Raw genomic sequence first — 71,582 nt, forward strand, 5'->3', positions numbered from 1 at the left:
AGAACGGTTGAAACTGGAGCAGCAGCACGGCCAGGTGGACTGGGGACAGCAAGGAGTCATCAGGCCAGGTAGTCCTGAGGCATGGTCCTAGGGCTCAGGTCCTCCGAGAGAGAGAGAGACAGAAAGAAAGAAAGTAAGAAAGAGAGAAAAAGAGATAGAGAATTAGAGAGAGCATACTTAAATTCACACAGGACACCAGATAAGACAGGAGAAATACTCCAGATATAACAGACTGACCCTAGCCCCCCGACACAAACTACTGCAGCATAAATACTGGAAGCTGAGACAGGAGGGGTTGGGAGACACCGTGGCCCCATCCGACGATACCCCCGGACAGGGCCAAACAGGCAGGATATAACCCCACCCACTTTGCTAAAGCACAGCCCCCACACCACTAGAGGGATATCTTCAACCACCAACTTACCATCCTGAGATGGTCTGATGTTCTTACACATCCCTGCACGTGACTTGATTTAGCTGTTATAGGTTTTGTAAGAGACATCAGTGTCATGGGAATTGTGTGCTGTGGACTCAGACTCCATAACAACTTGTGAGATTCTAACCATCTGTATGTACAGTGCATTCAGAAAAGTATTCAGACTTTCCGAATGGTGTTGACCCCATGACTTTTTCCACATTTTGTTGCGTTACAGCCTCATTCTAAAATTGATTAAATACATTTTTTTCCTCATCAATCTACACACAATACCCATAATGACAAAGCAAAAACATTATTATATATATTTTTTTATGTATTCAAAATAAAAACCAAGATGATGGAGGTCACTGTGTTCTTGGGGACCTACAATGCTGCAGACATGTTTTGGTACCTTTCCCCAGATCTGTGCCTCGACACAAACCTGTCTCGGAGCTCTCTAATTCGTTCAACCTCATGGCTTGGTTTTTGCTCTTACATGCACTGTCAACTGAGGGACCTTATATAGGGAGGTGTGCCTTTCCAAATCATGTCCAATCAATTGAATTTACCACAGGTGGACTCTAATCAAGTTGTAGAAACATCTCAAGGATGATAATTGGAAACAGGATGCACCTGAGACACCTCCATTTCGAGTCTCATAGCAAAGGGTCAGAATACTTGTGTAAATGTGATATTCCCAGGGGGGGTTATTTATAAATTTGCAAAAAAATCTAAAAACCTGTTTTTGCTTTGTCATTATGGGGTATTGTGTGTAGATTGATGAGGGGGAAAAACGATTTAATACGTTTTAGAATAAGGCTGTAATGTAACAAAATGTGGAAAAAGTCAAGGGGTCTGAATTCTTTCTGAATGCACTGTAAATGCAAGGTGCTCATCTTCTTCTGAGGGATAAGTGTCTAACTAAGTCTGGCTTATTTCACATGATATGTGCACATACAGTATACAGTCGTGGCCAAAAGTTTTGAGAATGACACAAAAATGTATTTTCACAAAGTCTGCTGCCTCAGTTTGTATGATGGCAATTTGCATATACTCCAGAATGTTATGAAGAGTGATCAGATGAATTGCAATTAATTGCAAAGTCCCCCTTTGCCATGTAAACGAACTGAATCCCCAAAAAAACATTTCCACTGCATTTCAGCCCTGCCACAAAAGGACCAGCTGACATCATGTCAGTGATTCTCTCGTTAACACAGGTGTGAGTGTTGACGAGGACAAGGCTGGAGATCACTCCGTCATCCTGATTGAGTTCGAATAACAGACTGGAAGCTTCAAAAGGAGGGTGGTGCTTGGAATCATTGTTCTTCCTCTGTCAACCATGGTTACCTGCAAGGAAACACGTGCCATCATCATTGCTTTGCACAAAAAGGGCTTCACAGGTAAGGATATTGCTGCCAGTAAGATTGCACCTAAATCAACCATTTATCGGATCATCATCAACAACTACAAGGAGAGCGGTTCAATTGTTGGGAAGAAGGCTTCAGAGCGCCCAAGAAAGTCCAGCAAGCGCCAGGACCGTCTCCTAAAGTTGATTCAGCTGTGGGATCGGGGAACCACCAGTACAGAGCTTGCTCAGGAATGGCAGCAGGCAGGTGTGAGTGCATCTGCACGCACAGTGAGGCAAAGACTTTTGGAGAATGGCCTGGTGTCAAGAAGGGCAGCAAAGAAGCCACTTCTCTCCAGGAAAAACATCAGGGACAGACGGATATTCTGCAAAAGGTACAGGGATTGGACTGCTGAGGACGGGGGTAAAGTCGTTTTCTCTGATGAATCCCCTTTCCGATTGGGGAAAAAGCTTTTCCTGAGAAGAAGGTGAGCGCTACCATCAGTCCTGTGTCATGCCAACAGTAAAGCATCCTGAGAACATTCATGTATGGGGTTGCTTCTCAGCCAAGGGAGTGGGCTCACTCACAAGAACACAGCCATGAATAAAGAATGGTACCAACACATCCTCCAAGAGCAACTTCTCCCAACCATCCAGGAACAGTTTGGTGACGAACAATGCCTTTTCCAGCATGATGGAGCACCTTGCCATAAGGCAAAGTGATAACTAAGTGGCTCTGGGAACAAAACATCAATATTTTGGGTCCATGGCCAGGAAACCCCAGACCTTAATCCCATTGAGAACTTGTGGTCAATCCTCAAGAGGCGGGTGGACAAACAAAAACCCACAAATTCTGACAAACTCCAAGCATTGATTATGCACGAATGGGCTGCCATCAGTCAGGATGTGGCCCAGAAGTTAATTGACAGCATGCCAGGGCAGACTGCAGAGGTCTTGAAAAAGAAGGGTCAACACTGCAAAAACACTGCAAATATTGACTCTTTGCATCAACTTCATGTAATTGTCAATAAAAGCCTTTGACACTTATGAAATGCTTGTAATTATACTTCAGTATTCCATAGTAACATCTGACAAAAAATATCTAAAGACACTGAAGCAGCAAACTTTGTGAAAATTAATATTTGTGTCATTCTCAAAACTTTTCGCAACGACTGTACACTGAGTGTACAAAACACCTTCCTAATATTGAGTTGCACCCCTTTTTGCCCTCAGAACAGCCTCAATTCGTCGGTGCATGGACTCGACAAGGTGTCGAAAGCATTCCACAGAGAGCTGGCCCATGTTGACTCCAATGCATTCTTGATACACACAGGAAACTGTTGAGAGTGAAAAACCCATCAGCGTTGCAGTTCTTGACACACTCAAACTGGGGCGCCTGGCAGCTACTACCATACCCCATTCAAAGTCACGTAAATCTTTTGTCGTGCCCATTCACCCTCTAAATGCCACAATGCATGTCTCAGTTGTCTCAAGTCTTAAAAATCCTTCTTTAACCTGTCTCCTCCCCTTCATCTACACTGATTGAAGTGGATTTAACAAGTAACATCAATAAGGGATCATAGCTTTCACCTGGATTCACCTGGTCAGTTAATGTCATGGAAAGTACTATGTACTGTACATGCTACTAAGATGCACTTTGGCACTGCAATACATGCTCCCAAGGTTGGATGCAACTCCTGTGCCTCTTCTGCCATTCATTCCAATTAGTGTGAATTGAAATGTATCCATGAACAAGATGGCGGCCATTAGCGGCACATTCTAGAATCTATGACCTAGGCCACTCTAGTAATTGAATGTATCTCCGAGTAGGATAACACTGGAAAACATGGACTCTAATGCTAGACTTCTCTTTTCCAGGGATTTCCTCTCCAGTCAGAATTCCAGAACATGATCAACTCGTCCGGTGGGCAGGGACTGTCCCCATCCATGGACTACAGACAGGTGTGTCGGAATGGGCCCAGCCAGCACCTCGACTGGACCAGCGAATACTGCGGCAACGGGTAGGAATTCACTCTCACTCACTCGGGCAGTTATTTCCATGACAGTTACTGGCTGGCAAGATTTCATGACCACCACAGCTCTACACACACCCATTATTCTATTCACACAAACACTCAGAATACTCATCATTATTATATAGTATGACAATAGAGAAACACAGCAGATATGAGAGTATGAACAGAGTTTATACTCTGTGTGACCTTTAGGGCAGGTTTCCCAGAAATAGATGAGGTCCAATTATGAACTAAGAAGTACTTTGAATGGAGAATCTCCATTGAGCAAGCTCTGTATTCCAGGAGTAGGTGATTTTGTTTCACTCTTCCAGTCTGAACCCAAGTTGCAATCAATCAATCAAACTCTATTTTAATTGTATTTCACAACACAAATGCAAGGGTCTCAACACATGTTAAGAGACATTGATTATTATTGATTGATTGATTATTATTTTATTGTTATTCCTCATGGTTCCTCCATCTCCTCTTCTTTCAGAGCTCTTCAGAGAGACAAGCCTCTGTTCCTGACCTGATCTGACCTCTAACCTCCACAAAACCACCCCCGGAACAGACTGCAACCTGACCCGGTCCACATTCGGTCCCACTCTGCGTTCACTGGACCAAGGCATTGCCCTCAACCCTAGCAGAAACTCCTTGACCACCACCTCCCACTCTGGCCAAACCATCTGACCGTCACTCAAACAAGAAAGGCAGAAGCACATTTTCCAAAACATCCATATTTTGATATGTTTTGGTTCTTTGTGATCTACTTTGAAAATAATCATACTGATGTCATGAGTGGGTTTTGGATTCTTTGTGACCCACACTCTACCCTCACCTGATATTAGATACAAATGTCAAGTTAATGTTTTTGGACTTTGCAATGTATGCCCATAAAGGCACAAATAAATGTGTTCAGAGATGTGAAAGAATAGGCAATACTGTCCTCTCTACTGACATGTCATTGGATCGTTACTGATATGTCACTGGGTTGTGTTTTGAGGAAGACAAGCTGGTGACGTAAAAGCGTTAGGTTAAGACCATTGTTCAAATCCCAGAAGTTAATTTAGCACTTAGGGGCTCTTGGGTCTTTTTTTCCCACACATAGCAAGATGTCAACCAAAACCCCAAAATTACTTTTATTTTGAAAGGAAAAACAAGATCTTTATCATTTGAAAAAATAAATAAAGAACACCTATTATATTTCTATACCTCTTTCCTCTTTCTCTTAATCTCTGGCTCTCTCTCTCTGCTACTGGACTGCCTTAGAGACTGTCGTGTGTCTTTGAGCAGTGTTGTGTTGCTCTTTCTAAATTGATGCTGATCATGTTCATAGGATCCTCTGTGGACTATGTCGAGGCTGGTTAGTATAGACATCCCCTCAAGCTGTACATAGAATTTTGTGTTACTCTTGCTCCTAGGGTATAACAACAAATGCTTTTTTCAAGTGCAGTGTGATTTTGAATTGGATCACACTGGTTTTAATTTAACTATCAAAGAAGGGAAATTGATTAAACGGCTGTTATAGTTGTTTGGATTTTATTGGGGCGTAAACATTTTCAATATCATGATATTTGTAAGATAAAACTTGCTAAATCAGTAGTTTCCATTCTCTGAAATAAAGTCGTAAACTTTGGCTGCCCTTTACCTGGAAAACATCCCAATCCTGTGTCTGAGGTTGTTCCTCTTTATCAGTAGAAAGCGTCAGAATGAGAATGGTAGAGACAGATTGGTAGAGTGGCAATATATACAACCCTGACATCTGGCTCGTTGTCACTCTTCTGATCACTCCCATCTCTCTTTCTCTCTCTCCAAGTCTCTTCATCATGCTGCGCCTATTTATGAAACAATAACTGTAGGTGTTTTTTTAAAGTCCTTATGTTTAATAGCGTTGATGATGGCTGTCTTCTCTGTTCCATCTGGGTTCCTTTCTCTTTGGCAGAAAAACGTCTCCAGGCAACAACAATGTGAAGAATTGTGTTCTTATTTTTAGTTTCTAATGTGTTTGAAAGAAATAAAGTCAAACCTGCATTTTTGTGCAGTAATCACTCACTTTTGGATTCCCTGTGTTTTTATTTCAACCTGAAGTGCCTGATGGATTGGGAGAACAGACAACTGAGTCCTAATTCTGTAGGAAGTCCTTGGGAATGTGTTGACTGGAAGTAACAATTTCAGCTTTATCTTGAAGATAAAAAATATTCCTACAAAGATGTTTTGGTACTGTAAACTAGAAGTTATGGTAATTTCAGGGAAGAAAAATACTTTTAAATTCAGTGTCTCTACCAGTGGAGGCTCCTCAGAGGAGGAAGGGGAGGACCATCCTCCTCACTGAATTTCATAAAAATTAAAATAGTGAAACATTAAAAAGTTAACATTTTTTGATTAAACTATACTAAATATATTCAAATGTCACCAAATAATTAAAACACTGTTTTGCAATGAAGTTCATGGTGTAGCCAGAGGACAGCTAGCTTCTGTCCTCCTCTGGGTACATTGACTTCAATACAATACCTTGGAGGCTCATGGTTCTCACCCCCTTCCATAGACTTACACAGTAATTATGACAACTTCCGAAGGATGTCCTCCAACCAATCAGAGCTCTTGCAGCATGAACTGACATGTTGTCCTCCCAATCAAAGAATCAGATAATTCATCTAGTACTGAAAGCATAAGCTACAATTAGCTAGCACTGCAGTGTAGAAAATGTGTTGAGTAATTGCGAAGGGAAAAGGTGAGAGGAGGAGAGCGCGTAGATGCGAGAAGAAATTATACAACGAGCAAAGTGATTATGCTGTTTGTATGTGGCTGCTATGAAAGTGAACTGTGTTTGTGAGTGATCAGGGGTGTCCCTTGCCGCATCCTCAGAGCATGCGCAAAGCAGCTGGCTGGTGCATTTACAGACATATTAAATTGTTCCCTATCCCAGTCTGCTGTTCCCACATGCTTCAAGACGGCCACCATTGTTCCTGTACCCAAGAAGGCAAAGATAACTGAACTAAATGACTATCGCCATGTAGCACTCACTTCTGTCATCATGAAGTGCTTTGAGTGACAAGTCATGGATCATATCACCTCCACCTTACCGGCCACCCTAGACCCACTTCGGTTTGCATATCGCCCCAACAGGTCCACAGATGATTCAATCGCCGTCACACTGCACACTGCCCTATCCCATCTGGACAAGAGGAATACCTACGTATGTAAGAATGCTGTTCATCGACTACCGCTCAGCATTCAACACCATAGTAGCCTCCAAGCTCATCATTAAGCTGGAGGCCCTGGTTCTCAACCCCGGCCTGTGCAATTGGGTCCTGGACTTTCTGACGGGCCACCCCCAGGTGGTGAATGTAGGAGACATCTCCACTTCGCTGACTCTCAACACTGGGGCCCCACAAGGGTGCATGCTCAGCCCCCTCCTGTTCACCCATGACTGCGTGGCCATGCACGCCTCCAACTCAATCATCAAGTTTGCAGACGACACAACGGTAGTGGGCTTGATCACCAACAACAATGAGACAGCCTACAGGGAGGAGGTGAGGGCTCTGGGAGTGTGGTGTCAGGAAAACAACCTCTCAGGCAAGGTCAACAAAACAAAGGAGATGATCATGGACTTCAGGAAACAGCAGAGGGTGCACCTCCCTATCCACATCAAAGGGACAGCAGTGGAGAAGGTGGAAAGTTTTAAGTTCCTCGGCGTACACATCTCAGACAAACTGAAATAGTCCACCCACACAGACAGTGTGGTGAAGAAGGCGCAAGAGCGCCTCTTCAACCTCAGGAGGCTATAGAAATTTGGCTTGTCACCCCAAACCCTGACAAACTTTTACAGATGCACAATTGAGAGCATCCTGTCGGGCTGTATAACCGCCTGGTATGGCAACTGCACCGCCCTCAACCGCAAGGCTCTCCCACCAAAGGGTGGTGCGGTCTGCACAACGCATCACCGGGGGCAAACTACCTGCCCTCCAGGACACCTACAGCACCCGATGTCACAGGAAGGCCATAAAGATCGTCAAGGACAACAACCACTCGAGCCACTGCCTGTTCATCCTGCTATCATCCAGAAGAAGAGGTCAGTACAGGTGCATCAAAGCTGGGACCAAGAGACTGAAAAACAGCTTCTATCTCAAGGCCATCAGACTGTTAAACAGCCATCACTAACACAGAGAGGCTGCTGCCTACATAAAGACTCAAATCATTGGCCACTTTAATAATTGGATCACTAGTCACTTTAAACAATGCCACTTTAATAATGTTTACATATCTTACATTACTCATATGTATATACTGTGTCTTATACCATCTATTGCATCTTGCCTAAGCTGCTCGGCCATCGCTCATCCATATACTTATATGTACATATTCTCATTCACCCCTTTAGATTTGTGTGTATTAGGTAGTTGGGGAATTGTTAGATTACATGTTAGATATTACTGCATTGTCGGAAGTAGAAGCACAAGTATTTCACTACACTCGCATTAACATCTGCTAATTTGATTTGTATTCATTCTGCCGATTCTGTTGATAACATTTCTTAAGCTGTTAAACTCTGGCCCCCTCTGGTATCATTTTAGGCATAATAGTGTATACTACCCTCATAAAGTAAATTGTACTGTTAGAAATGTAAGAACTGTGGAATTCAGATAAAGGTGTCAGAAACAATGCGCCTACTACAGAACCCGAGATACAGCACACCAGATCTTTAACCTAATGGTGGCGCTCTAAACATGCGCATATTCCCATTGGAACACAGACATCTTAAACGTGCAGGGCTTGTGCAACGTGCCAGACCTTAATTTTCCGTCTTACAGTTATGATATACATATGGGAAAGCTGAAGTCTCTACCTATCCACTGATGTACATACTGTACATCCTCTGTCTTATTCCCAGTTCGTCCACTAGATAGTAGTAGGAGATCACATGATGTCTCTTGGCCACTTGAAACCAGTTGCGTCTGGTTTCGGTAGTGAGTCACTGTGTAAAAATGGCTGAACGGATTTTCAAGCCTGACATCTTAAAATGACCTTAGCAATCAGGGCTTCCAAGTTATTGAGTTTGTTTTTTAAAATATGACACAGACAGAAGAAGAAACTTTTCCAATTGTAAATGATGAGCTAGCTAAACGGCGCATGTGGAGGATGCATGTAAGGTAATGTGGATGGAGAAGGAAATGCATTGCTTCACAATGACCATGAGGGTGTACCCTTTCCATGCGTACTAAATGTATGTACTTTGGTGACTCTATGAATATGACCATAGCGCATGATTTATGGCCTTTATGGGAGGGAAGGGAGATTCTTATGACATTAACAGCAGTAAGATTTTAGTTTGATTTCCAAAAAGTCAAGGCCTATAGCTTTCAAATTATATGTCAATTATGACATTTTTTGGGGAGGGGTACCCACCAAACTCACCGGGCCCTGTACAGGGTCCAAAACAACCGCTCAAATTTAGCAAACAACCGCTCAGATTTAGCAAACGGAATGAAATGGGGATAAACATACCTGAATTTGTCCAATAGAAACTCTCGTTGGCAACGGTTGGACTAATGATTACACCTTAAATCAGCTAGATGCAGGCAAGAGTGTGCAAGGCGGTATTGAATGTGTTACTGTCACCGTGATGACAAAAAATGTCTCTCAACCTGTACACCTACGTTGTAAACGTTCATTCATAAGCTAGGTTGTAGCAACCTCATGATGGGTATAGGGAAAATTGGTGTCATGTATACTGAACAAAAATATAAATGCAACATACAACAATTTCAAAGATTTTACTGAGTTACAGTACATTTGAGGAAATCAGTCAGTTGACATAAATAAATGAGGCCCTAATCTATTGATTTCACATGACTGGGAATACAGATATACATCTGTTGGTCAAGATACCTTTTAGTATCTCGTCACGTTATTTTTGTGCATTCTAATTGTCATTGATAAAATGCAATTGTGTTCATTGTCGTTATGCCTGCCCATACCATAACCCACTGTTCACAATGTTGACTTCAGCAAACCGCTCACCCACACGACACAAATGGTATGTGTATATGTGGCCGGTTGGATGTACTTCCAAATTCTCTAAAATGACATTGGAGGCGGCTTATGGTAGATAAATTAACATTAAATTCTCTGCAAAAAACATGGGACCAACACTTTACATAGTGTTTATATTTTTGTTCAGTGTAGTAGCCTAAACCTATCGGTGTTGCATTGAGCTGGGTAAATGGAATATGAATGAGTCATCCAATTTGCTGGAATAGAAAAATATTATCATCCTCCCTGATCTTAAATGACACCAACTGCCACTGGTCCTTATTACATACCGTGTTGTGTCCTGTACAATTGCAATACTGTCCGTATATCACGTCAGACCAAGTCATCAATATAATATCAGACAATATTAGAGATTACCGCTAGTATGTTTTTGGATCAGTATCAAAATGGGCATAGAGATTGTAATTTGCTATTTAGAAAAACGGGCCAATAGCGTTAAGTATTCAGACGGTGTTCTATTAGTATCTTGTTTAGCAGATAATAGTGTGTTGTGGGTGGGAGGCTGTCTTGTGATTCTATTACATCCATCTTTTAAAAAGTTACTCTAAATAAATATATAAATTGTTCTGTCTGACCTGTGCCTATAAATGAATGTACTATGCCACAGTCATGTCCCAACAGACTATGCAGGCTTTAAGTCCAACCCTATTTAAACATACCTGATGAAGCTCTTGATGAGCAGCTGATTAAGTAGGATCATGCTGTGCATTCAGCAGGGTTGGAGTGAAGGTCTGCACACCCAGTTAGATTTCCAGGAGGGTTGGCCACCCCTGCCATACATAGACTGGCCTGAACTCTGCATGAGGAAGACATGCACTGCCCACTGGTGGCCAATAGAGACAACATGTAAACCAACTGCATTAGCAAAAAATACATGACCAATCTATAGTTAATTATGTACTGGTACGACATCACATGTAAAACAATTCCTGCAAGACATGAGTGGTTTGTAAACACAGTCATAAACGTATACATACAGGTTATGTAATGTAGCCATTTTACAATGTTCACACAGGCATACAGGCCTACTGTACACATGCCTTTACCACTCAAACACATGACAAAATAAACTGACACACACATTTATCGACGCCATGGTAACAAAAGATTTCTTTATTCGATGGATATGTACAGCACGCCCCAGCATGAAGAGAGCCAGTTCCATAAATTACTTTAAGATTTGGGGGGATTATTTTAAGGGTTTTCTTATACAAGCTCTCAAATTAATTATGAAAGAAAACAATATGACGTACAACAGGTGTGCTTCGGTACAGATGTTTAAAAACCCACGGAGAGCCAGAACTCAGTAGATCGGCTCACTGTTTAAAAGTGGTGGTGGTGGGGTACAAATCCAAAAAGAAAGAGCCTCAAAAATATGCTCGTAAAACTCAAGCAGCTGTACATGTGGGTTACAAGGTAATGATTCAGCCATGGTACTCTCTGCAACAACAAAAACATTATAGTTTACAAATAAATCCTCAAAAGGGGCCTAAGGCATAAAATCCATAGATTGAAATGTGGAGGGCAAAAATATGTTAAAAACAAACTAACAGCAGCAAATCAGTTTGAAATCAAATAAAAATGGTCTGCTTTGGGACATTAGCAGGACCGGTTAGCTGAGTGATCCAAGTCTTAATGGAGGGAAGAAATGTGGGTTTTTTGTGTTACAATGTAGAGAAGAAATGTCAATCATTTTGTCATAGTGATGTGTTTGTGTTGTCTTTATGCGTGTCCGAATACATTTGTGATCCCAAATTTTGCTTGACACAAGTGAGAATGTCGAATTGCTATTTGTTGTGTCAGCGATTAGAAATCATAAAATAGACCTTAAAATACATAATTGTGACAAATCTAATGACCTTAATAAAAGACCCAAACATTTAGCTTAAGATGGAGAATACAAACAGAGGGAAAATAATTAAAAGAGATTAACCCCTTGATTACAAGCTCCAATCATAAACGGACCAACTAGAAGGACACCATGTACCACAGGGTGTGGAGAGACTGGGGACAACAGTGACCCATCTTACAAACATGATACAAACACAAGAAATTTGAGACCAGGACGATGATAATTGCATCTTAAAAACCAACACCTAAGCAGATCATTCTTGGACTTTGGCCACTTCGAAGTTGACCGCCAGTTTCCTGTGTTTCCTCTTGGAGGCAGAGCTGGGGGTGTGGCCATGGCCTGGGGTGGGGTTCTGGCGTGGCGTCTGTGGCGTGGAGGGGGTCCCAGCCATCTCAGGGGGGTCCTGGGCGGTCTTTGGGGGTGTGATGGGGGCTGCAGGGGGTGCCGAGGGGGTCGGGGATAGGGAGGGTTGGGAGTCAGACTGAGCTTTGTTAATTGGAGCTTGGTTTCTCGCCGTGTGAGCCGCATTGTAGAACTCTTGTGGCTTCTTGCCTGATGACACGCGCTTCTTAGTCACCTGACAGAGGTTAGAATTTAGAGGTTAGGATTGTGTGGGAACACACACAGTTAATAATCGAAAACTGTGTTGAGTTGAACCATATTGAATGTGAACCGTAGAAACAGGTTCTGGTGTGAACCGTAGAAACAGGTTCTGGTGTGAACCGTAGAAACAGGTTCTGGTGTGAACCGTGGAAACAGGTTCTGGTGTGAACCGTGGAAACAGGTTCTGGTGTGAACCGTGGAAACAGGTTCTGGAGCTCCTACCTGCAGGGGGACAAACTGGTTGTGTGAGCCGATGGGGGCGGAGGGTGTCTGGGGCCGGGAGCCAGGGAAGGTGCCACCGTAGAAGGGCTGTCCCTGGTGGGGCATGCCCCAGTGGAGAGGACCATACCCCTGAGGAGGGATTAACAGACCACCTGGAGGGAGAACAGGTTAGGTTCACATCCAGTATTCATAAGTATCCTAAAACATATAACTGCACCCAGAGAGGTCGTACTGTTACAGTCTACTTTAGTATCAATATAGACGCCATACGTGACGGCAGGTCTCACCTGATTGGCCGAATACGTTAGGCATGGGTCCCATGGGCGATCCTCTTATCTGGCCGACCCCGGAGAACAGAGGAGGAGGCATGGGAAACCCAGAACCCACCGAATTCTACAGGAGACAGAGAGGTTAAAACACAGAAGTACAGGAGACATTAGTAAAATACATACACACAATAAAATAGACAGTTTGGTATGCACGTGCACACACACACAGATCGTGCAGAAGTACAGTAGGGACACACCACACTCACAAGGCGCTGCAGGGCGAAGAGAGCTGCCTTCTCTTTGGCTTCATTCTCAGAGTGACTCTGAGGACCGTGGACAAGCAGACCACTGGAGAGCTTCACCTGACACACCATCAAACCCTGAGAGACAGGAAGACAGATAATGGAGGTAGACCGAAAACAACTGCGAAACAGAGATACTGTAGGGACGTTGCTAAAGGATGTGCCCACAACCTCACACTACGACAACACTGTGTGTGTTCCTGCTTCATGCATGTGTGTGCGCGCATGTAACATGTGTGTGCTTGCCTACTATATGTGTGTCTGCTACATGCGTGTGTGTGTGTGTGTGTGTGTGTGTGTGCCTCACCTGTCTGCTGCGTATGAAGGTGAAGTCAGGTGGGGCCATGCCCAGACCTATACAGATCCTAGCCAGCTCTGAGGCCACACTGGGACCCATGGAGGAGGGCTGGTGGGCCTGCAGGGGAGGGACTGCTGCTGCGGCCACAGGTAACACTAAGTCTCCCATCCTCGCCGCTGAGACAGACAGAGGGCGGAGGTGGAAAGGATGAGGGTAGAAGGACAGAGAGGGGGTGAAAAGAGATGGCGATATGGGGAGAGGAGGAAGGAGGGAGAAAGGACAGATGGGTAAGGACGAGAATGAGGAAAAACTGGTTTAATATTTGGATTATCTCCACTAAATCCCACAACAGCTCCACCTGTATCTAAACATGTAGTTACCCCTGTATTTCCACTCACCCACTTTCTTGGTGGCTCTTCTCCTGTTCTGCTGCTGTGTGTTGGAGGAGGAGAGACTAGTGGAGTCAGGGACAGAGCCAATGTTCAGCATCTCCTTCAGGGCCAGAGTCCCCTTCTACACACAAGAGAACAACCAATCATAATTAGTCTACAACAAACCACAAGGAATGAGCGGATAAATATAATTGAAGAGTTTGATATGGGCCCTGAGTGCACTATAGCATAACACCAACCAGTGACTGTACTAGTCTAGTACCCACCATAGCGAATGACTGCGGAGACAGCGGCTCCTCCGATTGGCTCGTTGGCTGGTTGCCTGGAGGCGGTGCAGTTGGCTCATTGCCCTTGGTGATCTTCAGGTTGGCGATCAAGTCCTCAAACTCTGTTTGCTGGAGACAGGTGGGTAAGATTGTGTCTCTGTGTGTGTGTGTGTGTGTGTGTGTGTGTGTGTGTGTGTGTGTGTGTGTGTGTGTGTGTGTACCTTCTTTGTGGCGTTCTGAGCGGGAAACAGAGTGTTGACATCTTCATTTCTCTTCAGCAGTCTGATACTTCCTGCTGGGCCCTATAAAACAACATGAAGTTTTACACACACACACACACACGTTGTATTGCTCTCTTTCCCAGACACACATCATATCTCTTACACACACACACACACACGTTGTATTGCTCTCTTTCCCAGACACACATCATATCTCTTACACCACACACACGTTGTATTGCTCTCTTTCCCAGACACACATCATATCTCTTACACACACACACGTTGTATTGCTCTCTTTCCCAGACACACATCATATCTCTTACACACACACACACACACACACACCTCATTTCCCTTCACAGAACTCACACATTGACATCTTTCAACAATAAAGAATAAGAAAAATCCCTCTCTCTCTCACTTCATCTCCCGATAACATCAAAATGTTATTTAATCTTCACTCATTTGGATTTGTTTGACTAAACTAACAACTTAGTCTACACACAACCTTGTAATAAACCCTACACAAAGCAATCAGCTTTCACAAAGTGCATTTTATTGACTAGTTTAATTTCCTTTGTAGTACTGACTCCACTGGCTAAGCTGCCTGCTGAGGATGAGGATCCTGGTCACTGCCTGCTATTGGTCTACAGCTGGAGGTGATGATGGGAGCTAAATTAAGGACCAAAGCGATGTGGTTCGATGTTTAGAAATGTGGAGGGTTCAAAGGTTAGGGATGTAGGTGCAAAAGGGTTCAAAGGTTAGAATGAAATGGTGACTTACAGGTTTGGGGGGTTGTTGTTGTTGACTCTGGGGTTGGTTCCTGCCCTGTTGCCCCTGGAACTGCCCTTCCTGTCCGGGAGACCCTGGACCCCAGGCAGAATTACACGCCTGGGGACAAACACACACAGAGATGTACAATAGCTTTAGTCACACACAAACAAAAACAACAATAAACACTACTACACTCACAATGTGAGTATGGTAACACTTCACATTGACACAGACACACTTATGAATGGACTCACATTGTTTTGTTGCCAGTGGGCTGGTGGTTTCTGGGGCATTCCTGAACTCTGCAGAGACTGCCACACATTACTGAACTCCTCATCTTTACCCTGCACTCACAGAGAGATTGATGTTACACACTCCACCACAGAGAAATGTGGCATTGTAGAGAAAAACCCAAACGCAGAGAGAGAACAAACACAGAGAGAGAAAGAGAACGAGCCAGAGAGGAGAGAGAACAAACACAGAGAGAGAAAGAGAGCGAGCCAGAGAGGAGAGAGAACAAACACAGAGAGAGAAAGAGAGCGAGCCAGAAAGGAGAGAGAACAAACACAGAGAGAGGAGAGAGGAGAGAAAGAGAGCGAGCCAGAGAGGAGAGAGAACAAACACAGAGAGAGAGAGAGCCAGAGAGGAGAGAGAACAAACACAGAGAGAGAGAGGAGAGAGAGAGCGAGCCAGAGAGGAGAGAGAACAAACACAGAGAGAGAAAGAGAGCGAGCCAGAGAGGAGAGAGAACAAGCACAGAGAGAGAAAGAGAGCGAGCCAGAAAGGAGAGAGAACAAACACAGAGAGAGGAGAGAAAGAGAGCGAGCCAGAGAGGAGAGAGAACAAACACAGAGAGAGAGAGCGAGCCAGAGAGGAGAGAGAGAGAGCGAGCCAGAGAGGAGAGAGAGAGAGCGAGCCAGAGAGGAGAGAAAGAGAGCGAGCCAGAGAGGAGAGAGAACAAACACAGAGAGAGAAAGAGAGCGAGCCAGAGAGGAGAGAGAACAAACACATAGAGAGAGAGAGAGAGAGAGAGCGAGAGAGAGCGAGCCAGAGAGGAGAGAGAACAAACACAGAGAGAGAAAGAGAGCGAGCCAGAGAGGAGAGAGAACAAACACAGAGAGAGAGAGAGCGGGCCAGAGAGGAGAGAGAACAAACACAGAGAGAGAGAGAGGAGAGAGAACAAACACAGAGAGAGAAAGAGAGCGAGCCAGAGAGGAGAGAGAACAAACACAGAGAGAGAGAGAGAGAGAGCAAGCCAGAGAGGAGAGAGGACTTACACAGAGAGAGAGAGCAAGCCAGAGGAGAGAGAACAAACACAGAGAGAGGAGAGAGAGAGAGAGAGCCAGAGAGGAGAGAGAACAAACACAGAGAGAGAGAGCGAGCCAGAGAGGAGAGAGAGAGAGCGAGCCAGAGAGGAGAGAGAGAGAGCGAGCCAGAGAGGAGAGAAAGAGAGGAGAGAGAACAAACACAGAGAGAGAAAGAGAGCGAGCCAGAGAGGAGAGAGAACAAACAAACAGAGAGAGAGAGAGCGAGCGAGCCAGAGAGGAGAGAGAACAAACACAGAGAGAGAAAGAGAGCGAGCCAGAAAGGAGAGAGAACAAACACAGAGAGAGGAGAGAAAGAGAGCGAGCCAGAGAGGAGAGAGAACAAACACAGAGAGCGAGAGAGAGCGAGCCAGAGAGGAGAGAGAACAAACACAGAGAGAGAGAGCGAGCCAGAGAGGAGAGAGAGAGCGAGCCAGAGAGGAGAGAAAGAGAGCGAGCCAGAGAGGAGAGAGAACAAACACAGAGAGAGAAAGAGAGCGAGCCAGAGAGGAGAGAGAACAAACACACAGAGAGAGAGAGAGAGAGAGCGAGCCAGAGAGGAGAGAGAAAGAGAGCGAGCCAGAGAGGAGAGAGAACAAACACAGAGAGAGAGAGAGCGGGCCAGAGAGGAGAGAGAACAAACACAGAGAGAGAGAGAGAGAGAGAGAGAGAGAGAGGAGAGAGAACAAACACAGAGAGAGAAAGAGAGCGAGCCAGAGAGGAGAGAGAACAAACACAGAGAGAGAGAGAGAGAGAGAGCAAGCCAGAGAGGAGAGAGGACTTACACAGAGAGAGAGAGCAAGCCAGAGGAGAGAGAACAAACACAGAGAGAGGAGAGAGAGAGAGAGAGCCAGAGAGGAGAGAGAACAAACACAGAGAGAGAGAGCGAGCCAGAGAGGAGAGAGAGAGAGCGAGCCAGAGAGGAGAGAAAGAGAGCGAGCCAGAGAGGAGAGAGAACAAACACAGAGAGAGAAAGAGAGCGAGCCAGAGAGGAGAGAGAACAAACAAACAGAGAGAGAGAGAGCGAGCCAGAGAGGAGAGAGAACAAACACAGAGAGAGAAAGAGAGCGAGCCAGAGAGGAGAGAGAACAAACACAGAGAGAGAGAGAGAGCAAGCCAGAGAGGAGAGAGAACAAACAGAGAGAGAAAGAGAGCGAGCCAGAGAGGAGAGAGAACAAACACAGAGAGAGAGAGAGAGAGAGAGCCAGAGAGGAGAGAGAACAAACACAGAGAGAGAGAGAGAGAGAGAGAGCAAGCCAGAGAGGAGAGAGAACAAACACACAGAGAGAGAGAGAGAGCCATAGAGGAGAGAGAGAGAGAGCCAGAGAGGAGAGAGAACAAACACAGAGAGAGAGAGAGCCAGAGAGGAGAGAGAGAGAGCAAGCCAGAGGAGAGAGAACAAACACAGAGAGAGAGAGAGAGAGAGAGCGAGCCAGAGAGGAGAGAGAACAAACAAACAGAGAGAGAGAGAGAGAGAGAGCCAGAGAGGAGAGAGAACAAACACAGAGAGAGAGAGAGAGAGAGAGAGCAAGCCAGAGAGGAGAGAGAACAAACACACAGAGAGAGAGAGAGAGCCATAGAGGAGAGAGAGAGAGAGCCAGAGAGGAGAGAGAGAGAGCAAGCCAGAGGAGAGAGAACAAACACAGAGAGAGAGAGAGCCAGAGAGGAGAGAGAGAGAGCAAGCCAGAGGAGAGAGAACAAACACAGAGAGAGAGAGAGAGAGAGCGAGCCAGAGAGGAGAGAGAACAAACAAACAGAGAGAGAGAGAGAGAGAGAGAGAACAAACACAGAGAGAGAAAGAGAGCGAGCCAGAGAGGAGAGAGAACAAACAGAGAGAGAGAGAGAGAGCCAGAGAGGAGAGAGAACAAACAGAGAGAGAGAGAGAGAGAGAGAGAGCGAGCCAGAGAGGAGAGAGAACAAACACAGAGAGAGAGAGAGAGAGAGAGAGAGAGAGAGAGAGAGAGAGAGAGAGAGAGAGAGAGAGAGAGAGAGAGAGAGAGAGAGAGAGAGAGAGCAAGCCAGAGGAGAGAGAACAAACATAGAGAGAGAAAGAGAGCGAGCCAGAGAGGAGAGAGAGAGAGAGAGAGCAAGCCAGAGAGGAGAGAGGACAAACACACAGAGAGAGAGAGAGAGCCATAGAGGAGAGAGAGAGAGAGAGCCAGAGAGGAGAGAGAACAAACACAGAGAGAGAGAGCCAGAGAGGAGAGAGAACAAACACAGAGAGAGAGAGACAGAGAAGAGAGAGGAGAGAGGAAAGATAACAAACACAGAGAGAGAGAGCCAGAGAGGAGAGAGAACAAACACAGAGAGAGAGAGCCAGAGAGGAGAGAGAACAAACAGAGAGAGAGAGAGACAGAGAAGAGAGAGGAGAGAGGAAAGATAACAAACACAGAGAGAGCGAGAGCGAGCCAGAGAGGAGAGAGAACAAACACAGGCTTACCTTCGGCTGGTGTTTCTGGCTGAGGGCATTGTGGTGCACATTTTTGTTCCCCTGAGTGTCTTCCCTGAGAATGTTTTGTCTGCCGTTCTGCTGCTGAGAGAAACAGAGACAGACAGAGAGGAAGATACAGAGGGCGGGAGAGACGGAGGGAGGGGAGGGAGAGACAGGGGGAGGGGAGGGAGAGAGAGACAGATGGAGAGAGAGAGGGAGGGAGAGACAGGGATGGGAGGGGGAGAGAGAGAGAGGGAGGGGAGGGAGAGAGAGACAGAGGGAGGGGAGGGAGAGAGAGGGAGAGATAGGGATGGGAGGGAGAGAGAGACAGATGGAGGGAGAGAGGGAGAGACAGAGGGAGGGGAGGGAGGGAGAGAGAGGGAGGGGAGGGAGGAAGAAACAGAGGGAGGGGAGGGAGGAAGAAACAGAGGGAGGGGAGGGAGGAAGAAGCAGAGGGAGAGACAGACAGACAAAGGGAGGGAGAGGGAGAGACAGACGGAGGGAAAGACAGATGGAGGGAGGGAAAGACAGACAGGGAGGGAGAGACAGACGGAGGGAAAGACAGATGGAGGGAGGGAGAGACAGACAGGGAGGGAAAGGGAGAGACAGACAGGGAGGGAAAGACAGATGGAGGGAGGGAAAGACAGACGTAGGGAGGGGTGGGAGGGAGAGAGAGGGAGGGGACGGAGAGACGGGACGGATGGACAGGAGGGAGAAGCAGAGGGAGGGACAGACAGGGAGGGAGGGAGAGACAGAGACAGGGAAGGAGGAAAAGACAGACGGAGGTTAAGACAGATGGAGAGAGGGAGGGAAAGACAGACGAGGGAGAGCGAGACACAGAGGGAGAGAGAGACACAGAGGGAGAGAGAGACGGACGGCGAGAGAGAGAGAGGGAGACGGCGAGAGAGGGAGACGGCGAGAGAGGGAGACGGCGAGAGAGAGAGAGGGAGACGGCGAGAGAGAGAGGGAGATGGCGAGAGAGAGAGGGAGATGGAGAGAGAGAAATGTTGTTTCCATCAAGACATACAGAGAGTGGGAGATATGGTGGGAAAATGTCAGAAACAGAAAGTTGGAGGCGATTCACTAGGATCTATTCTGGTTTAATCAAATGAGTGGGAGATTTAACCCATTCTTATTTGAGTGTGTGTGTGTGACATGAGTACAGGTGTAATTTGCTCTACTCCAGTCCTACCGGTGTGGGTATGAAGGGTGAGCGTGGTGAGTGGTTGAGCCCAGACAGCTCTTTGTTGTGTGCGTGGTGGTGGGAGGAGGGCTGGGGCTTGACGATGGCGGTCAGTTTGTGGGAACCCTGCTCAAAGCGGCATCCATGGCTCAAGTTGATTAAGGCACACGGAGGCAGCCTGTAGCCACGGCCCGACGCACACCTAGTCAGGCAACAGACCACGGTCAGGCAGAATACAGTCACCCAACAGACCACGGTCAGGCAGAATACAGTCACCCAACAGACCACGGTCAGGCAGAATACAGTCACCCAACAGACCACGGTTAGGCAGAATACAGTCACCCAACAGACCACGGTCAGGCAGAATACAGTCACCCAGAACAACAGTCATATAAAACACATAACCTAAAAGAAAATATGTTTTTGAGTCAAGGCCTGAAACACTTAATAGACCTACGTGAAACAATGAAACACAGACAGACTGTACCTGATTGTAAGTCCCCCAGCAAACTCTTCATCAAACACAACCTCATACAAGACCTCAGCCTCCCGATCAGCTGCCACGGGAGAGAGGTTAACATCGGTTATGATACGGCTCAAACACCGTGGTCATGTGTTTGTGTTTATGAGTGAGAGAGACGTAACAGACAGTGGGTGTGTTGTATATGAGAGTGAGAGAGAGACGTAACAGACCGTGGGTGTGTTGTACATGAGAGTGAGAGAGAGACATAACAGACAGTGGGTGTGTTGTATATGAGAGTGAGAGAGAGACGTAACAGACAGTGGGTGTGTTGTATATGAGAGTGAGAGAGACGTAACAGACAGTGGGTGTGTTGTATATGAGAGTGAGAGAAAGACGTAACAGACCGTGGGTGTGTTGTATATGAGAGTGAGAGACGTAACAGACAGTGAGTGAGAGAGAGACGTAACAGACAGTGGGTGTGTTGTACATGAGAGTGAGAGAGAGACGTAACAGACAGTGGGTGTGTTGTATATAAGAGTGAGAGAGAGACGTAACAGACAGTGAGTGTGTTGTACATGAGAGAGAGAGAGACGTAACAGACCGTGGGTGTGTTGTATATGAGAGTGAGAGAGACGTAACAGACAGTGGGTGTGTTGTATATGAGAGTGAGAGAGAGACGTAACAGACAGTGGGTGTGTTGTATATGAGAGTGAGAGAGAGACGTAACAGACAGTGGGTGTGTTGTATATGAGAGTGAGAGAGAGACGTAACAGACAGTGGGTGTGTTGTATATGAGAGTGAGAGAGAGATGTAACAGACAGTGGGTGTGTTGTATATGAGAGTGAGAGAGAGACGTAACAGACAGTGAGTGAGAGAGAGACGTAACAGACAGTGGGTGTGTTGTATATGAGAGACAGACGTAACAGACAGTGGGTGTGTTGTACATGAGAGTGAGAGAGACGTAACAGACAGTGGGTGTGTTGTACATGAGAGTGAGACAGACGTAACAGACAGTGGGTGTGTTGTACATGAGAGTGAGAGAGAGACGTAACAGACAGTGGGTGTGTTGTATATGAGAGTGAGACAGACGTAACAGAGTGGGTGTGTTGTACATGAGAGTGAGACAGACGTAACAGACAGTGGGTGTGTTGTACATGAGAGTGAGACAGACGTAACAGACAGTGGGTGTGTTGTACATGAGAGTGAGACAGACGTAACAGACAGTGGGTGTGTTGTACATGAGAGTGAGACAGACGTAACAGACAGTGGGTGTGTTGTACATGAGAGTGAGACAGACGTAACAGACAGTGGGTGTGTTGTACATGAGAGTGAGATAGACGTAACAGACAGTGGGTGTGTTGTACATGAGAGTGAGACAGACGTAACAGACAGTGGGTGTGTTGTACATGAGAGTGAGACAGACGTAACAGACAGTGGGTGTGTTGTACATGAGAGTGAGACAGACGTAACAGACAGTGGGTGTGTTGTACATGAGAGTGAGACAGACGTAACAGACAGTGGGTGTGTTGTACATGAGAGTGAGAGACGTAACAGACAGTGGGTGTGTTGTATATGAGAGTGAGAGAGAGACGTAACAGACAGTGGGTGTGTTGTATATGAGAGTGAGAGAGACGTAACAGACAGTGGGTGTGTTGTATATGAGAGTGAGACAGACGTAACAGACAGTGGGTGTGTTGTATATGAGAGTGAGAGAGAGACATAACAGACAGTGAGTGTGTTGTATATGAGAGTGAGAGTGAGAGAGAGACGTAACAGACAGTGGGTGTGTTGTATATGAGAGTGAGACAGACGTAACAGACAGTGGGTGTGTTGTATATGAGAGTGAGACAGACGTAACAGACAGTGGGTGTGTTGTACATGAGAGAGAGACGTAACAGACAGTGGGTGTGTTGTACATGAGAGTGAGACAGACGTAACAGACAATGGGTGTGTTGTACATGAGAGTGAGACAGACGTAACAGACAGTGGGTGTGTTGTACATGAGAGAGAGAGAGACGTAACAGACAGTGGGTGTGTTGTATATAAGAGTGAGAGAGAGACGTAAGAGACAGTGAGTGTGTTGTATATGAGAGTGAGAGACAGACGTAACAGACAGTGGGTGTGTTGTATATGAGAGACAGACGTAACAGACAGTGGGTGTGTTGTATATGAGAGTGAGACAGACGTAACAGACAGTGGGTGTGTTGTATATGAGAGTGAGAGACAGACGTAACAGACAGTGAGTGAGAGAGAGACGTAACAGACAGTGAGTGTGTTGTATATGAGAGTGAGAGAGAGACGTAACAGACAGTGGGTGTGTTGTATATGAGAGTGAGAAAGAGACGTAACAGACAGTGGGTGTGTTGTATATGAGAGTGAGAGAGAGACGTAACAGACAGTGGGTGTGTTGTATATGAGAGTGAGAGAGAGACGTAACAGACAGTGAGTGAGAGAGACGTAACAGACAGTGGGTGTGTTGTACATGAGAGTGAGACAGACGTAACAGACAGTGGGTGTGTTGTATATGAGAGTGAGAGAGACTTAACAGACAGTGGGTGTGTTGTACATGAGAGTGAGACAGACGTAACAGACAGTGGGTGTGTTGTACATGAGAGAGAGAAAGAGACGTAACAGACAGTGGGTGTGTTGTATATGAGAGTGAAACAGACGTAACAGACAGTGGGTGTGTTGTATATGAGATCGAGAGAGACGTAACAGACAGTGGGTGTGTTGTACATGAGAGAGAGAGAGAGACGTAACAGACAGTGGGTGTGTTGTATATGAGAGTGAGACAGACGTAACAGACAGTGGGTGTGTTGTACATGAGAGTGAGACAGACGTAACAGACAGTGGGTGTGTTGTACATGAGAGAGAGAGAGAGACGTAACAGACAGTGGGTGTGTTGTACATGAGAGTGAGACAGACGTAACAGACAGTGGGTGTGTTGTATATGAGAGTGAGACAGACGTAACAGACAGTGGGTGTGTTGTACATGAGAGTGAGACAGACGTAACAGACAGTGGGTGTGTTGTACATGAGAGTGAGACAGACGTAACAGACAGTGGGTGTGTTGTATATGAGAGTGAGACAGACGTAACAGACAGTGGGTGTGTTGTATATGAGAGTGAGAGAGAGACGTAACAGACAGTGGGTGTGTTGTATGAGAGTGAAACAGACGTAATAGACAGTGGGTGTGTTGTACATGAGAGAGAGAGAGACGTAACAGACAGTGGGTGTGTTGTATGAGAGTGAGAGAGAGACGTAACAGACAGTGAGTGAGAGAGACGTAACAGACAGTGTGTGTGTTGTATATGAGAGTGAGACAGACGTAACAGACAGTGGGTGTGTTGTACATGAGAGTGAGACAGACGTAACAGACAGTGGGTGTGTTGTATATGAGAGTGAGACAGACGTAACAGACAGTGGGTGTGTTGTATATGAGAGTGAGAGAGACGTAACAGACAGTGGGTGTGTTGTACATGAGAGTGAGACAGACGTAACAGACAGTGGGTGTGTTGTACATGAGAGTGAGACAGACGTAACAGACAGTGGGTGTGTTGTACATGAGAGTGAGACAGACGTAACAGACAGTGGGTGTGTTGTACATGAGAGTGAGACAGACGTAACAGACAGTGGGTGTGTTGTACATGAGAGTGAGACAGACGTAACAGACAGTGGGTGTGTTGTACATGAGAGTGAGACAGACGTAACAGACAGTGGGTGTGTTGTACATGAGAGTGAGAGACGTAACAGACAGTGGGTGTGTTGTATATGAGAGTGAGAGAGAGACGTAACAGACAGTGGGTGTGTTGTATATGAGAGTGAGAGAGACGTAACAGACAGTGGGTGTGTTGTATATGAGAGTGAGACAGACGTAACAGACAGTGGGTGTGTTGTATATGAGAGTGAGAGAGAGACGTAACAGACAGTGAGTGTGTTGTATATGAGAGTGAGAGTGAGAGAGAGACGTAACAGACAGTGGGTGTGTTGTATATGAGAGTGAGACAGACGTAACAGACAGTGGGTGTGTTGTATATGAGAGTGAGACAGACGTAACAGACAGTGGGTGTGTTGTACATGAGAGAGAGACGTAACAGACAGTGGGTGTGTTGTACATGAGAGTGAGACAGACGTAACAGACAGTGGGTGTGTTGTATATGAGAGTGAGACAGACGTAACAGACAGTGGGTGTGTTGTACATGAGAGTGAGACAGACGTAACAGACAGTGGGTGTGTTGTACATGAGAGTGAGACAGACGTAACAGACAGTGGGTGTGTTGTACATGAGAGTGAGATAGACGTAACAGACAGTGGGTGTGTTGTACATGAGAGTGAGACAGACGTAACAGACAGTGGGTGTGTTGTATATGAGAGTGAGAGACAGACGTAACAGACAGTGAGTGAGAGAGAGACGTAACAGACAGTGAGTGTGTTGTATATGAGAGTGAGAGAGAGACGTAACAGACAGTGGGTGTGTTGTATATGAGAGTGAGAAAGAGACGTAACAGACAGTGGGTGTGTTGTATATGAGAGTGAGAGAGAGACGTAACAGACAGTGGGTGTGTTGTATATGAGAGTGAGAAAGAGACGTAACAGACAGTGGGTGTGTTGTATATGAGAGTGAGAGAGAGACGTAACAGACAGTGGGTGTGATGTATATGAGAGTGAGAGAGAGACGTAACAGACAGTGGGTGTGATGTATATGAGAGTGAGAGAGAGACGTAACAGACAGTGGGTGTGTTGTATATGAGAGTGAGAGAGAGACGTAACAGACAGTGGGTGTGTTGTATATGAGAGTGAGAAAGAGACGTAACAGACAGTGGGTGTGTTGTATATGAGAGTGAGAGAGAGACGTAACAGACAGTGGGTGTGTTGTATATGAGAGTGAGAGAGAGACGTAACAGACAGTGAGTGAGAGAGACGTAACAGACAGTGGGTGTGTTGTACATGAGAGTGAGACAGACGTAACAGACAGTGGGTGTGTTGTACATGAGAGAGAGAAAGAGACGTAACAGACAGTGGGTGTGTTGTATATGAGAGTGAAACAGACGTAACAGACAGTGGGTGTGTTGTATATGAGATCGAGAGAGACGTAACAGACAGTGGGTGTGTTGTACATGAGAGAGAGAGAGAGACGTAACAGACAGTGGGTGTGTTGTATATGAGAGTGAGACAGACGTAACAGACAGTGGGTGTGTTGTACATGAGAGTGAGACAGACGTAACAGACAGTGGGTGTGTTGTACATGAGAGAGAGAGAGAGACGTAACAGACAGTGGGTGTGTTGTACATGAGAGTGAGACAGACGTAACAGACAGTGGGTGTGTTGTATATGAGAGTGAGACAGACGTAACAGACAGTGGGTGTGTTGTACATGAGAGTGAGACAGACGTAACAGACAGTGGGTGTGTTGTACATGAGAGTGAGACAGACGTAACAGACAGTGGGTGTGTTGTATATGAGAGTGAGACAGACGTAACAGACAGTGGGTGTGTTGTATATGAGAGTGAGAGAGAGACGTAACAGACAGTGGGTGTGTTGTATGAGAGTGAAACAGACGTAACAGACAGTGGGTGTGTTGTACATGAGAGAGAGAGAGACGTAACAGACAGTGGGTGTGTTGTATGAGAGTGAGAGAGAGACGTAACAGACAGTGAGTGAGAGAGACGTAACAGACAGTGTGTGTGTTGTATATGAGAGTGAGACAGACGTAACAGACAGTGGGTGTGTTGTACATGAGAGTGAGACAGACGTAACAGACAGTGGGTGTGTTGTATATGAGAGTGAGACAGACGTAACAGACAGTGGGTGTGTTGTATATGAGAGTGAGAGAGACGTAACAGACAGTGGGTGTGTTGTATATGAGAGTGAGACAGACGTAACAGACAGTGGGTGTGTTGTATATGAGAGTGAGACAGACGTAACAGACAGTGGGTGTGTTGTACATGAGAGAGAGAGAGAGACGTAACAGACAGTGGGTGTGTTGTATATGAGAGTGAGAGACGTAACAGACAGTGGGTGTGTTGTATATGAGAGTGAGACAGACGTAACAGACAGTGGGTGTGTTGTACATGAGAGTGAGACAGACGTAACAGACAGTGGGTGTGTTGTACATGAGAGAGAGACGTAACAGACAGTGAGTGTGTTGTATATGAGAGTGAGAGAGAGAGAGAGACGTAACAGACAGTGGGTGTGTTGTATATGAGAGTGAGAGACGTAACAGACAGTGGGTGTGTTGTATATGAGAGCGAGACAGACGTAACAGACAGTGGGTGTGTTGTATATGAGAGTGAGACAGACGTAACAGACAGTGGGTGTGTTGTACATGAGAGAGAGAGAGACGTAACAGACAGTGGGCGTGTTGTATATGAGAGTGAGAGAGAGACGTAACAGACAGTGGGTGTGATGTATATGAGAGTGAGAGAGAGACGTAACAGACAGTGGGTGTGTTGTATATGAGAGTGAGAGAGAGACGTAACAGACAGTGGGTGTGTTGTATATGAGAGTGAGAGAGAGACGTAACAGACAGTGGGTGTGTTGTATATGAGAGTGAGAGAGACGTAACAGACAGTGGGTGTGTTGTATATGAGAGTGAGAGAGAGACGTAACAGACAGTGGGTGTGTTGTACATGAGAGAGAGAGAGACGTAACAGACAGTGGGTGTGTTGTATATGAGAGTGAGAGAGACGTAACAGACAGTGAGTGTGTTGTATATGAGAGTGAGAGAGACGTAACAGACAGTGGGTGTGTGACCACTCACCTCCCTTGATGCCGATGATGGTTCCTCTGAGGCCGAGGGGGACTGAGAAGCTCTCTCTGACATTGACCACCCGGTCAAACAGGTGGTACTCTGCATCCGGGTCAGGGACCACACCGTGCTGCTGCTCTAAGGGCTGGAGAGAGAGAGACACACAAACTACAGGATTTAGAGAAGGTGTGTGTGTTGGACCAATATGGAGGTTTTAATGTCCTTGTCACCCACTATATGACACAGACAAAGTCCTACATTTTCCTCTCCACACACAGGTAAAAGACATTCTCACCCTGAAGAGTAAATGTGGCTTCACGGTCACACGCACTTTCTTGCTGCTCTTCTTGACCTGAGAAACAGAGGGAGGTAAGAGGGACTACAGAAACACTAACAAAAGAAAGTCAATGAATCATTGACAGTGAAGGAAGGGCTTGCTGAGTAGTGTGTGTCCATCTACCTTATTCCCTGACAGAAAAACAAGGGTAGAGGTGATGGAAACATAGAAACACAGAGTAAGAGTAGACAGATGATTCTTTTCTTATTTCACCTTTATTTAACCAGGTAGGCCAGTTGAGAACAAGTTCTCATTTACAACTGTGACCTGGCCAAGATAAAGCAAAGCAGTGCGACACAAACAACAACACAGAGTTACATATAAACAAACGTACAGTCAATAACACGATAGAAAAATATATATATACAGTGTGCAAATGTAGTAAGATTGGGGAGGTAAGACAATAAATAGGCCATAGTGGCGAAATAAGTACAATTTAGCAATTAACACTGGAGTGATAGATGTGCAGAAGATGAATGTGCAAGTAGAGATACTGAGCTGCAAAGGAGCAAAAAAAAAAATAACAGTATGGGGATGAGGTAGTTGGATGGGCTAAAGATGGACTATGTACAGGTGCAGTGACCTGTGAGCTGCTCTGACAGCTGATGCTTAAAGTTAGTGAGGGAGATAAGAGTCTCCAGCTTCAGGACTTTTGCAATTCATTCCAGTCATTGGCAGCAGAAAACTGGAAGGAAAGGCGGCCAAATGAGGAATTGGCTTTGGGGGTGACTAGAGAGATATACCTGCTGGAGCGCATGCTACGGGTGGGTGCTGCTATGGTGACCAGTGAGCTGAGATAAGACGGGGCTTTACCAAGCAAAGACTTATAGATGTCCTGGACCCAGTGGGTTTGGCGACGAATATGAAGCGAGGGCCAGCCAACGAGAGCATACAGGTCGCAGTGGTGGGTGTTATATGGGGCCTTGGTGACAAAACGGATGGCACTGTGATAGACTGCATCCAATTTGCTGAGTAGAGTGTTGGAGGCTATTTTGTAAATGACATCGCAAAAGTCAAGGATCGGTAGGATAGTCAGTTTTACTAGGGTATGTTTGGCAGCATGAGTGAAGGAAGCTTGATAAATGATTGACAGAGAATATTGATGACAGAGCCGAGGGAAGACCGATTAATGATTGACAGCCCCTAGTTACCTTAGCCACCACTTCCTCGATCTGCTCCACGATGGCCGTGTCCAGGATCTGCAGGTCACATGATGCCCGGGCGATGTCGGCGACTGGGTGGGTCTTCAACCAGGAAGTGATCTCCTTCACCCTCTCCGCCCTGCCGGAAAATCATCCCCATCACCACCACTACCCTCATTATTACTATAACTGTTATGATCTACTTCATCGTTACACACCAACTTACTCCTAGTGTTTTCTAGTGTTTAAGAACATCTGAATGCAAGTGTAAAGTGTGTAAGTGTTGCAGGTTTACCGGTTATGACTGTATGACAGTGGAAATTATGAATGTTAAATGCATGAATATGTATACCCGTTTTGGTCCACTCCGGGCCAGATGTCGTCCTCGTAGAAGACATCGTCGTGACTGTTCCTGGACACCAGGTCAAACACCTCAGAGAACCTACAGGACACACCCAAGGCAGGTTACACACGCACTAATAATAACACGCACAATGCTGTTTCACACACACCTATCCAAGTACTCAGCCATCAGATCCTCCACAGCGACAGAATAGAGCCACTCCTTCTCGGTTCTCTTGGTGTAACCTGGTACCTCCTCATTCTTCTTATTGAACTTCAGGTTCAGACCCACGTTAGCCTTCTGCTCCCCATGGGGACTGTGGAGGGAGGGAGAACAGAAGAAAGAAACAGAGGGAGAACAGAAGACACGGAGGGAGAACAGAAGACACGGAGGGAGAACAGAAGAAAGAAACAGAGGGAGAACAGAAGAAACGGAGGGAGGACAGAAGACACGGAGGGAGAACAGAAGACACGGAGGGAGAACAGAAGACACGGAGGGAGAACAGAAGAAACGGAGGGAGAACAGACGAAACGGAGGGAGGACAGAAGAAACGGAGGGAGGACAGAAGAAACGGAGGGAGGACAGAGGAAACGGAGGGAGGACAGAAGAAACGGAGGGAGGACAGAAGAAATGGAGGGAGGACAGAAGAAACGGAGGGAGAGAGACACGGTTTATTAGACACATACAAACCAACCTATATGATCAACAGTAGTGAATCAAATAAAGAATAGGCTGTCATTTGAAATTTGTTCTCTCACTTTTTCTTGGATCCTCTGCCGACGAAGATGCTGCCAGAGAATCTGGAGACGAGGTAGCCGGTGATGCCGAGGCGTGAGGCCAGAACGTAGCCAGGACTGTACTTCACACAGTATTTCTACACACACACACAGAGAGAGAGAGAGAGACAGAGAGAGAGAGACAGAGAGACAGACAGAGAGAGAGAGCAAGAGACAGAGAGAGGAGGGTGAGCTTGGAAAGGGTGCATGTTTAGTAATGTGGTGGGCAGGGGAGGAGTGTGAGAGAGGTGTTATTTTGAGAATGACTTACATGCTGGTTCTGTATTAAGGATTCCATAGGTGGTTCACAGGGCACCGTGAACACTACCCGCACCCGTCCCTCTTTGATGACATCACTGGACTCCTGCACCTGTGTGACCAAAGGGAAAAGCATGAAAGGCTTCTCACAGATCCTCATTTCATGACTCCACACATTTAGCTTCGTCAGGACTGTTGTTTTTAAGAGGAGGAAAGGGTCATGGAAAACAACAACAACTGGCATAAAAGTAGAGACAGGAAACAGAAAGTTGTACCGACCTCTCCCATGGCACCGTAGTAGGGGTTCCCCACCATGAAAACCGTGGTCGTCGGGGGATACAGCTCCTCCAGGGTCTTGAAGCGAGTGGACGACGAGTCAAAGGCTTTGATGTCCTGAGGGAGAGAGAGTTGTGTGTGTGTGAGACACCGACCATACTTATCGTAGGCATTTTCCTGATATTGTTCATTACGATAAGCAGCCTACACCAGAGAAAAGTTTGAAATGAAATAAATTAGCTAATAAGGGTGATTTTTATGGGACAATTGATGGCTACAACAATCAAACTAGTAGTAGTAGTATTTAAAGGATAATTCCAACAATGTTTAAAGTTATTGTTTTATTTATCCTTATTGCACCAATTCAGGCAATTTATCACAGTATGGATTTTCGTCTATAACGCCCAGCTCTAGAATGTGCGTGTGCGTGTGTGTGTAGTAGGTCTTCCTGTGTGTGTACGCGCCTGTGCTTACCTTGACGATGGTCTGGTAGGGGAATGGCAGTATCTGCTTGGCCCACTGTTTCTCCAGGTGCACCTGTCCGCTCTGCCCAGGTACATACTTCCTGCCCGTCAGCAGCTGGGTATACAAAACCACCGCCGTCTCATTCACCGTGATGCCCTTACGCTTACCGAAACTGAGGGGAGACAGGTGGGAGGAGAGAGAGAGAAACAGAGCTATTATGGTAGGGAGAGTGGTCAGGCAAAACACAGGTCTCCCTAGAGGAAGAGGTCTTCTGACCAAAATGGGACTTCTTGGTGAAATAAAGGTCAAGATAAAAACATGTAATAGACTCATAGGATGGCACTTCTACCAGAGAGGGTGCAGAAATCAAAAAGACCTCACTGAAAAACTATTCCACTTTGATGGCAAATAGATGCTTACTGCTCAGTGATGCCCTGTACATCCTTAACCCAGTCCTTCTGTTCCTTGTCACTGAGGTAGGTGACCTTAGTGGGGGGAGGAGAGTCCCTGTCGTACAGCTTCTGCATCCCTGCCGGCTCCTCCAGGAAGAACCTGAGAGGGACGGTGAGTGATGGAGGGAAAGAGGAGAGAAAATGTAGGGGAAAGGAGGGTTGGAAGTGGAAGGAGACAGATATTGATGAATATTGACAACTCGGTGTACTTCAAAGTTATAGTCTAATGAGAACTGAATAAAGGGCAGAGCCAGAGGTGTTTGGTTTTGAGGGACAGTTCAGGTTTAGTACTGTAGTTCAGCCCTCATTAGACATGACGAGAACTGAGCGTGGCTCTTACTTGCTCTCCCCGTCAGACACTGCTACCACCCTGGCCTCCTCTAGGTGGGGCCAGTTGACAAACACAGACCGACCCAGGACCTGAGAGGCCACATTGTCACACACCTGAAATGGGGGGGTGAGAAAGAGGGATAGAGAGAAGGAGGAGGGGGTGAAAACAATATCTACTACTTCTGCCCCAGACACATACTGTATATCTAACAGTCTTTGACTTTTCATAGAAACAAGACTGTCTTCACTCACGGGTTCCTCTTTGCTAGGTATGATCTCCAGCATCATGTTCTCTCCTCGGCTGCTCTGCTGGAACACCACCACTCCATGTTTCTTCTTATAGAACTATAGACAGAAGACACACACATTCACGTCTACAGATGAAACATACAAAGTATTCAGACTCTAAGATTGGAAAAAAACTATCATTGTCAATATTGGGGTGTAAATGGCAGCCGTGATAAAACAGTTAGTGAGCTAACTTTGGTCAACTGAGTTCAACCCAGGATAACTGTTGACACTACCCCTTTCACTCTACACATTTAGTAACGACAGGATGCATTTGAAACTTCCAAGAGCAGTAAAACTTCTGTATGACTTAATACAATTATTTTAACGATTGGAGTGGGCGGGGGGGAAGGGCTTGTGCATTGATAGGCACACCAAAGATGACAAACGATATGTGTAAGAAAGACAGCACCTCCAACAACCCATTTCCCAACATAGCCCGCTGAAGATGCAGGATAACTTTGTTTCATTTTGATGTGGCAGTGACTGGCCCAGGGATAGATTGTCTCAATGAAGAGCTCGCTGTTCGACCACTCCGACATGAACGCAGTTACAAGCCCGGCTTCGAGTAAGCGGCAGGTGCACAATCAATATCCATCTTCATAACATGGATGAAGCCTGAGCTGGAATGTGAAGCTAATGCCAGGTTCAGGTACAACAGCTGACGGAAACGGCGCCTCTTTACAGTGACATGATGAAACTTTCAAACAAAGAAGTCACTTGTTGGAGCAAGGTATTGTAGAGAACGAGTTTCATGAAACACCACACACTTTGCAATTTGTCACAGAAATTATCATCAAACTAGCCTAGCTATTACTGTAGCGAATTGTAGTCTGTCTGTGGTACCTTGTGTCTGATGTGCTTTAAGGTGGGGAAGCCACAGAAGTAGAACTGGCTGCTGTTGATGCTGCGCCCCACATGGCTCAACGACACGTGCCAAGCGTCCATGGGAACCGGTGTCACTCTGGAAACCACCAAACACATGAATGTATGTTAGCCTCATGGAAGGTGCGTGTGTATAACTGTGAGTGTGTTCAGTGTGTGTGTGTGTGTGCGCGTGTCTCACCTGACATGGCAGTGCATGATGTTGGGGAACAGGTCAGGCAGGGTGGAGGGGTAGTCTAGCTCAGCGTCGTAGCTGTACACAGCACACTGTGTGTGGCAGTTACGGGCCTTCTCAGCCTTGGTCATGTGATCGTTATAAGGCTCCATCGCAGCAAGCAAACATCTCTGGAAAGGAAACGCACAAATAAGCAAAATAAGACAAAGACATGTATGAAGTATGTCATTTACTTATATTTATGTGTGTGTGTCTACGTACCTCGTCGATGAAGGGGATGAGCACCACAGCCTCCCACTCCTGTTGTTTCCCATTAAGGTCTGTCTTGAAGTCTAGAGGGTAATACTCAATGATGCTAGAATTCTCTGATGTCATCAGGTGCTGCACAAAGAACAAAACACAGGTATCAGAACTGTGTGTGTGTGTGTTATGGGAAAGTGTGTGTGTCATAGGTCCCCACAATGCTGCTATGTGTGCGTGCGTGTCTGTCTGTCTGTTACCCTATAGCTCTGGGGCAGCAGGTCTTTGCTGGCAGAAGGTAGGACTCCCAGCAGCTGCTGGAAGGGCATGAAGGGCTTGCCCATGTCAAAGTTCAACTTCAGATGGGCTATGTTCCGCACATCTGACAGGAAGGGGGCATAGTGGTGCGGGTAATACCTAGAACAGAGGGAGGTATTAGTACACACGCAGAGACAGAGATCGACAGGAGAGCGCACGAGAGGAGACAGGAGAGACGGGAGAGAGGGGAGACGGGAGAGAGAGGAGAGAGGGGAAACGGGAGAGAGAGGAGAGAGGGGAGACAGGAGAGAGGAGAGAGGGGAAATGGGGGAGACGGGAGAGAGGAGAGACGGGAGAGAGGAGAGAGAGGGGAGACGGGAGAGAGGGGAGAGGAACCTACCAGCTCCAGGATTGGACTCCATGGTAGTAGTAATGTAGGATCCACTGGATTCCCTCCACATAGCACAACGCCTGGTTGGCTAGAAACTCACTGAAAACAATCATTTAAAAAAATAATGTTTAAAAGATTGTCACGGCTAGGGCGGTCTTGAAATTGTGTCAGCCAATGATTGTCATGCAAATAACCGCCGGTCTCACGGTAACTGACCGTTAATTAACAAATATGTTTGTTGAGCATCTCTGGCTTCCACACACAGCCTACAAGCCACTGATGTGGACCTTTGGAACATCTTCATTTTAAAAAGTCGAATACATCCATTTAATATAGCCTACACCATCACACTAAATCCATTTAATATAGCCTACACCATCACACTAAATCCATTTAATATAGCCTACACCACCACACTAAATCCATTTAATATAGCCTACACCACCACACTAAATCCATTTAATATAGCCTACACCACCACACTAAATCCATGATGTATTTTAGGCAGGTCTAAAGAATAAAAAACATCAAAGTGTGTTTGTGTGAAGGTGCTGACTAAGAGCAGAAAAACTACAAAAAACAAAGAGCGGCACACTCCATATATAAAGTCCCAGAATGTATTGGCTATTTACCAACGTTTGGGCATCACTGTGCCTTCTTCAGGGTGATGTCATGAATACTTGAACCAGGTTATGTAGACAAACAGTGCAACTAGTGCAACCAATGACAATAGTGTGTCATAATGATTAAATTAATTAGGATGAATTAGTGAAACTGTTAGAAAAAACAATAGTTTGTCATTTTAAATATATTAGGCTATTGTTATATAAAAACAATTGAATATTGTACATAATATTAGCATCAACATACATTATTGTTTAATTCAATTTCACATATTTAATTGTTTTGTATTTCATTTCATATTTGTTACATGTAATCTTTTGGTTCAACCTTACTGCATAATAAGCATCATCAACAGGGGGAACATATTAGGTGTACGCTCTTTAAGCTGAAGAAAGAATATATCAATTTAGTATATATTCTTTATACAGCTTATTAGCAATGAGCTTAATATAGGAGATAAATATAGTAGTCCTAGCCTTTAGAAAGCTGAAAAGGATCCTCCTCTTTTTCTCACGTAATAGCATAGCCTATAGAAATGTAAAGGACCAGGAACACTTATTTCATTCCATGCATCAACCAGGTATGAGGAGCTGGCACTCACTGCCCAACAGGTGACCTATGCCAGGCCTCTTATTACCTTTTTGATTCGATTTTCAATTGTATTTATGTCAGAGTGATTAAAGGGAGCGCCGAGTACCGGCCATTAGCAGCTGGCCGTTAGAAAGTTTGGTAGGCTACTGATAATCTTTGCTAATTACCACCAGCGGCATCAGGGGCAGTCTTGGAGAAGCCTAGTTACGTGGAATCTGACTGCGATCATTACTGGTGTCTGCCGGTGTGGCGGTAATACAGTCACCGTAACAGCCCTAGTCACAGCTCTACAATGCCATCGTCTTTGCTTATCAACTAGAAAAAAAACATTCAAGTTCAGCCCAGCTTGGGGGCCAGAAACCTTTGTAAGAGCATTTCAAAACCGTTAGAGGTTGCAGGAAAATATTTTGAGAATGTTTGGTATACAACTCACTCTGAGACCACCTCCACTCCCATCTTGGTCATGTAGTAGGTGCGTTTGTACTGTCGGAACTCTGCTTCAAACATGTCTTCTTCCTCCCCTTCCTCCTCAAAACCTCTGCTGGGGCCTCTGTCCTTGACCTCATCCAGTGCAGCCAGACACAGAGAGTCTTTCTGCACACACACACACACACACACACACACACACACACACACACACACACACACACACACACACACACACACACACACACACACACACACACACACACACACACACACAGGTCAGCAAGCTCTTCATACATGCATCTGTATTTGTCAAATCTGTGTGTGTGTGTGGTCATGTCTCACCAGGTCTTTCTTCCTGGAATCCTTGCAGTGAGCCTCCTCTGCTGCCAGCCCTGCTGCCTCGTTCAAGTACTTGTTCCCCACCTTACTCTCAAACCACTTCAGATCCACAAACACCTCATTGAAGTGCTCCCTGTCAAACTGGGGGAGAAGAAGAGAGAGAAGCCGAAGAGAGAAAGGGTCGAGAGAGATTGCGAAACAGATGTGAGAAAGAGTGTGAGACTGACAATCAGAAATGCATGGTAATGAAATAATTCCACCGATAGTGGATGTTTTCTGGTCTCTCTTACCTCTGACAGTTTCTCCAGGTACTTCTCAAAGTTACCCAGGTTCAGGTGACCATTCTCATTCAGGTATCCTGATGATGAGAAAAGACAACGAAGTTTATTGCTTATTACTCACTATACTTTCAGTAAAATGTTATACACAGTATAACTCAGTATCGGGTGTGTATTTTATGTGTGTGTGTGTGTGTATATATATTTGTGTGAGGGCTATCCCAGACTCCCAAAAAATCTTGATTGACCGAAAATAGTCTTCTTTCAACCAATTGATTCGCCTAAATTTTAAAAAGGTCTATTTTTCCATACATAGACACACCCTATGTGTTGTAATAAAGTCAACTATATGTACTGAACATGTCTGACACTTTAAGCCACTCTTTCCACGGAGGGCCAAGTGTCTGAGGGTTTTTGCTCCTCCCTTGTACTTGATTGATGAATTAAGGTCCCGGATTAGTAAGGAACTCCTCTCACATGGTTGTCTAGGTCTTCATTGAAAGGAAAAAGCTATAGACTAGGCCCTCCATGGAATGAGTTTGACACCCCTGCATTAAGTGAACTGTTTGATGAAATAAGACACAAAAGCCTCAAGAGGGAGCACCAGATCAATTTTTTTTACAAGGTTTATCATCTGTACTTGACCATCCTCCTCCCCGCTCCCTGTGGCCTATTTTATGACGCTTCCAATGGTTGACATTTTTCCCTTTCACGCAGAGTAGTTATCTAAAGGGAGAGAGCTGGAAAGACTTTTCAAATACATACTGAAACTATTGTCATTCTCAATGGATGTAAAAACAGACTTTGTTTCCTTGCTGTTTGAGGTGAAGAAAAATGTACTTTGAGAAGCTCCACAGCTCATAAGTGGTGGTGGTTAAAGAGAATCAGAAATACTGTCAGATCCCCAAATGGGCACATTTATAAGCCTACATTTGTTCGCAAGCCAGGTAGCCTAGGCCTACTTCTATGGGTAATCAGGTGCGCGTCCTTACTCAAAATGAGAACTCAAAATAAACCAAATGTGTTTCTCTAAAGTGTAACAAAGGTTGTGTGCTTTGCAAACAATGTGTCCACTCCAACAATGTGTCCACTCCAACAATGACAACGGTAAAAGACTGTAATAATATATTGAGTGCATTAACAGAAATCACCGTAACCAAACAAACATTCTAGATTAGAAATCATGGGAATTAGCAGGAAATGTACTACTCTAGATAAAGTCATGTGGAATTGACAGACTAACAATCAAAGGGCAAACTATTCACACAATGAAGTTATGAAACAATGAATGTGCCGGAATTGGCGGGAGAGAGCTCATTCTGGAGAGAGATGTCCGTTGTGCATCTTGGTTACACTCCTTTTCTTCTTAGACTGCGGCATCCACACGGCCTCCGCAATGGATTAGTCCACTGAGACAGGCGCGAATCAGACAGGTGTCTTGTGTGCCATAAAAAATATATATATTTGCGACTGCTCGACAAAAAAGATCTTGGTCAACCAACAGCCTATTGACCAAACAATAAACCAGTCGACTAAATGGGGTCAGCCCTAATTTATGAGCTTGTCCGTGTGTTCTCACCTCCTAGTGTTGGCAGCACACTGATGTAGGTGCGGTAGAGAAGAGGCAGGGCGTCGTGGTTTATGTGAAGATGAGGAAGATGAGGGATGAAGTCATTTCCAACAAGAAAGCCCATCAGGATCCAGTCATCTATGATTCGCTCCAGGTCGTACTCAAATGAGATCTTATTCTGTCAAACAACCAATCGAAAGAGATCTTATTGAGAAACAACCCATCATAAGATCTTATTGTTATTCAAACCATTCATAGAGAACTGATAGTGTGTATTGATTACTTCTAGGGGAGTTTATTTTGCATCTACTGTATTGGTCACGCTCCAGCAAGATTTTAATGTATGAATGTCTTACCTTAACTTCAGAGAACTCGTAGTCTATGTACTCCCTAAATAGTGACAGGTGCAGTAGGTGGAAGGTTGTCTCCTCTGGAGCAGTTATTCTGCAGGAGGAGAATACATACTGATTACCTGGGATGGGCATTGGAAATAATACAGATCAAAAATATAAAAACGCAACATGTAAAGTGTTGGTCCCGGGTTTGATGAGCTGAAATAAAAGCTCCCAGAAAAAGTTCCATAAGCACAAAAACGTATTTCTCTAAAATGTACGGATATGTGTTCACATCCCTGTTAGTGAGCATTTCTCCTTTGCCAAGATAATCCATCCACCTGATTAAACAGCATGATCATTACACAGGTTCACCTTGTGATGGGGATAATAAAAGGCCACTGTAACATGTGCAGTTTTGTCACACAACACAATGCCACAGATGCCTCAAGTTTTGAGGGAGTGTGCAATTGGCATGCCGACAGCAGGAATGTCTACCAGAACTGTTGCCAGATAATTTCTCCACCATAAGCTGCCTTCAATGTCATTTTAAAGAATTTGGCAGTACATCCAACCGGCCTCACAACGTGTAACCACGCCAGCCCAGGACCTCCACATCCTGCTTCTTCATCTGCGGGATCGTCTGAGACCAATCACTCTGACAGCTGATGAAACTGAGGAGTATTTCTGTCTGTAATGAAGCCCTTTTGTGGGGAAAAACTCATTCTGATTGGCTGGGCTCCCCAGTGGTTGGGCTGGCTACCAAGCGGGTGCACCCCGTCCATTCATGTGAAATACATATTTCAAAGCCAATTTTATTGGTCGCATACACATGTTTAGTAAATGTTATTGCGGGTGTAGCAAAATGTTCCTTGCGCCAACAGTGCAGTAATATCTAACAATACACACAACTAAAAAGTAAAAATAATGGAATTCAGAAATATAGAATGTGAGAAATAAACAAAAAATACTGCAAAGTTGCTTAGTAGCCTTGTTATGAACTATAACTCAAAATTGGTGCATATTGCGTTTATATTTTTGTTCAGTATATTTCACTATTAAAATAATATCATGACATTTCAGTTTCACGATTAGTCAATTCTATTTAAAAAATGCAGAATAAAAATTCCTTTATACTCTCTTGAATAATCATGATGCAAATTCTGAGGGCAGAGGTAAGCTACAACCCCAGCGGACATGCTGCTATTCCCCGGTAGTTTTAGGCTAACAGCAACAGTAAATAGCTTTCTGGTGAATGTTTTGCATTGATCCGTGTCAGGTCTTGAGGAAGACCCGTTATGTGCGTGCCTGTAATTGCCATTTCTGCAAAAAATGAACAAACAAGTAATCGAATACTAACGTCCGTTCAGATTTTCGAATAAGTGCCCATCCTTATACCTCTGTCTTACACACACACACACACAAACGTGTACACACACACACACACAAATACACAGCACGCTCTCTTGCACATGCCCACAGACCTTTTCTGGTTTTTCTTCCCTCCAAAGCGGACCTCTTCTCTGAGTAGGGAGAAGTGTGGCTCGTGGCTCGTCAGACCTAACATCATCTGTAGGAGAGGAGTGAGAGATATCATAGTTAACACAACAGACCTTACATCTGTAGGAGAGATATCATAGTTAACACAACAGACCTTACATCTGTAGGAGAGGAGTGAGAGATATAGTTAACACAACAGACCTTACATCTGTAGGAGAGATATCATAGTTAACACAACAGACCTTACATCTGTAGGAGAGATATCATAGATAACACAACAGACCTTACATCTGTAGGAGAGGAGTGAGAGATATCATAGTTAACACAACAGACCTTACATCTGTAGGAGAGATATCATAGTTAACACAACAGACCTTACATCTGTAGGAGAGGAGTGAGAGATATCATAGTTAACACAACAGACCTTACATCTGTAGGAGAGATATCATAGTTAACACAACAGACCTTACATCTGTAGGAGAGATATCATAGTTAACACAACAGACCTTACATCTGTAGGAGAGATATCATAGTTAACACAACAGACCTTACATCTGTAGGAGGAGTGAGAGATATCATAGTTAACACAACAGACCTTACATCTGTAGGAGAGATATCATAGTTAACACAACAGACCTTACATCTGTAGGAGAGGAGTGAGAGATATCATAGTTAACACAACAGACCTTACATCTGTAGGAGAGATATCATAGTTAACACAACAGACCTTACATCTGTAGGAGAGATATCATAGTTAACACAACAGACCTTACATCTGTAGGAGAGATATCATAGTTAACACAACAGACCTTACATCTGTAGGAGAGGAGTGAGAGATTTCATAGTTAACACAACAGACCTTACATCTGTAGGAGAGGAGTGAGAGATTTCATAGTTAACACAACAGACCTTACATCTGTAGGAGATATATCATAGTTAACACAACAGACCTTACATCTGTAGGAGAGATATCATAGTTAACACAACAGACCTTACATCTGTAGGAGAGATATCATAGTTAACACAACAGACCTTACATCTGTAGGAGATATATCATAGTTAACACAACAGACCTTACATCTGTAGGAGAGATATCATAGTTAACACAACAGACCTTACATCTGTAGGAGATATATCATAGTTAACACAACAGACCTTACATCTGTAGGAGAGATATCATAGTTAACACAACAGACCTTACATCTGTAGGAGAGATATCATAGTTAACACAACAGACCTTACATCTGTAGGAGAGATATCATAGTTAACACAACAGACCTTACATCTGTAGGAGAGGAGTGAGAGATATCATAGTTAACACAACAGACCTTACATCTGTAGGAGAGATATCATAGTTAACACAACAGACCTTACATCTGTAGGAGAGGAGTGAGAGATATCATAGTTAACACAACAGACCTTACATCTGTAGGAGAGGAGTGAGAGATATCATAGTTAACACAACAGACCTTACATCACAGCATACCAGAGTTTGTGTAAATAGGAAGAGAACTGTAAAAAAAAAAAAGACACTAAAATTACCAAAGACATACATATCACACACCCTCCCTGATACACATCTGTGCCATCTCTCTTACACACACACACACACACACACACACACACACACGGTCCACCCACCAGGTCAGCGTCCAGGCCATAGAGACAGTGGCGTGTGTTTGGGTCGTGGTCTGGCTTGGTGTTTTCCCAGCGGATAAACTCCATGATCTTATGTTCTCCTTCTCCTGGAGTCTGACAGGGAAACAGGCTTACAGTATTACCGTCTGACAGGGAAACAGGCTTACAGTATTACCGTCTGACAGGGAAACAGCCTTACAGTATTACCGTCTGACAGGGAAACAGCCTTACAGTATTACCGTCTGACAGGGAAACAGGCTTACAGTATTACCGTCTGACAGGGAAACAGGCTTACAGTATTACCGTCTGACAGGGAAACAGCCTTACAGTATTACCGTCTGACAGGGAAACAGCCTTACAATATTACTGTGACAGGGAAACAGGCTTACAGTATTACCGTCTGACAGGGAAACAGGCTTACAGTATTACCGTCTGACAGGGAAACAGGCTTACAGTATTACCGTCTGACAGGGAAACAGTTAGGGCCGTTGAGGTGACCGTATTACCGCGACACTGGTAGTCATGAGTCATGACCACAGTCAAATTCAATGTGACTGTTGAGTCATGGTAATCTCCTCCTATGCACTCTGGACATAGTACCAACTCACTAACGATCATAAGGTCAGCCTGGTAGTCAGGGCTCCACTGTCCCTCTAACCACTCTGACAGCAATGTAAATGCATTCGAAAAATCACATCAAACAGTATCGTGCTTTTAAAACTCACCTCAGTGTGATTGATCAATTTGAAGAAAGAAGTTCAACAACAGGAAAACATGGTTGTTGTGGATGTTGTTTCAAACACAACTAAATAGACAGCGCTTTCTAAGGTGATGATTCATTCAAAACACCTTATGCATATTAGAGAATTATGCGTAGGCCTATATATGAGCCCATGGAAATAAAACTGAATTAAAATAATGATTGTGCCACTATACAATACATCGCCTACCCGCATATTACCGAAGGCAGAAAAAAATAACTGATTTAACATATCTTTGGGACATAATTGGTCTAGCCTAAATTAAACAAATTCAGAGTTAACCAACAATTATAGTGAATTTGTATTTGATTTTGAATAGCCTAGTAATAGGGCAATTTTATATTTTCATAATTAATAGGCTGCCACATTACCTTTAGCTACAGAATATCTTACCACCGCGTTTCAATCTCCTCCCCACTCTCCTTCATTCCTTTCTCCAGAACGCAGAGAGCGGGGCTGTCTATAGTTTAATCAAATACGTTTTGTTGGGAAAACATGTCACTATCGACGTTCCCGAACAGATTTTCTTCTGTTTTTTTCTAAGGTTTTTATCATTCACAACTAAAGTTGCCAAATAACTCTATGGCTAGCATATACAGTGCATTCAGAAAGTATTCAGACCCCTTGACTTTTGCCACATTGTTAAGTTACAGCCTTATTCTAAAATGTATAACCCCCCCCCATCAAGCAAAAACGGGTTTAGAAATGTTTGCTAATTTATTAAAAATAAAAAACTGAAATATCATATTTACATAAGTATTCAGACCCTTCACTCAGTACTTTGTTGAAGCACCTTTGGCAGCGATTACACCCTCAAACCTTCTTGGGTATGACGCTACAAGCTTGGCACACCTGTATTTGGGGAGTTTCTCCCATTCTTCTCTGCAGATCATCTCAAGCTCTGTCAGGTTGGATGAGGAGCGTCGCTGCACAGCTATTTTCAGGTCTCTCCAGAGATGTTTGATCGGGTTCATGTCCGGGATCTGGCTGGGCCACTCAAGGACATTCAGACACTTGTCCCAAACCACTCCTGCGTCGTCTTGGCTGTGTGCTTAGGGTCGTTGTCCTGCTGAAAGGTGAACCTTCGCCACAGTCTGAGGTCCTGAGAGCGTTGGAGCAGGTTTTCATCAAGGATCTCTCTGTACTTTGCTCCGTTCATCTTTCCCTCGACCCTGACTAGTCTCCCAGTTCCTGCCGAAAAACAACCCCACGTGATGATGCTGTGACCACCATGCTTCACCATAGGGATGGTGCCAGGTTTCCCCCAGACGTGACGTAATGTGCCTTTTAGTAAGGAGTGGCTTCTGTCTGGCCACTCTATCATAAAGTCCTGATTGGTGGAGTGCTGCAGAGATGGTTGTCCTTCAGGAAGGTTCTCCCATCTCCAAGGAACTCTGGAGCTATGTCAGAGTGACCATCGAGTTCTTGGTTACCTCCCTGACCAAGGCCCTTCTCCCCCGATTGCTCAGTTTGGCCGGGCGGCCAGCTCTTGGTGCTTCTAAAAATTATTCTATTTAAGAATGATGGAGGCCACTGCGTTCTTTGGGACCTTCAATACAGCAGACATTTTTTGGTACCCTTCCTCAGATCTGTGCCTCGACACAATCCTGTCTCGGAGCTCTATGCACAATTCCATCAACCTCGTGGCTTGATTTTTGCTCTGACATGCACTGTCAACTGTGGGACCTTATCTAGACAGGTGTGTGCCTTTCCAAATCATGTCCAATCAATTGAATTTACCACAGGTGGACTCTAATCAAGTTGTAGAGGCATCTCAAGGATGATCAATGATAACAGGATGCACCTGAGCTCAATTTCGAGTCTCATAGGTATTTCTGTTTTGTTTTTTTTGTTAACATTTCTAAAAACCTGTTTTCGCTTTGTCATTATGGGGTATTATGTGCAGATGATGAGGGAAAACATTTAATTCATTTTGGAATATGGCTGTAACATAACAAAATGTGGAAAAATGAAAGGGGTCTGAATACTTTCCAAATGCACTGTAGGACCTGCTTCAAATGATCACTTTTATGCTGAAATTAGCCACTTCATATGCGTAATCTAGCTCCAGAATGGAAAAATATGCTTTCTATTTTATTCAGCATCTATTTTATAATCTTCTTACTATAAAATCATATAATGGCATGGGACTTATAAGCATATCTTGTTTGCTAAAATGAACAAGCCTACAATCTATGGCATGGCGCATTGTCAGATAACATACAGCAGGCCAACTAATATTATATTCTTCTGAAATACATTTTCTTCATTTCATAGTGTTTTTTTTTTACACCTGCCTAAAATAATGGATTTACTGTGATGATGTATATTCAATTAATTTATTAGACTTTTTAAAATGTTGATGTTTTTAAAGGCACGCATCAGCAGCTTGTATGTGTGGAGGCCTAGAGATGCTACATTTGTTTGTTAATTAACGGTAAATTACAGTGAGACCGGCAGTCTTTTGCATGACAATAACCAGCTGATAAAATGTAATGACCGCCACAGCCCTAGTTACAGTCAGTCACCGAGGATAACAGAAGTCACACGCACACTATGAAACATTTGTGGGGAAATCTGGGAAATGTGCAACAGAAACACACACTGACAGACATACACACAGAGCCCCCAGCTCTCACCTCGTGTCCAGAAAGGTAGACGTTAACTCCTTTCCAGGCATTGTCTGTGGACAGTTTACTGTTGACAAAGTACTTGAGCTGCTCCTGTAACCTGGCCATGAAGTCCGTCCCTACAGGAGAGATTTGATGGGTCGTATTCATTAGGTACCAAACGGAAGAAAACAGACCAAAACTGGGAGGGACCACCGGAACTTAATAATAAGAAAAACTTCATTTCCTTTTCTGTTGGAAAACATTTTGCTATGGTGTGCCCTAATGAATACAAACACCTTCATTCATGACACCTACATCCTAAAACCTAGGATTTGGATGAGGGTATGAGCTGACAGATAGATAGGTGGAGAAGTGGATGGTTTGTGTAGTAGGCTATACATACCAGGTGTGATACAGTTAGAGTCAAAGCGGGCCTCAGAGGGTAGGACCTCTCCTTTCTCTAGGGCCTTCTTTATCTTGTCCTCTGCTTCTTTGGCCGACCTTAGCAAGAAACATGTTAATGAAGATGTGTGATCCATCACTATGCCACTCTGTCACAGATACAGCACATAAAGTTCGAATGAAGTTGTTATCATCATGACCATTACCTGAATCTCCTGCCTCTCTGCTGGTTCATCTTGGCCCGAGGAGCCACCCCATCCACGGCCATGAAGAACACCTTCCTGGGCTTGATGATCCTGAACAGCACCTCCAGATAGTGGAAGATGTCTGCAAAGATCTTCTCCTCCGAGATACGGAAGTGGACGTCCTCGTCATTTGGGTGGGAGCACTGGTGGATGATGCCATTCATATCCAGGTAGAGGTTGTCAAACTCTGGAATCTGGAGGAGAGGGGGGAAAGTGGGATGTTGGAGTAGTATGTCTATTAACCTATAGCAAGTGGATAATATCCTGCCTGTTTGGCCCGGTCCGGGGGTATCATCGGATGGGGCCACGGTGTCTCCTGACCCCTCCTGTCTCAGCCTCCAGTATTTTATTTTTATTTTTTACCGTTATTTTACCAGGTAAGTTGACTGAGAACACGTTCTCATTTGCAGCAACGACCTGGGGAATAGTTACAGGGGAGAGGAGGGGGATGAATGAGCCAATTGTAAACTGGGGATTATTAGGTGACCATGATGGTTTGAGGGCCAGATTGGGAATTTAGCCATGCTGCAGTAGTTTATGTGTCGGGGGGCTAGGGTCAGTCTGTTATATCTGGAGTATTTATCCTGTCTTATCCGGTGTCCTGTGTGAATTTATGTATGCTCTCTCTAATTCTCTCTTTCTTTCTTTCTTTCTTTCTTTCTTTCTCTCGGAGGACCTGAGCCCTAGGACCATGCCTCAGGACTACCTGGCATGATGACTCCTTGCTGTCCCCAGTCCACCTGGCCGTGCTGCTGCTCCAGTTTCAACTGTTCTGCCTGCGGCTATTGAACCTTGACCTGTTCACCGGACGTGCTACCTGTCCCAGAGCTGCTGTTTTCAACTCTAGAGACAGCAGGAGCGGTAGAGATACTCTCAATGATCGGCTATGAAAAGCCAACTGACATTTACTCCTGAGGTGCTGACTTGTTGCACCCTCGACAACTACTGTGATTATTATTATTTGACCATGCTGGTAATTTATGAACATTTGAACATCTTGGCCATGTTCTGTTATAATCTCCACCCGGCACAGCCAGAAGAGGACTGGCCATCCCTCATAGCCTGGTTCCTTGCTAGGTTTCTTCCTAGGTTTTGGCCTTTCTAGGGAGTTTTTCCTAGCCACCGTGCTTCTACATCTGCATTGCTTGCTGTTTGGGGTTTTAGGCTGGGTTTCTGTACAGCACGTATATATATCAATTGATGTAAGAAGGGCTATATAAATGCATTTGACTTGAAATTTGATTGGTAGCGTCAATCCATGAATAATGGAGGAAGTGTATTTATGAGTTGAGGATAAAAATTATCTTGTGGGATTAACTGGAAACAGTAGGAAGAAGTGCATTATTATTTAGAAAAAATTAACATGCTGTTAACACACATGTAGCTAAACCAAAGCATTATTCAGGGCTGAGGGTCACAGAGTCTTACTGTGGCCTGAGGTCAACATGCCACTACCTAATGCATATTGCATACCTGCCAATCAGTAATGTAAAGTACTTTGATACAAATACTTTAAAGTACTACTTAGATACTATTTTGGGGTATGTGTACTTTACTATTTATATTTCTGACAACTTTTAATCCACTACATTCCAAAAGATAATACTTTTTTTTACTCCCATACATTTTCCAGACACCCAAAAGTACTCGTTACAATAATCGAACGCTCAGGCAGGACATCAATATGGTCCAAATCACGCACCTATTAATATAATGCGTACTTTTTCCACCACTGATGGCGATACATTTGGGCTAACTTGGCAGCGACAGTGTTGTATCAGGTCGAAGACTGAAATGTGTTATTCAGAATAATGTTCTATTTAGCTACTTGACAAACTTAAAGTATAACTAGCTAACATAGGTCTTATTCACACACTGTAGACTTATTGTTATGCTAATCTAAACGGAGCTGGTAGTAGTAACATAAACTGGTTGGCTAAATAAGTACCTAGAGGGAAATGGAGTCAAACACGAAATTGGTTGGTAAATATTGGTTGGCTAACTAGCTATAACTATGTTTATATTTACAATAAAATGTTGGGTTATGTATTACCATAATAATCATATCAGTAGCGAGTGCAGCAGAGTGGAAACAGCAATACGTGGATATGAACCCGTTATAGGCCTGCTATATTTCGCTTGCTAGCTAGCTGCAACAGCAACGTTAATAATAAGCAACGTAGAATATCGATATCATACCTGATGTTCCTTGACAACTTCACTCAGGCAAGGGTATCGCTCTGAAATCCATCGGTAGAATTTTGGTACTCCCATCTTGACCACTAACTCTTCCCTTTGAGCTAAATTTATACAATTTCAACGGTATAAGAGATGTGTAAAGTTACATGAGAAGTTGTGTTTGCTACGGGGTCCGGGATTTTGTTTCTGTAGCAGCTACGCTAACTAGCTAGCTGTAACTGTCCAGCCAGGAAAACAGTCCGGGTGGAATCAATGACGTAACAACCAAAAAGCCAGCTCTCAAACACAACATTTTTAAATGTACGGTGTGATCAAATAGATATCATGTTTCAAATATTAATAAAACACACAATTTAAATGTATAAATAACAAATATAGGCTTGTTTTTTCTTTTAATGTGGCACTTTCATTCTTGTGCAATCATTTATTTGTTCCCGGCGATACACGCAGTTAGTAATTACTGGTTCCATGTCAGCACAAAGAAGCGGGACCAGCTAATGACGAGCAACACAACATGCAACAATTTCAAAGATTTTACTGAGCTACAGTTCATATAAGGAAATCAGTCAATTGAAATTCATTAGGCCCTAATCTACGGATTCCACATGACTGGGAATACACCTGTTTGTCAAGATACCTTAAAAAAATAACAGGTAAGGGCGTGGATCAGATAACCATTCAGCATCTGGTGTGACCACCCTCATGCAGTGCGAGCCATCTCTTTCGCATAGAGTTGATCAGGCTGTTGTGGCCTGTGGAATGTTTCCCCACTCCTTCTCAATGGCTGTGTGAAATTGCTGGATATTAGCGGGAACTGGAACGCGTTGTCGTACATGTAAATCCAGAGCATCCCAAACGTGCTCAATGGGTTACATTTCTGGTGAGTATGCAGGCCATGGAAGAACTGGGCCATTTTCAGATTCCAGTTATTGTGTACAGATCCTTGCGACATGGGGCCATGCATTATAATGCTGAAACATGAGGTGATGGCTGTGGATGAATGGCACGACAATGGGCCTCAGGATCTCGTCACGGTATCTCTGTGCATTCAAATTGCCATCAATTAAAATGAAATTGTGTTCATTGTCCGTAGCTTATGCCTGCCCATACCATAACCCCACCGCCACCATGGGGCACTCTGTTCACAACGTTGACATCAGCAAACCGTTCGTCCACACATCGCCATACACGCCGTCTGCCATCTGTTGAAAATGGGATTCATTTGTGAAGAGCACACTTCTCCAGCGTGCCAGTGGCCATCGAAGGTGAGCATTTGCCCACTGAAGTCAGTTACGACCCCGATGCAGTCAGGTCAGGACCCTGGTGAGGACGATGAGCACACAGATAAGCTTCCCTGAGACAATTTCTGCGCAAACTGTCAGAAACTAATTCGGTTGTACAAACCCACAGTTTCATCAGATGTAGACCAATTGCAGACCAATTTTGGAAAATTTCTTGGATCTTTTATTTTAGCTCATGAAACATGGGACCAACACTTTACATGTTGCATTTCTATTTTTGTTCAAAATATTTACCCTCACCTCTCTCACCCATTGAGGTTACACTGTGGCAAAGGTGGCCAACCTACAAAGCTTGTTGACATGATGGTGAGGAACAATGCAAACAATAAGGCTCTGGCAATCTCTTCCACTGTTTCAAAAATTGACTTTGTTAAAAAAAAATCCATTGTATTTCAGGAAAAGTATTAAAGGGATGATATGTAGAATGCCTCTAGAAATTGCTCCAGCCAGAATTTCAAGTAGGCTTACCCTACTGAGCTCTTTCATGTACTTCAGATTGTGTGGTTAGAAAATAATCAAGGGTGGGTTATCAAATCATGTTGTTTTCTTTTATTGTTTTGGAACCCTAACCAAATTGACCTTTTGAGTTCATCGGAGCGTATGAAAATCCTTAGATCACTGTGGTAAATTCAGCATCTAGATTTTTGCAATGAAAGATGACTTCTGTATATTTTATAACCAGTACAAAAGTAATAAACAGGTAGTCTTTCCTGCAGTCTAATGACCAAACTGCCCTCTAGTGGCCTGATGTGATTTTATTTTATTTATTTATTTATTTAACCTTTATTTAACCAGGTAGGCAAATTGAGAACACGTTCTCATTTACAATTGCGACCTGGCCAAGATAAAGCAAAGCAGTTCGACACATACAACAACACATAGTTACACATGGAGTAAAAACAAACATATAGTCAATAATACAGTGAAAAAGATAAAAAAATAAGTCTATATACAATGTGAGCAAGTGAGGTGAGATAAGGGAGGTGAAGGCAAACAGATATATGTATAAATAAATAAAAATATAAAAAGGCCATGGAGGCGAAGTGAGTACAACACAGCAAGTAAAATAAAAACTAAAAAAAAAAAACACTGGAATGGTTGGTTTGCATTGGAAGAAAGTGCAAAGTAGAGACAGAAATAATGGGGTGCAAAGGAGCAAAATAAATTAATAAATAAATACAGTAGGTAAAGAGGTAGTTGTTTGGGCTAAATTGTAGATGGGTTATGTACAGGTGCAGTAATCTATGAGCTGCTCTGACAGCTGGTGCTTAAAGCTAGTGAGGGAGATAGGTGTTTCCAGTTTCAGAGATTTTTGTAGTTCGTTCCAGTCATTGGCAGCAGAGAACTGGAAGGAGAGGCGTCCAAAGGAAGAATTGGTTTTGGGGGTGACTAGAGAGATATACCTGCTGGAGCGCGTGCTACGGGTAGGTGCTGCTATGGTGACCAGCGAGCTGAGATAAGGGGGGACTTTACCTAGCAGGGTCTTGTAGATGACCTGGAACCAATGGGTTTGGCGACGAGTATGAAGCGAGGGCCAGCCAACGAGAGTGTACAGGTCGCAGTGGTGGGTAGTATATGGGGCTTTGGTGACAAAACGGATGGCACTGTGATAGACTGCATCCAATTTATTGAGTAGGGTTTTGGAGGCTATTTTGTAAATGACATCACCGAAGTCGAGGATTGGTAGGATGGTCAGTTTTACAAGGGTATGTTTGGCAGCATGAGTAAAGGATGCTTTGTTGCGGAATAGGAAGCCAATTCTAGATTTGACTTTGGATTGGAGATGTTTGATGTGGGTCTGGAAGGAGAGTTTACAGTCTAACCAGACACCTAGGTATTTGTAGTTGTCCACATATTCTAAGTCAGAGCCGTCCAAAGTAGTGATGTTGGACAGGCGGGCAGGAGCAGGCAGCGATCGGTTGAAGAGCATGCATTTGGTTTTACTTGTATTTAAGAGCAGTTGGAGGCCACGGAAGGAGAGTTGTATGGCATTGAAGCTCGCCTGGAGGGTTGTTAACACAGTGTCAAAAGAAGGGCCAGAAGTATACAGAATAGTGTCGTCTGCGTAGAGGTGGATCAGAGAATCACCAGCAGCAAGAGCGACATCATTGATGTAAACAGAGAAGAGAGTCGGTCCAAGAATTGAACCCTGTGGCACCCCCATAGAGACTGCCAGAGGCCCGGACAACAGACCCTCCGATTTGACACACTGAACTCTATCAGAGAAGTAGTTGGTGAACCAGGCGAGGCAATCATTAGAGAAACCAAGGCTGTCGAGTCTGCCAATGAGGATGTGGTGATTGACAGAGTCAAAAGCCTTGGCCAGGTCAATGAATACGGCTGCATAGTATTGTTTCCTATCGATGGCGGTTACGATATCGTTTATGACCTTGAGCGTGGCTGAGGTGCACCCATGACCAGCTCTGAAACCAGATTGCATAGCGGAGAAGGTGTGGTGTGATTCGAAATGGTCGGTAATCTGTTTGTTGACTTGGCTTTCGAAGACCTTAGAAAGGCAGGGTAGGATAGATATAGGTCTGTAGCAGTTAGGGTCAAGGGTGTCCCCCCCTTTGAAGAGGGGGATAACCGCAGCTGCTTTCCAATCTTTGGGGATCTCAGACGACACGAAAGAGAGGTTGAAGAGGCTAGTAATAGGGGTGGCAACAATTTCAGCAGATAGTTTTAGAAAGAAAGGGTCCAGATTATCTAGCCCGGCTGATTTGTAAGGGTCCAGATTTTGCAGCTCATTAAGAACATCAGCTGACTGTATTTGGGAGAAAGAGAAATGGGGAAGGCTTGGGCGAGTAGCAGAGGGGAGGGCAGTGCTGTTGTCCCGGGTAGGGGTAGCCAGGTGGAAAGCATGGCCAGCCGTAGAAAAATGCTTATTGAAATTCTCAATTATAGTGGATTTGTCGGTGGTGACAGTGTTTCCTATCTTCAGGGCGGTTGGAAGCTGGGAGGAGGTGTTCTTATTCTCCATGGACTTTACGGTGTCCCAGAACTTTTTTGAATTTGTGTTGCAGGAAGCAAATTTCTGCTTGAAAAAGCTAGCCTTGGCTGTTCTAACTGCCTGTGTATATTGGTTTCTGGCTTCCCTGAAAAGTTGCATATCACGGGGGCTGTTCGATGCTAATGCAGAACGCCATAGGATGTTTTTCTGTTGGTTAAGGGCAGTCAGGTCAGGAGAGAACCAAGGGCTATATCTGTTCCTGGTTCTAAATTTCTTGAATGGGGCATGCTTATTCAAGATGGTGAGGAAGGCATTTTTAAAAAATGACCAGGCATCCTCTACTGACGGGATGAGATCAATATCCTTCCAGGATACCCCGGCCAGGTCAATTAGGAAGGCCTGCTCGCTGAAGTGTTTCAGGGAGCGTTTGACAGTGATGAGTGGAGGTCGTTTGACCGCTGACCCATTACGGATGCAGGCAATGAGGCAGTGATCGCTGAGATCTTGGTTAAAAACAGCAGAGGTGTATTTGGAGGGCAAGTTTGTTAGGATGATATCTATGAGGGTACCCGTGTTTACGGAATTGGGGTGGTACCTGGTAGGTTCATTAATAATTTGTGTGAGATTGAGGGCATCAAGCTTAGATTGTAGGGTGGCTGGGGTGTTGAGCATGTTCAAATTTAGGTCGCCTAGCAGCACGAGCTCTGAAGATAGATGGGGGGCAATCAGTTCACATATAGTGTCCAGAGCACAGCTGGGGGCAGAGGGTGGTCTATAGCAGGCGGCAACGGTGAGAGACTTGTTTTTAGAGAGGTGGATTTTTAAAAGTAGAAGTTCAAATTGTTTGGGAACAGACCTGGATAGTATAACAGAACTCTGCAGGCAGTCTTTGCAGTAGATTGCAACACCGCCCCCTTTGGCCGTTCTATCTTGTCTGAAAATATTGTAATTGGGGATAAAAATGTCTGAATTTTTGGTGGTCTTTCTAAGCCAGGATTCAGACACGGCTAATACATCCGGGTTGGTAGAGTGTGCTAAAGCAGTGAACAAAACAAACTTAGGGAGGAGGCTCCTAATGTTAACATGCATGAAGCCAAGGCTATTACGGTTACAGAAGTCATCAAAAGAGAGCGCCTGGGGAATAGGAGTGGAGCCAGGTACTGCAGGGCCTGGATTCACCTCTACATCACCAGAGGAACAGAGGAGAAGTAGGATAATGGTACGGCTAAAAGCTATGAGAATTGGTCGCCTAGAGCTACCAGAGCAGAGAGTAAAAGGAAGTTTCTGGGGGCGATAAAATAGTTTAAAGGAATAATGTACAGACAAAGGTATGGTAGGATGTGAATACAGTGGAGGTAAACCTAGGTATTGAGTGATGATGAGAGAGATCTTGTCTCTAGAAACATCATTGAAACCAGGTGATGTCATCGCATATGTGGGTGGTGGAACTGCAGGGTTGGATATGGTATAGAGAGCAGGGCTAGAATCTCTACAGTGAAATAAGCCAATAAACACTAACCAGAACAGCAATGGACAAGGCATATTTACATTAAGGAGAGGCAAGCTTAATCGAGTGATAAATAAGGGTCCAGTGAGTAGAGGTTGGTTGGGGTCGTGGCGATCCAGACAGCTGGCCGGGTATATGGCTATCGGTAGCAGCATAGGATGGAGGTCTGTTTGTAGATACCTCGTGCGTTTCCGTCGGTAGGTTCCGTGTAGTGGGGTTTTGTTCAGATAGCAGCCGATAAGACAGCTAACGATTAGCGGGCCTCAGATGAGCGTTCAGGTAACGCCGGGACGGAGGTGCCGGTTGGATAAATCCCTCGGGCAGATAACGTCGGCAGTCAGTCGTGAAGGCCCGGTGGGGTTCCGTATCTGCAGCAGCAACAAAGAAGCGGGTCCGGATGGTGATGGAACTCCTCAGCTGGCTAGCTCCAGCATGATTTGAGTTAGCTCCGGGGTCGACGTAAGCCAATAGTCACACGGTATGCAGCTAGCTAGCTTCGAAATCAAGGTGCAAAATAGAGGCTGAGGCTGCGGTTGGAATCCGGGGAAACTGAGAGAAAAAAAGTCCCGGAATGCTCCGGTCCGAGTCGCGTTGCACTAAAGTGCCGGTAGATTATCGAGCTAGAGGAATAGCTGATGACCGCAAAACGTGGGCAGCTGAAACACCAACGCTAGCCAGCAAACCGGCTAATTTCGGGGCAGCTACAGATTAGCTTCTGGCTAGCTATCGGAGTAGCTTCTGGATTAGCTTTCAGGCTAGCTTCTGAATTAGCCTGGATTCGAACCAGGTACTATAGTGACGCCTCTTGCACTGAGATGCAGTGCCTTAGACCACTGCACAATTGTTATATTTCAGTCTTCTGTGATGTACAGTACCAGTCAAAAGTTTGGACACACCTACTCATTCAAGGGTTTTTCTTTATTTTTACTATGTTCTACATTGTAGAATAATAGTGAAGACATCAAAACTATGAAATAACACATATAGAATCATGTTGTAACCAAAAAGGTGTAAAACAAGTATATATTATATTTGAGATTCTTCAAAATAGCCACCTTTTGCCTTGATGACAGCTTGGCACACTCTTGGCATTCTCTCAACCAGCTTCATGAGGTAGTCACCTGGAATGCATTTCAATTAACAGGTGTGCCTTGTTAAAAGTTAATATGTGGATTTTCTTTCTTTCTTAATGCGTTTGAGCCAATCAGTTGTGTTGTGACAAGGAAGGGGTGGTATACAGAAGATAGCCCTATTTGGTAGAATGCCCAGGGAGAAACGGGGACCAGAGAGTTGGACGGCCAGGGAACATATTGTTGAATTACAATGCCCATACCCCAAAATGTGTATTTGCAGTTTCCACCATATCAAGGAGGAGTGAACATACATTTTGAGTCGAAAGGTAGGAAATGCGAACGCAACCAAGGTATTTTGGTCACCAGACCTATAACGACAGAGGGCGAGACCCAGATGCAGACACAGGAGGCAGATGGTTCGAGCCTCTGATATTTATTAGAATACAATGGGCAGGCAATAGGCAGGTCGAGGACAGGCAGAAGTGCATTAACCAGATCAGAGTCCGAAAGGTACAGGGGGGTAGGGTTAGGGTTAGGGTTAGGGTTAAGCCTGTTCTCCCCAATTAAGGTACCAGCAACCTCCTGTGGTAGGAGACATTAGTTATAACCACTCAGCACTACAGCAGTATAGGGTTCAAGTGTCCATCATTCTCTCACTGTTGGTTCTGTCTACTTTTGCAATACTGTTCTGCTATAGTGGTCAATTTGGCCATTCCCATGATCTCTATTTCTATTGTGCAATGCAGATAGAGTGCATGAACATACACGTCACTCGTGTGCTAACGGCATAAGTGACATAGACCTACAATTGGGACACAATCAGGATTTACCAAAACAGCTGCTCACTATGTTGATGAACATGTTTGAACAGTATCATTCTAATATAGGAATGTCTAGGAAGCGTGGAATCCCAATCATTCACTGTCAGGATGAGGCCTTGCATTACATAGGTGATGACACTATACTCTGATCATGAATACTACCCTCGGCCCTAGGAATCACACTTTTGACAAAAACGGAACTACCCGTGTAAGACATATAGACACACACGCACACCAGTAAGATAAACACACAGAGGCCAGTAGCATCAAAACATAAGGAAACTATTATAGAGGCTGTGTCCAGTCATGTTAATGTTTACAGGGTGTGGTTTAGGAAGCAGCAGTGCCCAGACAACCAACAAACCCATATTACTGTTAACCGAGAAACCGATGGGGACAATGAGATTGAAGTGAAAACATTCTTACTTCCAGGGTGTCCTGAAACGTTGGGACCTAAAGAGAGATGGAGAAACAAGACTCATTATCTATTGGCTCTGCTGTAATCTAGCGACATTGCCTTCAGAAAGTATTCACATACCTTGACTTATTTCACATTTGGTTGTGTTAAATCCTGAATTTAAAATTCATAAAATTTAGATTTTTTGTCACTGGCCTACACACAATAACCCATAATATCAAAGTGAAATTAATATTTTAGATTTTCTTGGCAAGACTTGAAAATGGCTGTATAGCAATGATCAACAATCAAATTGACAGAGCTTGAAGAATTTTGAAAATAATAATGTGCAAATATTGTACAATTCAGGTGTGCACGGCTCTTAGAGACTTACCCAGAAAGACTCACAGCTGTAATCGCTGTCAAAGGTGCTTCTACAAAGTATTGACTCAGGGGTGTGAATACTTATGTAAATTAGATATTTCTATATTTCATTGTCTTTTTAAAATTATTTTTAATAATTCTCCCCAATTTCGTGGTATCCAATTGGTAGTTACAGTCTTGTCTCATCGCCTCAACTCCCATATGGACTCGAGCGAGAGAGAGAGGCGAAGGTCGAGAGCCGTGCGTCCTGCAAAACACGACTCAACAAAGCCGCACTGCTTCTTGACACACTGCTCGCTTAACCCGGAAGCCAGCCACACCAATGTGTCGTAGGAAACACCGTACACCTGGAGACTGTGTCAGCGTGCATGCGCCCGGCTCGCCACAGGAGTCGCTAGAGCGTGATGAAACAAGGACATCCCTGCCGGCACCCGGACGATGCTGGGCCAATTGTGCCCCATGGGTCTCACAGTCGCGGCCGGCATCTTTGCAGTTACTTCTCCTAAATAGAACGGGTATTCGAAATTATGCACTAGCTACCTCCAAGACGTTCTCGAAATGTAATAGATTAGTTATAAATATAACGGACTCTTCCTTCTTGTTCTCCCTTGCAAATACAAACACGGAGAATGGATAACGGATATGCCAAGGTCGACGTCGATATCAATCAAAGGTCCTCCATAGGTGTGCGTGCATATCCTCCTAACCCGAGGCTACAAGTGGTCCGTCACTGTTGTCTTTTAAAAGCGCACTACGATTTTCAGTAGTTTGGGATGTGAATGGCTGATTGGTCAGAGCGAGGATGGTCCCTTTAAAATGAAAAAATGGGTAGGTCCTTCACAAGAGCGCATCAAGGCAGCCTACCTCATAGGAGTGACATAGGGACAGTTCATTGAAGCATTTTGCTTTCGAAACTGAATTGGAAATGCAAATGGAAAAAAATATAAATCACTATCATGTCTGCTTTTCCTAAATGGGTAAGAATTTTTTTGTGACACAATTCTATTTGAAATGCAAAAAAAGATTATAGCATTATAGCATAATCATTATTATCATTATCATGATTGAGTATGCAAATTGCCTGCCAATTTCATAAATAAATAGCAAAGTGTGTTTGATATTTCATTTCCACGGTAGCATCCGGTACAACACTGACACATTGAAAAAATCTAACAGAAATGCTTAAATGACAATCATTTCTCATGTTTGCCGTTTAATTTCCTTAATGTGATAGCATGAATTGTGACAAAAATCAAATTCATTCTGAATTGGCAATTGCAAATGCTTTTCCATAATCTGTGGTTTAAAGGTAAATATAGTACATGGAATGCTATGTCCATATTGTAACGGCTGTTGGAAGGAGAGGGACAAGGTGCAGCGTGGTACGTGTCCATATTTCTTTAATGAACACTGAAATAACAAAGATAACGACAGAAACAGTTCTGGCTGATGCAGACACACAAAACAGAAAACAACATCCCACAAACATAGGTGGTAAAAGGCTACCTAAGTATGGTTCTCAATCAGTGACAACGATAGACAGCTGCCTCTGATTGAGAACCACACCCGGCCAAACACATAGAACTAGACAACATAGAACACAACATAGAATGCCCACCCCCACTCGCGCCCTGACCAACCAAAAATAGAGACATAAAAAGGATCTCTAAGGTCAGGGCGTGACACATAATCAGTATGTATCTTCCTCTTTTGCAGAGGTGGATCTTTTCAAACAGCATGACTCTACAGGTACAAACAGAACTAGAGCACAGATGAAATGTGTAGAGTTCAGTCTGTTTGTGTCTGACTCATTGTCCCACAGCTGAACACAAGAGGGAAGATAGAGGAAGTTGCACACACTATCAAACCACAGTATACAATACATAGGCGGTAAATAATAAAGTACCCAAATGCCATACTTGAGTTAAAGTAAATATACCTTAATAGAAAATGACTCAAGTAAAAGTAAGTCACCCAGTTAAATACTACTTGAGTAGAAGTCTAAAAGTATTTGATTTGAAATATTAAGTATCAAAAGTAAATGGAATTTCTGAAATATTCTTAAGTATCAAAAGTAAAAGTGTAAATAATTTCAATTTCCTTATATTAGGCAAACCAGACGGCACAATTTTCTTGTTTTTATTTTATTTTACGGGTAGTCAGGGGCACACTCCAACACTCAGACATAATTTACAAATTAAGCATTTGTGTTTAGTGAGTCCGCCAGATCACAGGCAGTAGGGATGACCAGAGATGTTCTCCTGATAAGAATGTGAATTTGACAATTTTCCTGTCCTGCTAAGCATTCAAAATGTAACGAGTACTTTTGGGTGTCAGGGAAATTGTATGGAGTAAAAAGTACATATTTTCTTTAAAATGTAGTGAAGTAAAAGTAAAAGTTGTCAAAAGTATAAATAGTAAAGTACAGATACCCCAAAAAACGACTTAAGTAGTACTTTACACCACTGTGTGTGTGTGTGTGTGTGTGTGTGTGTTAAGACAACAACAGGGAATTGCATTGTATTTTGTTTCTCCAAAGCATTTTCTGCAATACAAAGAAAACTAAATAGGTCAAGGAGGCAGCAGCTCACATGAAGAAGTGGTCAAAGAGCATGCTGTTATCTCCATGTACTAACTAGAGAATATTATGGTACCCATGTGATGCACAGGGAGTATATCAAAGCAGGATCCCTCCCATGCTCTAGAGAGTTTTACCACTGTGTGCTTCAGACAGCACAACACTGGGTCGGGAGGGCAGTAGTCCCACTCACCAGCAGTAGTCTCTGAAGAGATCATCTCCTATAAAGCTTGGCACACAATGGAAGGGAATATTGTTTTGGGTGTAAAGATCCGTGTCAAGATAATAAGAACAGCAGTGTCTCGGTCTTACTCTGTGTACTTTACTTCAAGTGGAAAACCAGACAGGAAGCGACTTTATAAACATTGCCTGAGAGAGAGAGAGTCTTCTCATGCTTTGTTGATTTAAAAAAAGCTTTGGACTGAATTTGGCATGAGGGTCTGCTATACAAATTGATGGAAATTTGTTTTGGGGGAAAAACATACGACATTATGAAATCCATGTACACAAACAACAAGTGTGCGGTAAAAATTGGCAAACAACAGACACATTTCTTTCCACAGGGCCGTGTGGTGAGACAGGGATGCAGCTTAAGCCCCACCCTCTTCAACATTTTTGTCAACAAATTGGCGAGGGTACTAGAACAGGCTGCAGCACCCGGCCTCTCCCTACTAGAATCTGAAGTCAAAGGTCTACTGTTTGCTGATGATCTGGTGCTTCTGTCAGCAACCAAGGAAGGCTAAGTGTCTTGGTCTACAGCAGCATCTAAATAATCTGCACAGATTCTGACAGTAAATCTCAGTCGACAGAAATAATGGTGTTCCAAAAAAGGTCCAGATAACAGGACAATAAATACAAATTCCAAAAAGATAATTACTTGACACATTGGAAAGAATTAACAAAAAAAACAGCGCAAACTAGAATGCTATTTGGCCCTAAACAGAGAGTACACAGTGGCAGAATACCTCACCACTGTGACTGACTATGTACAGACTCAGTGAGTATATCCCCACTATTAAGAGAGGCCACTCTCAAGGCAGACCTGGCTCTCAAGAGAAGACAGGTTATGTGCGCACTGCCCACAAAATGAGGTGGAAACAGACCTGCAATTCCTAACCTTCTGCCAAATGTATTACCATATTAGAGACACATATTTCCCTCAGATTACACAGATCCACTGTTAGAGCCGATTTGGACATATTTGTATAAAAGACTGAACATACTGAGCTCCATGTACATTTGTGTAAATATATTAAATTAATGTATATGATGAAATATTAGGTACGTACCTTTATGATTTATATTTACCTGATTGAGATATTCATTTGTTGTTAGTTTAACTCAGTTGTTGGCCCCCACTCTTGCCCATTCATTGTACTGTGTTAAAATGTGTTAGTATAAAGGCAGGAAGTTGGGCCTTCGGGGGGAAGGAGTCCTTGCTAGACGCGGGAGCGGTATAGTTCTTTGACCATACAGACATACATACAGACATGTCATATTTTGTATTTTCCATATCAAGTAATCTATGCTTTAAGTTGATTGGAGAATCATTTTTTTGTTACATATAAGAAGAATAAACATTTTTGTTGCACCATATCCCTGGATCTCATTGAATGTTTAGCCGTTTGGAAACCTTGAGTGTGGACTGTATGCGTACGAAACAACCCCGCTTCAGGCTTGGGCAGTGGCTATGGTAGAAAGGAAAGGAAGCCACTACACCCACAAAGAACTCGAAAACAAATCCAATTTTGATAAACTCCCATATATATTGGGTGAAATACCACAGTGTGCAATCACAGCAGCAATATTTTCAATATGTGTGACCTGTTGCCACAAGAAAAGGGTGACCAGTGAAGAACAAACACTATCGTAAATACAACCCATATTTATGTTTAGTTATGTTCTCTTTTGTGCTTGAACTATTTGCACATCGTTACAACACTGTATATAGATAGACCTAATATTATTTTGGAACTTTTCTGAGTGGAATGTTTACTGTTCATTTTCTATTGTTTATTTCACTTTTGTTTATTATCTCTTTCACTTGCTTTGGCAATGTAAACATATTTTGTCCATGCCAATAAAGCCCCTTAAATTGAGAGAGACAGAGACATAACGGGAGGAAGGGATGATTTTTTATCTTGAAAATCGCACACACAAAGCAGATGAATGGTATATTATGACCAGTGGCGCAGCCTCCTGATTGACTGAGGAGATTATCAGGAAACAAACATGGCTACCCTGTCTGTTGGAGACCCGCAAGAGATGGAAGGTGAGTGAACATTTTAAATACGGCATCTCAAATATTTTATCATGAGAGTGATGAATTGATATATGTATGCCCGAGGGTATTTCATTGTGTGCTACTTTGTCTCCTCCCTCCCTGAACATGATAATCTAGCTAATGTTGTTAGCCAGATAGCTAGATAGTAACGTTAGCTAGCTACCTTGCTTGTTAGCAATGTCATTCAATATCTTGTTTTCGTGCGCAAGCAAACAACTATGTAGCTACATTAGCATGTATAATGTATTTTGTTTGAATGGCATCCTCGTTTAATGTAGCTAGCTAACATTAGCGTAACAACTAAGTGGGAACATGTCATGGCGATTGGTCTGTCAAGGTACGCTAGCTAGCTGGTTGGTCCTTGTTGTCCAGTCAGCTAACGTGGAGATTTTACCCTCTTGTCGGATTCTTCAACATCTAAAATAAAAATGTCAGGCAGATGCAGTCGGAAAAAAAACTTGCTGTCTTCTAAGTTCTAAACAAGATGTAATAGTATACATATGTTGCTAATGATGAACATGCGACTGATCAGGTAGCAGTAGGTTGCAGACAGAGACGCCCATAAAGTGACGCCCATACCATAGCAGATCACTTGAGTCTGTTACATGGGCGTTTGAGTTTTCCTTATAATGACCAAACTACATTTAAGTGACTGCCTGATTGACCCTGGCTGTGCCTTCCCATCTGTTCTCTATGTGCAGTGGACCGGAAGGGCGAGTCAGAGGAGTCTGGAGATGATGAGACCAGGAGGAAGAGCATCAATGGGGAGGTGGATGCCAATCAGCCCCATACCACAGGTGGTGGCAATACACAAGCTATAGTTGTACACAAGTATAGTGTCACGCTTCGTATACACAAACTGAAGAAAATATTTTGATTTAATCTGTTTGAAAACATTTTGTGCTATTGTAGCTAGCGCATACTTTTACTCTAGTTAGATGCTGTGTTAAGTCACCCCTTGACATATCTCTTTGTACACAGTTAAAGAGGAGCCTCCTGTTGAAATGGATACCATAACTCTGGACCCAGAGGAAGAGGTGAGGGAGGGGGAGTAGTGTTATAATGGTGGCAGGTGGATACGTGTTCTGCCAGTATCCAAACGATTGCTGGTTCAAATCCCTGAGCCAACTAGGTTAAAAATCTTGATCAAGGCACTTAACTCTAATTACTCCTGTAAGACGCTCTGGATAAAACCTTCTGCTAAATGACAAATATAAGAGTTGCTTTAAGTTTGCCTCATGGAATTATGAATGCTATTCCAATGTAGTTCTCTACTGAATACCTACCCCTCTTATTCTCAGGATGTGGATTTTGTCCACTGTCGTATTGGGAAGATTGAGGGACTGGGGGTGTTGAGGAAGGCTAAGGTCAGTAGGTTGACTATTGTCTGTCACTCACCCATTGTAAATACATCATATGGCTATTTTATGGAAAACATGTGTGACATTATCACAGTGGAGTAATGGAGACTGTCAGCACAAACAGTATGACTAGATGATTTGATTTAATGCTGTGTGTGTGTTCAGACGCTCTCTCTAAGGCAGAACCTGATCAAGACGATTGAAAACCTGGAGACGTTAGTGATGTTGAAGGAGCTTGATCTCTACGACAACCAGATCCGCAAACTTGAGAACCTGCAGACCCTCAAAGAGCTGGAGTGAGTCTGACGGGACCACACGCCAGTGTTTCCCTCCCTATCAGCTGACCTAGAGATTGCCTCAATGATCAACCTTTAATTAGTGTATCCCTCTCCCCATTTACACTGACTGAAGCAACTGTTATTTCATGCACCATTTCGCACAAAGTTTCTGTACAGTTGAATTGAACTTGAATGTGTTTTGACTCTGATCTCCAGTCAGCTGGACGTGTCCTTCAATCTGCTGAGGAAGGTGGAGGGTCTGGAGCGTCTGATGGGGCTAAAGAAGCTCTTTTTGCTGCACAACAAGATCAGCCACATCGCCAACCTGGACCACCTCACTGGCCTGGAGATGTTGGAGCTGGGCTCCAACCGCATCCGGGTAAGACAGAGGCCAGGGGTCACAGGCAGTCAATTGCGTATTCACATATATTGGAATAGAATTGGAATGTGTAGAACATAATGTCTTTGCATTGGTATAGATTTGGTTTGTGTATTGTCTCATAATTGGTTGCCACTCTGCACCAGAAAGTCATTGTTGCTTTAAAGAGGTGAGGAATGATTACTTGACCTAACTTGTGTACATGCCTTGTTGTTTCCAGCTAATAGAGAACTTGGACGGGCTGTCCTCGTTGACGAGTCTGTTTCTGGGCACCAATAAGATCACTCAGCTGCAGCATCTGGAAGGCCTTCACAATCTGACAGTCCTCAGCATCCAGGTATGTATTTATCTCACACACATACACACCATGGTTTGGGTAAATTCTGGAAGTATTCCAATTTTCAATTGAGAATAATTGTAATTCGGTTTGCTTTCTAAATTGACCCTGACACACACCTCACCACTGCTTCCTTTAATGTTTGGAAACACTGCAGAAATGTTAAATGCACATTTTCTTGCTTTAGTGACCCAACTCTGTTGTGTGCTGTTTAGTCACCCTGAACTGTAGAAACACATCTACTCATGATGATACAATATGAGAGACAAGTGGATTTTGGTCTCTGAGGATATGTTGTGTTCCTTTCTCTTCAGAGTAACCGCATCACCAAGATGGAGGGTCTGCAGGGTCTGGTCAACCTGAAGGAACTCTACCTGAGTCACAACGGCATCGAGGTCATTGAGGGCCTGGAGAACAATGTGAGTCACTGTCAAAGGCAACCGCACGACTGTAGGGCCATGCACATTACCATGGCGACCAATGAAATTACCCCAGGAATGCAATGTTTATGGAAGCCCAATAAACCAATGTAGTGATGTGGTAAAATGTTCCACACACAGCCAATGCATGTAGTCATTTGCGATTACATGTACTGTAGTTATTGCAAAGTTCATGTGGAATCAGTGTTTGCAAGCTAGTTCAATGCCAAGAATTGTTTCAGAAATCGAAGTGTGTCAATTTTGATGCTGTTTGGCCACATACAGAAAAAGCTCACAACTCTGGACATCGCAGCCAACCGGGTAAAGAAAATCGAAAACATCAGCCATCTAACAGACCTACAGGAATTCTGGGTAAGAGAAAAAGGGATTTAAGGTTCATGGTGAATAGGGAAGAGAAAGAGTCATTTAAGCAATAAGGGCTTAACGATTGTGGAATATGGCAAATATACCACAGCTGAGGGCTGTTCTTATGCACGACGCAACGCGTCCCAGGATATAGCCCTTAGCTGTGGTATATTTGCAATATACCACTAACACCTGAGGTGCTTTATTGCTATTATAAACTAGTCACCAATGTAATTTAGAGCAGTTCAAATATTTTCATAATCATGGTACCAATCAGCATTCGGTGCTCGAACCACCTAGTTTATAATAAATGGAGCACTGTTACTTGTTGGAGGAATGACTAGGTCTGTTGTGATTCAAATACATTTTCTAATCAGCATATCAACTCCTCTTTCCCAGATGAATGATAATCTTCTAGAGAACTGGTCAGATCTGGATGAGCTGAAGAGTTCCAAGGCCCTGGAGACGGTGTACCTGGAAAGGAACCCCTTACAGAAGGACCCCCAATATCGCAGGAAGATCATGCTGGCTCTGCCCTCCGTACGCCAGATCGACGCCACATTCATCCGCTTTTGACCGGGCCACACCTCACACCCCCACCTCGGGGTCCATCCACTCATTTTTCTTCCCCTGCAACTGCAAAATGGACCTGTGCTTACTGCACACACTCATTCACCACAGGCACACACCTACAGATACAGACGAGTGTCCTTGTATACCACATGCATTCCGACCTTCACTTTTCACTTGCCTTACCGTCTCATGTAAAACACACATGTACACACTTACAATGACCATTTAACCTATGCTATTGTGTTAATGCATATTAATTTATTGTCAGAATTGGACTGGCTGGGAGGAGTGGGAGCTGCAGGGATTTCAGAAGGACCCCCCCCCCCTTCTTTTCCCCCTTTGGATGTGGAGTAGGGAATAATTGCTCTGGCTGATTGTCCTTTTGTCTGGAGGGATGTAAAAGAAGGCAGTCTGTCTTTTTCCCTTTGAAATTACAAGGAGGTGGGATAAAGGTATTTCTGATGGTTTATTTGAGTGTTCATCACATTTCCTTCAGGAAGGTCTAAACTTGCCAGACATTTTTTTTTAAATAAGACTATACTAAATGTGACACTGGTTAGCTGCTGCCTTTAGTGGTGCTAACACAGGGTGTGTTGGTGTGTATGATACTTGGTGGGGTTGCCAAGGGGATATTTAGCTCACCATAACACTAAGGTTCCCTCAGATTGTAGCTATGTTAAACAGATGCTGTATCTGTTGTTCAATGAAGTATTGAACTTAATTCACACCCTGTCACAAAGAAGCATACTCTGAAACGGGTCCACTTCGGGACAATAAAGCAAATGTGCTGTGCTGTTCTGAATGCCAAATCATGGTTGCACCAAGAAACAAACCAGGGGTTTGTGCGTTAGGAAAAAATGTAGCAGAGCATTTTGCAATGGGGCAAAACTGAAACAAGTGGTTCTTGCACAAGAGCAGATGTTTCACTCTGTTTTGTGTTTCTTGACTGATGAACATGACCCAATTACCAGAGAGTATAACCACATGTGAAGAGTGGGATTTTTTTGCTATAAGATTTGTTCTCAACTGTTTCATTGATTCATTTGTTTTTATTTCATTTCTTAAATGGATTTGTTTTGAAAGGGTCAAAGACCAAGTTTGATTATTTACAATGTCCTGATTCAAATTAATCTGCAGTCTGAGCTCTACTGAAAAATAAACCATTACAAATATTTTACAGAGTTACAGTTCATATAAGGACATTTAGTCAATTAAAATAAATAAATTACATCCTAATTTATGGGTTTCACATGACTGGGAATATAGATATAAATCTGTTGGACACAGATACCTAAGAAAAAAGGTAGGGGTGGGGATCAGAAAACCAGTCAGTATCTGGTGTGACCATTTGCCTCATGCAGTGCAACACATCTCTTTCGCATAGAGTTGATCAGGCTGATTGTGGAATGTTGTCCCACTCCTTCAATGGCTGTGAGAAGTTTCTGGATATTGGCGGGAACTGGAACATGCTGTCGTACATGTCAATCCAGAGCATTCCAAACATGCTCAACAGGTGACGTGTGCAGGCCATGGAAGAGCTGGTATATTTTCATCTTCCACGAATTGTGTACAGATCTTTGCAACATGGGGCCGTGCATTATGCTGAAACATGAGGTGATGGAGGCGGATGAATGGCACGACAATGGGCTTCAGGATTTTGTCACGGTATCCCTGTGCATTCAAACTGCCATTGATAAAATGTAATTGTGTTGTCTGTAGCTTATGACTGCCCATACCAAAACCCCACGGCCACCATGGGTAACTCTGTTCACAACGTTGACTTCAGCAAACCATTCGTCCATACAACGCCGTACACATTGTCTGTGGTTGAGGCTGGTTGGACGAACTGCCAAATTTTCTAAAATGACATTGCAGTCGGCTTATGGTAGAGAGATGAACATTCAATTCTGTGGCAACAGCTCTGGTGGACATTCCTGCTCTCAGCATGCCAATTGCACACTCCCTCAACGAGAGACATCTGTGGCATTGTGTTGTGTAACAAAACTGCACATTTTAGAGTGGACTTCTATTCCCGCCAGCACAAGGTGCACCTGTGAAATGATCATGTTTAATCAGCTTTTTGATATGCCACACCTGTCAGGTGGATGGATTATCTTGTCAAAGGAGAAATGCTCACTAACAGATGTAAACAAATTCATGCACAATTTCAGAGAAATACGCTTTTTGTGGTTATGGAAAATTTCAGCTCATGAAACATGAGACCAACACTTGACATGCTGCGTTTCAATTTTTGTTCAGTGTATTAGTCCATAAGTAAATCTTATCGCTGTAAAAAACAACTAACATTCAGTGGTGGTGACATTCAGATTATGTAAAGGAAAATATGACAGTCTGTAATCATATTTCCATCAAAGTGAAAAGCCCATGCATATACAGTGGGGCAAAAAGTATTTAGTCAGCCACCAATTGTGCAAGTTCTCCCACTTAAAAAGATAAGAGAGGCCTGTAATTTTCAACATAGGTACACTTCAACTATGACAGACAAAATGAGAAAAAAATCCAGAAAATCACATTGTAGGATTTTTTATTTATTTATTTGCAAATTATGGTGGAAAATAAGTATTTGGTCACCTACAAACAAGCAAGATTTCTGGCTCTCACACACCTGTAACTTCTTCTTTAAGAGGCTCCCCTGTCCTCCACTCGTTACCTGTATTAATGGCACCTGTTTGAACTTGTTATCAGTATAAAAGACACCTGTCCACAACCTCAAACAGTCACACTCCAAACTCCACTATGGCCAAGACCAAAGAGCTGTCAAAGGACACCAGAAACAAAATTGTAGACCTGCACCAGGCTGGGAAGACTGAATCTGCAATAGGTAAGCAGCTTGGTTTGAAGAAATCAACTGTGGGAGCAATTATTAGGAAATGGAAGACATACAAGTCCACTGATAATCTCCCTCGATCTGGGGCTCCACGCAAGATCTCACCCTGTGGGGTCAAAATGATCACAAGAACGGTGAGCAAAAATCCCAGAACCACACGGGGGGACCTAGTGAATGACCTGCAGAGAGCTGGGACCAAAGCCTACCATCAGTAACACACTATGCCGCCAGGGACTCAAATCCTGCAGTGCCAGACGTGTCCCCCTGCTTAAACCAGTACATGTCCAGGCCCGTCTGAAGTTTTCTAGAGAGCATTTGGATGATCCAGAAGAAGATTGGGAGAATGTCATATGGTCGGATGAAACCAAAATAGAACTTTTTGGTAAAAACTCAACTTGTCGTGTTTGGAGGAAAAAGAATGCTAAGTTGCATCCAAAGAACACCATACCTACTGTGAAGCATGGGGGTGGAAACATCATGCTTTGGGGCTGTTTTTCTGCAAAGGGACCAGGACGACTGGTCCGTGTAAAGGACAGAATGAATGGGGCCATGTATCGTGAGATTTTGAGTGAAAACCTCCTTCCATCAGCAAGGGCATTGAAGATGAAACGTGGCTGGGTCTTTCAGCATGACAATGATCCCAAACACACCGCCCGGTCAACGGAGTGGCTTCGTAAGAAGCATTTCAAGGTCCTGGAGTGGCCTAGCCAGTCTCCAGATCTCAACCCCATAGAAAATCTTTGGAGGGAGTTGAAAGTCTGTGTTGCCCAGCAACAGCCCCAAAACATCACTGCTCTAGAGGAGATCTGCATGGAGGAATGGGCCAAAATACCAGCAACAGTGTGTGAACCTTGTGAAGACTTACAGAAAACGTTTGACCTCTGTCCTTGCCAACAAAGGGTATATAACAAAGTATTGAGAAACTTTTGTTATTGACCAAATACTTATTTTCCACCATAATTTGCAAATAAATTCATAAAAAATCCTACAATGTGATTTTCTGGATTTTTTTTCTTCTCATTTTGTCTGTCATAGTTGAAGTGTGCCTATGATGAAAATTACAGGCCTCTCTCATCTTTTTAAGTGGGAGAACTTGCACAATTGGTGGCTGACTAAATACTTTTTTGCCCCACTGTACATTTATGGAGGCACGTATAGTTTGCACTTACTGGTACACTTCAAGGGAAACTTGGAACAGAAGTGAACAGTGTTCGTGAGCAGAAATGGGCTCAGATTACCTATTGACTTGGATCAGTGGGGTCTGTCTGAGTGAATGTCTGTGTGTTATGTGGAAGGGAAGGAGTGTGTTTGTTGTAAACTTTTATTTACCAGATTGCTCAGGATCTGTATCTCCATGTAGTACACCAACAGACGCAGAAGTTGCCCCTAACCACAGATCTAGGATCAGAAACTTTCTGTACCCAAAATCAGATTTGAACCTAAACCAGTAGTGGAATGACCCTGTATCAGTGGTTAGGGACAACTTCTATTATCTCTTGAGTGAAATGTTACCAATATAACTTGGCCTTATTCAAGAGGGTGCAACATTTAGAATGTTACAGATGGAAATGCAATGTATATTATTTCAACTATTGACTCCTCCCTTTGCTAGACAAGTTGACAGTTCTATACAAGGGATTTCTGCCCCACGACGGGTTCAGAGAACAATGCCACACAACACATTTTTTTTACTGAAAATGCGTTCCACTTAAAAGGATACCCTTGTAGTTTAACTAGTAATTTAACTACATTTTGCAGTAGTTTAAATTTGAATATTGGTAGTGTTTTCAATAAGTCATCACTTTTCAGCCATGTAGTGCACAGGAGGTTGGTGGCACCTTAATTGGGGAGGACGGGCTCATGGTAATGGCTGGAGCAGAATAAGTGGAATGGTATCAAACATTGTTTCCATGTTTTTGATTCCATTCCATTTGCTCCGTTAGTCATTTATGAGCCCCTCAGCAGCCTCAAGGGGTGTAAATAACTATTGCAACTACACTACTTTTTTGGCAAAAATAAAATGGGTAGATAATTTCCTTATTTTCTTTTTGCATCAGACCTGCCTAATTCTCATTTGAAACAGTTTTTGTGTTTAATACACAAAATTCTGTCAACATCTGACTCCAGAGTGATGTGTTCTTGCAATTTAGTCTTTAGATATGATAATTTTTCACATAGTAGTAGTGAACTGCTTTTTCAAAGTAAAGTTAGTTAAGTAAACACATTTTCTTAAGTGTAGCTTTAGTGTATGTAATTATAAAACTATATTTTCAGAGTAGTTTCCCCTATACTGAATGGGCCTACTATTCAGCCAATGTAGTCAAACCAGAGACAGGGCAATGAAATACATTACCCACAATCGAACACGAGTCTTTGTGTGTCACATCTAGACAAAGCTCGCGAGTACAGAACGGCAGTACGTACGCGCATCATTTGTGTTGTTGTTGGTCGCGGTAAGATGGCGGCGCTCGGGGATGGATCAGCTCCGGCGGTGAATGGGTTAATACAACAGTTCACAGCGATTACAGGTACAATTCAATTTTTCCTTTAATTCTTGCAATGTTCATTGGTAATCAGTTATGTTCCAAAAATAGTAATGTCGCCCAAGCATCACAGAAGGCTGCGCAGGAAACTGACGGGGCATCAATGCTTACTGCCCCCTGTCATCAAGGGAAAAACGAACTGGAGCACACGATCGTCAAGTGTGTGTGTGTGTGTGTGATCACCAGAATGGAGCATCTAACTTAACAAAAATGACCCACAGGAAAGACTAGAATTGTCTTGGGATGATGCCTGACGCAAAAAAATGCTTTCTAGAGTTTCCACAAAAGTAATTTAGACTCTCTGGAGGTGCAATAGCTAACGTTAGCCATGTTTTCTCGTTTTAGTGGAATGGGCGTTGGGTACAACATAACATCGATCTAGTCGAGCTAACCTAGCCTAGGTTCCGCCTTATAACGCAATGGTGGCTGGAATATCTCCCGCATGTCATGTTCAAGAAGCACCGGACCAGTCTCTTTCTGCTAAAGTTACACAAAGTTTGCATGGCTGAGATGGTAATTGATTTATTCTATATTATGTCGATATAGATGTCAATTTGGCCAAATACATCCCGTTTTTTGTGATAGTATCCATGTTCTCTGTCGAGTATACTTGAAAAGTGAAACGAACATGATAAAGTCTAACCATCTAAAGATGCAGCAATGTTTGCATTAAAGTTTAGATTGCATGTAAATTGCACATCATTTTACGCAGTTTTTGATTACCATGCACGGAGATGAACCGTTCACATAGTGAAAGTACCAGACATTATTCTGTTTTGCCAGTGCGTTTCTCAAACAAGAACAACGCATGCGCACAACCGCCCGATTTTTTTTGGCGTGATCCTTGGGGTTCAGAGCTCGGAAAAATTTCATAATAGGGATTAAGTCAACCAACAAATTATTCAATGCATCAAAATATATTTCAGATTTAAATCGGGTAACTTTTTTAACATCCACATTTGACATTTCTGTGTGTGTGTGTCCGTGTCCATGCATGCTACTACACTCTCCCAGGTGCCACAGAGAGTGTGGGGAAGCATATGCTAGAAGCATGCAACAACAATCTAGAAATGGCAGTGACCATGTTCCTGGATGGAGGGGGGATCGCAGAGGAGCCCAGCACCAGCTCCAGTTCAGCAGGGGCCTCTAGCAGCAGAGCTCCCCCTGCAGAGTGAGTCAGTGGCCTGCTCCATCACTGCAGAGTCCTGATATGGAGCCTGTGTTGAAACAAACCCATACTTTGAGAGATCGCCAATACTGTCCCTGCTGTTTTTAATTAAAAGCATGTTAATAAGAAAAAGAAAGGTCTGCTCTCCTGGAGTTGAAGTTTAATATTGTCTGTTTTTGTAGTGACCAAGTGCGGGCGCCCATCCCTCAGAAGCAGGACATACTGGTAGAGCCAGAGCCTATGTTTGGAGGTACAGTACTAAAGTGCCAACCCATCATTTAGCTTACCTGACTACAACTTGATCCTAATGGATCTCAATGGCGCTCCTTCTCTGTTTCCCCCTGTAGCCATCTAAGTCCATCTAACTGTCTGTCACTCTCTCTCTGCATCCATAACTCTCGCAGCACCAAAGCGACGAAGACCTGCCCGGTCCATATTTGACGGTTTTAGGGACTTCCAAACAGAAACAAGTAAGTAGCCTACCGGTCCTTGTGTAGGTGTGTGTGTGTTTGCATAGAATGGGGGTTTGTGTGCTAAATCCATGTTCCTGAATTGTGCCAAACAGCCATCAGGCATAGCACTACTTAAAGCTGTACTTGTGTTGTGATCATAGTCAGGTTTTCTTTTACGGTGAGCTCCAAAAGTCATTGTATGATTTCAAATCCAAAGGGCTGGAGTCAGAGCCAAAACAACAAGAAATGTGTCACTATCCCAATA

General features: G+C 43.9%; 4 protein-coding genes across 9 annotated transcripts in view; 3 read left to right on the forward strand and 1 right to left on the reverse strand.

The window, feature by feature from the left end:
• LOC129823953 (thymocyte selection-associated high mobility group box protein TOX-like) overlaps window positions 1-5,830 on the forward strand; it is a 96,184-nt gene extending 90,354 nt beyond the window's left edge. For both annotated transcript variants that reach the window (XM_055883096.1, XM_055883095.1), the window contains exons 9-10: window positions 3,642-3,784; window positions 4,275-5,830. In XM_055883096.1, the coding sequence (XP_055739071.1) occupies window positions 3,642-3,784; window positions 4,275-4,311 (180 nt within the window). In that variant the 3' untranslated portion in view covers window positions 4,312-5,830. The remainder of the gene's footprint in view (window positions 1-3,641; window positions 3,785-4,274) is intronic.
• A 5,100-nt stretch (window positions 5,831-10,930) lies between these two features.
• On the reverse strand, window positions 10,931-47,528 carry LOC129823954 (5'-3' exoribonuclease 1-like). Of its 3 annotated transcripts, none has more exons than XM_055883098.1 (41): window positions 47,299-47,528; window positions 45,061-45,293; window positions 44,856-44,953; window positions 44,480-44,589; window positions 41,083-41,193; window positions 39,426-39,511; window positions 37,966-38,053; window positions 37,619-37,787; window positions 36,052-36,119; window positions 35,765-35,902; window positions 35,427-35,587; window positions 33,788-33,877; window positions 33,390-33,546; window positions 33,151-33,270; window positions 32,896-33,059; window positions 32,676-32,793; window positions 31,794-31,886; window positions 31,552-31,655; window positions 31,180-31,311; window positions 30,769-30,931; window positions 30,298-30,411; window positions 30,032-30,130; window positions 29,743-29,858; window positions 29,154-29,300; window positions 28,994-29,083; window positions 28,651-28,780; window positions 27,458-27,514; window positions 27,175-27,307; window positions 20,440-20,509; window positions 19,962-20,154; window positions 18,779-18,868; window positions 15,289-15,378; window positions 15,044-15,151; window positions 14,258-14,338; window positions 14,037-14,165; window positions 13,777-13,891; window positions 13,388-13,554; window positions 13,036-13,158; window positions 12,797-12,902; window positions 12,510-12,661; window positions 10,931-12,261 (listed from the first exon to the last, which is right to left on the reverse strand). In XM_055883098.1, the coding sequence occupies exons 1-41, from the start codon at window positions 47,371-47,373 to the stop codon at window positions 11,938-11,940; spliced, it is 5,112 nt and encodes a 1,703-aa protein (XP_055739073.1). In that variant the 5' UTR covers window positions 47,374-47,528; the 3' UTR covers window positions 10,931-11,937. The 3 variants fall into 3 exon arrangements, with proteins under 3 accessions (XP_055739073.1, XP_055739074.1, XP_055739072.1); XM_055883099.1 differs by having other exon boundaries at window positions 13,045-13,158; window positions 18,779-18,871; XM_055883097.1 differs by having other exon boundaries at window positions 18,779-18,871.
• A 12,933-nt stretch (window positions 47,529-60,461) lies between these two features.
• Window positions 60,462-65,478, forward strand: LOC129823958 (protein phosphatase 1 regulatory subunit 7-like). The gene is made up of 10 exons (XM_055883105.1): window positions 60,462-60,581; window positions 61,295-61,390; window positions 61,575-61,630; window positions 61,895-61,960; window positions 62,120-62,250; window positions 62,449-62,611; window positions 62,832-62,948; window positions 63,263-63,367; window positions 63,653-63,739; window positions 64,133-65,478. The coding sequence occupies exons 1-10, from the start codon at window positions 60,542-60,544 to the stop codon at window positions 64,307-64,309; spliced, it is 1,038 nt and encodes a 345-aa protein (XP_055739080.1). The 5' UTR covers window positions 60,462-60,541; the 3' UTR covers window positions 64,310-65,478.
• Window positions 65,479-69,574: 4,096 nt separating this feature from the next.
• LOC129823956 (UBX domain-containing protein 7-like) overlaps window positions 69,575-71,582 on the forward strand; it is a 13,167-nt gene continuing 11,159 nt past the window's right edge. The window contains exons 1-4 of one of the 3 annotated variants that reach the window (XM_055883102.1): window positions 69,575-69,682; window positions 70,712-70,868; window positions 71,048-71,115; window positions 71,270-71,335. In XM_055883102.1, the coding sequence (XP_055739077.1) occupies window positions 69,613-69,682; window positions 70,712-70,868; window positions 71,048-71,115; window positions 71,270-71,335 (361 nt within the window). In that variant the 5' untranslated portion in view covers window positions 69,575-69,612. The other 2 variants (XM_055883103.1, XM_055883104.1) reach the window with 2 other exon arrangements.

This window comes from Salvelinus fontinalis, chromosome 26 (genome assembly GCF_029448725.1).
Source record: "Salvelinus fontinalis isolate EN_2023a chromosome 26, ASM2944872v1, whole genome shotgun sequence".
Classification (NCBI taxonomy): Eukaryota; Metazoa; Chordata; class Actinopteri; order Salmoniformes; family Salmonidae; genus Salvelinus; species Salvelinus fontinalis.

Bases quoted from the DNA above. Each gene is read 5' to 3' on its own strand.
- LOC129823954 (XM_055883097.1), bottom strand. From the start codon at position 47,373: ATGGGAGTACCAAAATTCTACCGATGGATTTCAGAGCGATACCCTTGC. The intron at 27,515-28,650 runs GTAACTAGGGGC...TCTGTTTCTCAG, and splicing joins TCGAGGAAGTGGTGGCTAAG to GTCAAGAAGAGCAGCAAGAA. The intron at 12,903-13,035 runs GTGTGTCCCTAC...TGTCTCCTGTAG, and splicing joins TGCAGCGCCTTGTGAGTGTG to AATTCGGTGGGTTCTGGGTT.
- LOC129823958 (XM_055883105.1), top strand. From the start codon at position 60,542: ATGGCTACCCTGTCTGTTGGAGACCCGCAAGAGATGGAAG. The intron at 61,391-61,574 runs GTGGTGGCAATA...CTTTGTACACAG, and splicing joins CAATCAGCCCCATACCACAG to TTAAAGAGGAGCCTCCTGTT. The intron at 63,368-63,652 runs GTGAGTCACTGT...GGCCACATACAG, and splicing joins TTGAGGGCCTGGAGAACAAT to AAAAAGCTCACAACTCTGGA.